At 37.3% G+C, this 72,089-nt stretch overlaps 1 protein-coding gene across 3 annotated transcripts; it reads right to left on the minus strand.

Moving 5' to 3' along the window:
* Window positions 1–9,828: 9,828 nt before the first annotated feature.
* On the minus strand, window positions 9,829–44,862 carry CD55 (CD55 molecule (Cromer blood group)). 3 transcript variants are annotated; one of them, XM_037824829.1, is made up of 11 exons: window positions 44,639–44,862; window positions 43,690–43,875; window positions 42,104–42,295; window positions 41,619–41,718; window positions 40,504–40,589; window positions 37,194–37,382; window positions 24,900–25,799; window positions 21,943–21,963; window positions 14,052–14,124; window positions 11,989–12,085; window positions 9,829–11,145 (listed from the first exon to the last, which is right to left on the minus strand). In XM_037824829.1, exons 1-11 carry the CDS (start codon window positions 44,766–44,768, stop codon window positions 11,131–11,133), a joined length of 1,989 nt encoding a protein of 662 aa, XP_037680757.1. In that variant the 5' UTR covers window positions 44,769–44,862; the 3' UTR covers window positions 9,829–11,130. The 3 variants fall into 3 exon arrangements, with proteins under 3 accessions (XP_037680757.1, XP_037680756.1, XP_037680758.1); XM_037824828.1 differs by lacking the exon at window positions 11,989–12,085 and having other exon boundaries at window positions 9,832–11,145; window positions 44,639–44,861; XM_037824830.1 differs by lacking the exons at window positions 11,989–12,085; window positions 14,052–14,124 and having other exon boundaries at window positions 9,832–11,145; window positions 44,639–44,860.
* Window positions 44,863–72,089: the final 27,227 nt, after the last annotated feature.

Raw genomic sequence — 72,089 nt, forward strand, 5'->3', positions numbered from 1 at the left:
AGCATTTCAATGGTCTCTCTGTGCCTGTGCTATACCCTTGTCTGGGTCACAGCACTGGGAACTGAAAATGGCTGAGGCTTTCAACACTGAGCTGAAAAAGAAACAGAAAGCCCCCTTCAGAGCTAGTCTGAGGCAACCCTCTGGCTCTCCAAAGTCAGTCATCACCCAAAGCCTCTGTCTGCTTGTTGGGGATTCGTACCTCATAGTGAGCAGTTCACACTCGCTAATTAAAACCCCAGTTGGAGCTCAGCTGAGCTATATTCGCTTGCTGGGAGAGAGCTTCTCTCTGGCACCACGAGGCTTTGCAGCTTGGGCTATGGGGGAGGGGGTCTCCGACTTGGATCTGTAGTTTTTACTTACAGATTTTATGCTGTGATCTTGGGCATTCCTCCCAGTTCAGGTTGGTGTATGATGAGTGGATGGTCACATTTGTCCCCCCACAGTTATTCTGGATTATTTACTAGTTGTTTCTGGTTTTTTTTTAGTTGTCCCAGGGGGACTGCTTAGCTTCCAATCCTCTCTACGCTGCCTTCTTAGATCCTCTCCCATCTCCTTTTAAAAGGGAAAAGATTGGAAGACATTCTTTCATTACTGGTCTATCACCATTTTATTATTCAGCCAGGAAAATTTGCTAAGTTCCTTGTTCCTTGATTAGCCCCGAATTTTGCTCCCTGGAAAGTTCCCTGTTCATTATTCCTCTTCCCTCCTGAAATCCTTCCTTTTCCATCAATCTTTCTTATTCTTATCTGAAGAAGGCACTGGAGAACATAATTTTACTTGCAACCAAGCTACTGTTGTAGCCTACTTCCTCTTCATGATTAGTTGGGGGCCCAGAGGTTTTCATTCATCTTTAAGAGTATTCTTTTTTTTGATCCAAGCATGGGACACTTTGCCAATTCAGTTCTCTAAACTATTATCTACGTACTGGATTATAGTCAGGTCCACGTACCAAAAACCACATCCACAATTCTTTTTGTGACATTATCTCTCCTTCTATTCTTAATTGCTGCTATTTTGGGTGAACCAGTCTTCTGTGGGTCTGTCCCCTTAGACTCCTTTCAGAGTTGAAAGGATCTACTTAACACCACTTTTATCCTCTCAGAAGCCTTAACAAAGAGTGATGACAACCTTGGCTCTAGGGCTATGTCTTAGAAGGACTTTTTATTCCAAACATTTCTCAATTTTATCTTCTGTTTGGCAAAGAGAACCAGTTTCATTTTCCAGCCTTGAACGTTTTGGACATTCTGGGCTTTCTGTATTCCTTTTCAAGTCCATGTGCAAACTGGCCAGCTATATTCTGAATTTATCTCCCATAACCTCTTATCAGTTGCCATTCAGACAAACCTCCTTGCTCAGTGCCACTAGTTCATAAGTACACTTTCTGCCTTCCAAGTTATCTCAGGTGTTAGTTGCATCTAATGTTTCACCATGGCATGATCTGGACTGCCATTTTTCCTGCCTCCTATAACAGACACATGCTTTACGATTTTTCATAGCAGAAATCCACTTCTAAGTATAAATTCGTGTCTTTGCATCAACTTCTGCAGTAATAATGCTAACAACATCAAAATCTAAGTGGCTTACAAAAAACATTTTCCTCACTTTTACGTGCAGATCAGCAGGAATTTGGTGGTCTAGGATTGGCTCCAGGCTTTAGGTCTGGTTCAGGTTTTTTCTCCTTATCTTTATTCTTAGTCTAGCAGATACCTGGGACAAACTTTTCTCATGATATTATAAAAGGATCAGAAGAGACCAAGCGTCACTGAGTAGAACATCCAATACTTCTGCTTGTGTTATGCTTGCTAACATCCCATTGGCCAAAGTAAGTCACAGAGCTTAGCTCAACATCAGTTGGTGGGGAAAGTATATCCTGCCTACTGTAGTGAGAGGTAGTGAAAAGTTGTATGGCAAAGGGTGTGCAGCTACAATTCTCTGAAATGGGACGAGTGAAGAATTGGGTGTATTAATAAATCTACAAAAGAAAGAGACAAAAACAAAAACCCACTTTAAAAATCTTGCAAATTACCACTTCAAAACAAGTGAAGAAGTGTAACATTATGAGAGGCAGTCAACAAAATCAACATTGGGAAGGAATTCAGTCTATGTGAAATTACTGTTTATAGAAAAATGTGATAAAGACATCCAAATAAGTATATTTAGGAAATAAATGATTAATAATCATTAAAAACTATATAAGGAATTTTAAAACAAAAATAGTCATGTATGAAGCACAAACTGTTAGATATAAAAAAATTCTAAATCTTGGAAATGAACAATATATTCATTTCAAATTATAATCTCAATTATTAGTTTTACCTCTCTGGTGTCCACTGTTTGCAACATAATTTGATTGGAAAACAGTATTTCATGACATAGGAAGAAATTATTAAAATAAAAAGATTTAAGACTTGCAGATCATTGGATTAGTCATACTTTAGTGCAGGACACGGAAATATCTGCAGGCTTTTTTAAAAGAAAGAGCTGGGAAGGCTAGAAGCCTTCTTTGGACTGCTGATTTCCAGGTCACTCCAGGGAAGTCGTCGTCTGGAGGTCAGAAGAAGCTGCTGCTACTTCCGCCAATATCTTCACAACAGATTTTTATTCCCATGAAGTTGATGACTAGACAAAGGAAAGTGGAAAAGGGACACCACAAAACTTTTACCTCGGAAAATGGCCTATGCCTTAATTCTGACCTCCAAATATTATATGACTTTTTACTTGGTAGATCAAATTTTTTCTAGGCTCTTAGCTTCAATGGAGCCTGAGGAATATAGTTTTAGTTTTCTGACTTCTTTTTAAAAAGGTATTGTGGTGGCTTAAAGTAACGTACTCTGGAAAAACATGTTCTTTATCTTTTCCTGTGGGTATGAACCCATTGTAAGTAAGGCCTTTTGATGAGATTAGTTTGGTTAAGGTGTATCCCACTTCAATCAGGATGGGTCTTAATTCTATTACTGGAGTCCTCCATAAACAGAGAGAAATTCAAACACATAAAGCCAAAGGAAGAAGCAAAAAGTCAACATAACCCAGAGAAGCCAGGAGAGGCTGCCATGTATGTTGCCATGTGCATTGCCATGTGACAGAAAAGCCAAAGACCAAGGATCTCTGGCAGCCAGCCCCAGAAGGCCTTGGTCTTCTGGCTGAAAGCATCACCTTGTTTACTTCTTGTGCCAGTTTGGATGTATTATGTCCCCCAAAATGCCATGTTCTTTGATGCAATCTTGTGGGGGCTAATGTATTACTGTTGATTAGATTGGAATTCTTTGATGGAGTGTTTCCATGGAGATGTGACTCAATCAACTGTGAGTGAAATGTCTGATTGGATAATATCCATGGAAGTGTTACCCCACCGATTCAGGGTGGGTGTCAAATCACTGGAGCCATATAAAACAGCTGACAAACAGAAGCAGCTCAGTGCTACAGCTGAGAGACACATTTTGAAGAGGGCTGTTGGAAGCTTACACTGACATTTTGGAGAACGCCATTTTGAAACGTGACCTGGGAGCAAGCAGACATCAGCCATGTGCCTTCTGAGCTAACAGAGGTTTTCTGGATGCCAATAGCCTTTCTGCAGTGAAGGTACCCAACTGTTGATGTCTTACTTTGGACACTTTATGGCCTTAAGACTGTCACTTTGTAACCAAATAAATCCCCTTTATAAAAGCCAATCCATTTCTAGTGCTTTGCAAAAGGGCATCACTAGCAAACCAGAACACTTCTCCTGGTTTCAAAACCATAAGCCAATAAATTCATGTTGTTTAAGCCAACCCATTGCATGGTATTTGTTTTAGCACCAGGAAATTAAAACAGCTATGAAAAGAAAGTAAAGAGAAACATGTTAGGACCATTTTCTGATAAAAGCCCCAGTGGGATTATAGATTGATTTGTGGAGAATTGATATTTTAACAATACTGAGTCTTCCAGTACATGAACATGATATAGTGTACCATTTATTTAGGTACTAAATTTCTCTAAGAAAAGTCATATATTTCACGGTAGAGTTCTTCCACATTTTGTAAAATTTATCTCTAGATATTTCATGTTTTTAGATGCTATTGCAAATAGAATTTTTTTTTAAGTTTCATTTTTAAATATCCATTGCTGGTATATAAATTTATAATTACTTTTTGAATGTTACTATTTGTACTGAGTTGAATAGTGTTCTTCCAAAATTCATATATACCTGGAACCTCAGAATGTGACCTTGTTTGGAAATAGGGTTTTTGCAGATGTAATCAAGTTAAGTTGAGGCCCTACTGGATTAAGGTGTGTTCTAAGTCCAGTGACTGGTGTCCCTATAAGAAGTCCATGTGAATACACAGAGATACAGACACACACAGGAAAGATGGCCATGTGAGGATGGAGGCAGAAATTGCAGAGATGTAGCTAAAGCCAAGGAAATCCAGGGATTGCCAGCAACAACCAGAAACCAGGAAGAAGCAAGGAAGGAATCTTCCCAAGAGCCTTCAGAGGGAGCATGGCCCTACTTACACCTTGATTTTAGACTCTTGGCTTCTAGAACTGTGGTGGAATAAATTTCTGTTATTTTAAGCCACCAGGTTTGTGATGCTTTGTTACAGTAGCCTAAAGGAACTAATATAACATTGTGTTCTGTGATCTTGCTAAATTCACTTATTAGTTCTAGTAGATTCCTTAAGGTTTTCTATAATCATGATCATGTCATCTGCAAATAAGGACAATTTTACTTCTACCTTTCAAATTCATTTTTGCTTTCTTTCTTTTTTTTTTTTTCTTGCCTTATTGCACTAGCTAAAACCTCCAGGTTGAATAGAAGTGGTAGCATGGGTATTTATGCCTTGTTCCTTATCTTAGGTAGAAAGTATTGAGCCTTTCACTGTGGATATGATGGGTTTGTCTAAGATGCCCATAATCAGATAAGGAATTTCCTTCCTATTCTTAATTGCTGAGCTGCTTTTATCATGAATCAGTATTGAATGGTTTTTCTGCATCTATTGAAATAAGTTTTTCTACTTTATTCTGTTAATATGGCAAAATACACTTACTGAATTTTGGGTGTTAAGCCAACTTCTCATTCTTGGAGTAAACCACATGTGATCACAATGTATCATCCTCTTTTATATATATTGTTGAATTTCCATTGCTAAAATTTTGTCAAGGATATTTCTGTCTTTGTTCATGAAGGATATTGGTCTGTAGCTCTCTTTTCTTGTGATGTCTTTGTCAGATTTTGGTATGTGGGTAATACTGACCTCATAAAATGAGTCTGGAAGTATTCCCTCTTTCTCTATGTCCTGAAAGAGTTTGTGTAGTGTAGATTATTATTCTTTAATGTTGAAATTTACTAGTGGGAGGGTTTTTAATTACAAATTCAATTTCTTGAATTAATACAAGGTTATTCAAGTTTTGTATTTTTTTTTGGGTGAGGTTTGGTAATTTGTGTCTTTCAAAGAATTTGTTCATTTCATCCAATTTGTCAAGTTTATTGGCATAAAGTTGCTCATCATAGTCTCTTATCTTTCTTTTAATGGCTGTAGGCTCTGTAGTGAGTGATGTCTTCTATTGCATTACAGATGCTGACAATTTCTTTCTCTTCTTTATTGGTCTAAATGGAGATTTATCACTTTTTATTTTTCTTAAATCCTGGCTTTTGGTTTTATTGATTTTATCTATTGCTTTTGTGTTCTCTATTTCAATGATTTTTCCCTTATCTTTATTATTTCCAACCTAATACTTGATATTCATGACCTTACCACTTTTTAAAATTACAGGTCAGTTATTTTGTAGAATGTCTCTCAAACTAGGTTTTTCTGATGCTTCCTTATAATTTGATTCAGGGTATGCATTTTTGGAAAGAATAATATCTCAATGTATCATATCAGGAGGAATTTTTTTTTTGTCCCATTATTTATGTTAATTTTGACCACTTGGTTAAAATAGTGTTTTCTAGGTTTCCCTACTATGAAGTTACTATTTGTAATTAATAAGTATCTTGGGGAGGGAAAATTGGAGAGTATGAAATTATCATGCTCCAGGCTCTTCTTGTATTTTCTGCCCTAGCATGTAATCAGCCATTTTCTCCAAGGAATGCTTGTTTATTTTATTAGAGAAAGGAATTTAGAAATCTGGATCTGGGATTTCATTGCTTCTAGGCTTTCTGAGCAAAACTTATACACACCTATGTACAAGCACACACACACACACACACAAACACAACACAACTGTATCTATTTCTATACCTATGTATCTGTATTTATGTTAAAAAATCAAGAATGAGTTCATACTGTAACTCAAATTACAATTCAACACCACAGGGTTCATGTTAGTGTTCCCTATTTCCTTATTTTAACTCCCTTCTACAATAGTGAGAAGCCTGGCTCTCATTATTCACAATATATTTACTTACCTCTAGAATCCACATAAAATAGGATTGGAATTTCTAACCCATGGTACTATGAAAACAAAATGAATTCTACTAAATAGAATCCAATATTTGTTTATATTCTTTTTGTCTTTAGCCATTAGGTTATATACTCAAAATACTGTGTTCCAATGTTACTTAAGCTAGTTCTAATTCAATGCTTCCCCTTTAATATGGTTATCTTATTCATCTGAAATACAGTTAGACCCATTCATTGTGTTTGTATTCCATTATTGTTTTGTTTTCTATCCCTTCCTCATTTTTTGCTGATTATGTTTACTTGGGTTTTCAATGTGAGACAATAATTCTAAAATGCAGTACCACACAACATACCCCATTTCCATTTTCCCCATCATTTCTACCCCATTCTCACCCACACTGTGTGTGTAACCAATCTCATTGCTTCTAGTTTCTTTGTGCATATCCTTCCTGTGTTCCTTTTTGCACAAATGAGATGATGTATGTATTTTTAAAAGTTCCTCTTCCTTCTTATTTGGAAGGTAGCATGCTGTAGTCTTTTGCACTTTGCTTTTCTTCACTTAACAGGATATTCTGGATATCACTCTATTACGGTTCATAGAGACATTCTATTCTTCATTCTTTTTTACAGCTTCATAAAACTCCATTACTTGGATGTAACATAACTCTTTCAATCAACCTCCTATGTAATGGGCTTTTAGATTATTTCCAATCTTTTGCAATTATAAACAATTCTCTAATGAATAATCTTGTGCAGGTATAGTTTCATATTGCTGGAGGTATATCTTCGAGGTTCATTCCTAGAAGTAAGATTGGTGGGTCAAAGGGTATATGCATATGGAGTTTTGTTAGAAACAAAAATCTCCTTCTGAAAGGGTTGTACTACTTTGTATTCTTACTAACAATGTATGAGAGCACCTGTTCCCCCACTGCCATACCAACAGAATATGTTGTCATACTACACAAAAACCACAGCCTCAGCATAACCAGAAGAGACACCTCAAACTTCAAATTGTCTGTAAGAAAACAGACAACACAGAGCAGTCCCACAATCTCTTACACTCCCCCCATAGGCCTTTGTGGTGAGCAAAGGCAGTCTGAGGGAAAACTGTAAGGAAAAGAGAAAATGGAGCTAGCAAAAATCCTCAAATTGCTCCAAAACCATTGCCAGAAAGTAAGTCTACTCTAAATATGAAAATATTGAAAAAGTGTCTTGATTTATCAGAGCACTGACAACAAGCACTGACTACAGGGCAAGGGATTAAATATATATGTGATCTGAGTTGAAAGTCTTCGAAAGGCTTGGCTTCTGGAGAGGAAGACAGACAAAAAGGAAGGGAGAGGACATACAACTCTGCACCCGCCACTACCATCACCCATTATAGGTCAGCCTCCTGAGGTCAGAGCAGCCTGGAGGACAGGAGAGAGTAGTTCCGGGTGAGCAAACAGAAAATATCCAGCAAAGGAGGAGAATGATGAATAGGAAGAAAGTAGAGGGTCAGTGGGCACATGGGAGTAACAATTAGAAAGCTGAAAAGACAGAAGTTTATATTTAGTGAGAAAGGTGCCTGAATTAGTGATTTAGGAAGGGAGAGGCACTTTGAGGTAACAGGCTCCATGGAAATGAGTGGCTTAGGTAGATTCGTGGGAATCTTCTTTCCTGGTACTGTTTCTACCTCCCTCCCCACAGTGTGGTCCTTGATGAGTATCTGGGATTTCAAAGAAAAGCAAGGAAGAGAGTTGTCTTGAAGCAGTTCTACTTCCATCCGGTTATGACATCCCCACTGTGGCAAGGAGGACCGATTCTGGCAACCTACTTGGAATTGAAACAGCAGCAACTGTAGGAAAAAGAAATTAACATCTCAGTAAATGATCCTGCCAGAGTAAAAGAACAGCTACCCTTTTTGAAGAGTGTGTGGGAGAACTGATATGGAAATAGTCACAACGGGAACAAGGAAAACACCACCATCACCTCCCAACAAAAACAAAAACATCCATCATGGAGCAGGCTGCAGGTTTTAATTTGGGCAGAGGAGGAAGGAGCACTCAAAGCAGGTGGGTGGAGAATGAGGCATTTGCGCATTGGACATTAACCAAAGAAAACAGGGTTAGTGTGTGATAAGACAAAGACTACTAATTTTCAAGCGTTCACAGAAATTTGATAGTGATAGTCAGTGGGATAATATTGTCAAACTCAAATTTCCTGTGGTGAGCAAGTATAATTTCCTACAACAAATAAGCATCAGTCTCAAAGAGTAAAGGCAACACAACCTTTGTAATCCAACTAAACTCTCATAGGAGAGCTTATTGTGAATAAAAACAAAGAAAAACCACTACTTAATCTCATGACAACAGAATTCAAAGGAATTATAAATCCTAAAAGGTCCCATTATACCCAACATGTCTGCTGTTTATATTATTTTCCTCAAGGTAACTGTCAGATATTTTGTTCAGCTTTTACCCTTATTAGCTTTACCTTATTAAGATATAAAGGCTAGCTCAGTGTACTGTATCATCAAAGTTCAATATTTCCCAATATCTAAAACTCTTGCTATTTTAAACCTGCCGACATTGATTTCACCTTTAATTTAATCAAGGTGGAATAAAAAATTCGGGATTTATAGTTTTTACTTCTACACTGAACACATGACCTTCAAGCCCTCTCCCCAAGTCATAACTACTTTGAGCGTCATGCACTATTTGCAGCTCCCAGTCCTGCCATGGTAATCTCATGTATTTGTCCTTTCTCAGCTGGCATTCTGTCTTGAATGCCTCCCTCCCCACCACTCACCCACTTCACAATCACAGTTTAAAAACCCACTGTATTGTGTGCAGGTACAAGTTGACATTCTTTTTCTAAGCCACTGTATAGCTTTGGCCTTCCTGTGGTAGACTACAAGCACTTAAGGGCAGATATTATTGATTAATTAGTCATCCTGGTAAGCCTAGCACCTACCACAATGTACCTTGCCCTTAGTAGGCTCTCGGTATTTTTCTGACTAACTTAATCAGGGTTATCCTTGCTAAAGGCTGTCACAGAGTAGGCAGAGCAGGCCCTCATATTTAACAAATTAATGAATTGATGGGTGGATATGAGTCTCTTCCCAGAACTTTTAGAAGAATTAATAATTTAAGAAAATATCAGGAAACTATGTTAGTCTTGTTAGTTGCAATAATGATTGTGCTAATGTCCTAATTTTTAGAAATGCATAGTGAAGTATTTACAGTGAAATCCCATGATGCATATGGAATTTACTTTAAAATACTTCAACAACAAAAAATAGATGACACAATATAGCAAACTAATTATTGTTAAATTTAGTTGGTGTATATTTTACTCTGGTCTAATACTTAATATGACAAGAATATATTAGGAACCTAGAAATTAATGTGATTGTCTTTAGGTAAATCAACAATAAACAAACAATATCAACACTCATTAGTATGAGAGGATATGACATGGTTAAGAAAGTGTAATATAGTATAATTTGAAAGTAACTGAAAATGCCTCACAATAAGTTAGCCAAAGGGCAGCATTCTAAACTACTTACAGGAAACAGGGTGGAGATCTCTTATTTAGGAATGAATTATTGCCATTTAAGAAAGTAAATTTTAAATACTACATGAGACAAAAAACATATGATCAGTTATTTATTTCTATTTAGGGAAAATAAATTTTTCTTTATATATATTCTTGAATATATGAACTTTTCTTGTTATATATGTAAAACCAATGTGTTCATTCACATAAATAAATACAAATAAATTAATTTTAATATTTCAAAAGAACAAGATTTACAATTTGGCTATGAACATCTCACTTCAGAAATACAGAATCTTTTCTTATGTTAATATTATAGTATCTCTGGATATTTTTAAACACATTTAGTCAAAGAAGACTCCTTTCACAGGACTCTTTTACAAAAAAAAAAAAAAGGAGAAAAAAGAAAAAAAATTGTCCTAAAGACAAAATTCTCTAAACCATCTTAGAACCAATGGGCTAAATCCTGGTTCATTATCCGTATTTGTGAAACAAAGGAAGAATTATTTTTTCATTCTATATTCTTCCCTTGCCACCTACTAACCCAAGAAACTGAACACTCTGGATCATTAGTATGTTTTCCCTTTAAAATATTTTGCTAACCCATTCAGACTCATTTTAATGGGATAAGGAAAAATTTTGAAATGGCGTTACAGTCAAGGATCATTTTACAATGCAGTTCAGCTCTCTGTGACAATTTTCCTTAGAAGAGACTGGTTTCAGGTTTTCATTTGTTTTCAATATTTAATTAATGCTTTTGTTTGTTTTCAATATCTAATTAATATTTTTAATTTTTATTACCTGTATACGTAAAAATATCATTACACAATGAGTGAAAAGAATCACATTTCATTTTTTCCTGCTCACATTCTACAGCATGAATGAATGAATCTCTATACATCCCTATGCATTCAGGAAAGCAATCACTCTCAGTCCTGTGAGTTGTTCTATTTTCAAGAGGCTTAGGTGTGTTGAGGTTGTGATTCCAGGATGGACTCCTTCCTCCCTGCTTTGTTGACTTTACTATGCATATTAAAGACATCCATAACCAGGAAAGCGAAGAGCACTACTGGAAGTATTGTGTCCATTTCTCCAAAAGTTCTAAGAAACTAGAAAGATTCTGTTTATTTGTGTACACTTTCTTCTTAATTCTTCTTCATTTAAGACAGCTAGCCAATGGTTACTAGCATCATAAGCAAAACAGTCAGTGTTATACATGTGTGTCCTGAAAGTTAAAAAAAAAAAAGTTAAAATCAAAATGAATTTATTTACTGGTGATAAGCATTATTATTTTATTTTATTTTTGGTTACTATGTGATAAGTCATCAAAAAGGAATGAGTAAGTTAGTTTAGAGTGTAAAACACATGCAAAATTAGTAAATTATGGCATATGGACAACTTTGGCAGATGGAGAGTTTAGTAGCTATAGCAACACCAGTTAAAATATGACAGTTTTTAGATTCTTCAGATTAACAGTGGCCAAGCTAGATTCAATTAAGAAGCTTTCTGATTAAAAGCCAGTGAAAACGTCTGACTAAAACGTCTGGAATAGAGGAACATTTCATCAAGAGAGAACACTTAGAAAGTTTCACAGATATTTTTTGTGTAACAATTTTGTAGAACAACATAAAATAGGTATTGTTGAAGAACTAGAAGCTTAACTTAAAGATGCCCTACAACACACGTTAAAATTTCCTAAACACTGGAACATCTAAACATCATCAAGCAAAAAGAGAAACAAATACAACATAGGCCAATCATCATCTCCTGATGCAAAAAGTCATAATGAAGTCATTCCTAAGGATCAGTCCTAGTGCACCATCCTTTCTACTCCTCCCAATATTTCTGGCATTTTTAGCATCTAATCATCACAATAAACAGAGTGCAAAAAACAGGATGAAATGAAGAGTCTATCACTGAAGAGTCCAAAAACTGAAGCTGTGTCATGCTAATGAGAGATTAAATGCGTTAGAAACAAAGAAAGAAAAACAATAGTCATGAATAAACCCTAAGCCAACACTAAGACATTCTGCAAGCTACAGAAATGTAATTTTATGAAACCATATACCTCTTCTAATTTATCAGAAAGTCTTAATTCTGAGTCATCACCAGTCACAGTTAAATGATGAAACATATCTTTGTTGTTCTCATGTGTATTATAAGAACTGAATAGTAGAAAAGGAAAAAACTAATTGTATTATATCATTTTAATTTCAAGTGAAAAGTAAAATTAAACATTTGCTTACAATGCTCAGCCCTTTTATAAAGTAAAATTATATAAATCCAGCATTTCTAAAAGAAGCAAGCAAATTGATAGACACACAAAGGCTCACCAGGTGAAGCTACATTATCACCTTCCACTCGGTAACTATTTCCCTGACCTGATAAAGATCAAATTTAAAAATCAAAGCAATATGAAATCAGGAGAATTCTCAGGCATATATCAAGATAGCTTTCGCCCTCTACAGCTTATACTTCCAAAATAAGGCAAATGGAATGTGTTTTATGTGCATATGAAAAAGGCAAATTACTTCTTGTGGGTTTGCATGAATTTTCCTCTGATTCCCAGTTGAGGAATTAGGTTTATTGCAAAATCCCAATACAATTCAAAATAAATACTCCCTCCTTCTGCCTCCCAGTATTTCCTGTCCTATTAATAATTAATCAATTTTTTTGACCAAAGAACCTAATCAAAGCCGCACTCGGTAAAGTCACGACATCCTGCTTGTCTCCTCCTCACCCACTAAGCCCCAAAGCCCTTTAGAAGGGACAATGGGAATGAATCCAAGAAAATACATAACATCCATGGATTATTTTTTGTCCCAACTTAACTTACTTTTTATCACTTAGAACTCTGTTAATTTTTCCTGAGTTCTAAATCACATTCTTAAAAAGTTTCTGAAAAATCCATGAATAGAGTTATATCTCATAACATTTCTTTTGATACCCATCCTACACATTTTGTTGGCATTAAACAAATATCTGAAAAAGCTATTTTTTAAAAACTAGGATCTAATGGTAAAATCTTTTTACTAAAATACTGAACTATAAAATGTTTTAAAGAACATTCACATACTTTAGCTTATAACAGGCTTAAATAATAATGCTAATTTAAGGAGAAAGAAAAGAATTACAGAGGGTGTAAAGAGGTACCATCACCCAAAGAATTAAAACAAGCAATTTGGTAACAGCATTACAATATAGTTGTTCTTTGTTAATTAGTGAAAAAAATATGGGTAGGCATTAGAGTAGTTTAGAAATGAATCTACATGAACGCCACAATTAGCCTTCTGAACAGTGAACTCTACAAAACAGAAGTTTCAATTTAAATAATGCTCTGTTTGTCTACAGAATACATCAGAGCCAACCATGACATTTATACTTAACATAGATGGTTTCAAGGCAGCTCAGCTGTTTCCAATAATATCGAAATTTTTCTGTGTATTGTTGCTTGAAAGGCTGAGTATTTACTATGCGCCAAGCAATGTTCTAATCCCTTTACAGGCGACAATTCATTCGCTCCTGACTGCATTCTCGTGTGGCAGGTATTACTATTCCCCTATTTCACGAATGAGAAAACTAAGACTGAGGGATTAGGTTGCAAATCGCAATCACAGAGCTAATACATGGAAGACCCCGTATTTGAATCCAGGAAGTCAGGCTCCAGAGCCCGCCTTCTTAACCACTGGGCTGCCTTTTGCTACATATGGCACCTGTTAATAAATAAAACTCAGGAAAAGAACTAATCTAATCACAGGCAATTTATCACTATATTAGAGGCAGACTTTTCATAGATTTCTTTGCAATATATGCTATTTCTGAATAATACACAGACACTAATGTAAATTGTGCTGAGTTGAAAAAAAGGTGAGTTGATTATTCGGTTACAAAAAGTGAGACTTTGGCTTTTAAATCACGTTCCTTTGAAATGTGTTTAGTGACTTAAAATACAATGAGAAATAAATAAATAATAAGACCCTATTCATCCAGGGTACTAATTAAAGACAAAAGGAATGAAGAGACAGTGTGTCAAAAAATGCAATAAAGCTAAGAGTTATCTGCCAATACAGTATCATGTTTTACTGGAAAGAAGTTAAGAATAAATTTTTAAAAATCATAATTTCTGCTCACCCTGATCTTCCATAGTCCCAGAAAATTTTGACTAGAATTGGGCTACCAATTATTAAAGTGCCAGCAACAATTCCTTGAGGGGGGAAAAATTTGGTAACACAGTTAATAAAAAACACCGGCAATTACATATACAGTGAAGTTTCAAAATGACAAAAATAGTGGTTATGAAGGTAGTTAAAGAAAATATAGGAAACATGATTTACATTTTGTGTCTTGCTCATGTCATAAGTTTCACAACACACACAAGATGTTATTTGTCATTCTTTCAAAGAAAAATGAAATAAAATATTGAAATAAAGTATCACAATGCTCAAAGAAAATATATTTGACATGTTTGAGATCATACTAAAATGTTCTCACCATGCTCAATTTTAAATTTTGAATATGGGTCATTTAAATATGATGACTGAATTATGGAATTTTAAAGCTAGAAGGTATCCTGGTATTCATCTAGACCAACATTCTAATCTTATAAATGAGTAAACTGAGTCTGTGAAACATGAACGTTACACATGTGGTCAACAGGAAAGCTATTACTTCATAGAAAGGAGAGCAGATTCGCAGGCATTTCTCCATCACAGGAAAGATACTTGTACTATCATCATCTGAACACAGAGGGTAAAACATATTTACTTTGCCTACAGAATGTGCTTTTCAGTGTTAAGTCTACTGTAGTTGCAGTTTCACTTGTGAAAACTAGTATTTACTTTTAAGAGCAAAGGCAGTATTTTGAATTGAACAGTAAATGATTTGTCAAAAAAATTAGTCAATAGCAGATAATTTCTATAGCTTGCTTTTCACACATGATCTTCCTTCTCAAAACCACCCATTTACCCTTTCCCCTCACCATTGTCAGTCTCCCTCTTCCTCCCTGTATGCCCTCCTACGCCTTTAATTGGTACTACAAAATAAATTATACGTACACTAGCAAAGCAACCAAAGCTAATGTGACCAGTAAGTGCCTTCAGTTTCAAGTCAGCAAACTATAGTTGTCACACAACTGCACTGTCATATGAACATATGATTAAAAAAAAAAATTCTGCATCTGGTGGGGATTCCAGAATGAGTTTTAAAATAAAATAAAAACAATATTTGGTTTCAGAAACGTCTGCAGACTCAGTTCCCGGGGCAAGCCTCTTACAGCTCCTGTTGTGTACTGGCTCATTCCAGATGTGTCGATAAACTCAGTCTTATTACCAGATGTGTCGATAAACTCAGTCTTATTCCCCAGAGTAGACTCTTTAAATGTCTCTTTGTACCCTAACAAGAGCTATTTCCATTCCAGGTAAATTTTTACATCATTTTACTCAACCAATTTATTTAACAGATCCCCTAGCACTGAATCATTAGCTTAGAGAGACTTTGTATCCATAAAATAAACCATGGCTCCTCATAAATTTTGGGTTTTTCTTTCCTTCACTACTTCCTATTAATCCCACCATTTTCAAACATTATAAAAACATCTCACTTCCACTTTAAATTCAAAACTGATCTAGACTATCTAGATCACAGAAGTAAACAGCTATTCCTAGAAAATGATCAGCACATGCATGTAATTCTAGAAAAAGTTTATGGTGGCTGATGGTTTAACAGGAAACAGAAAAAACACAAAAATATGAGAAAAAGAATTCTACCTAAATGTTTAAGTAAATTCATAAGAAATTATTAGCTCCCAAATTAGAAACAAAACTTTCAGTATAAAGGCAATTGCTTATGATCTCAGAAATCTACAGAAAACTAACCAAGGGTGAATCAATGTCAATTTAAGATTTATACAATTTGGGATAAATTATGAAATTATGAAAGAAGTTATGGATATTATTCCAGTGTTTCTAATCATTAACTGAAGAGCTCTTGCATAGGAAAATTACATAATTTTTAAAAATGGTTTTCCCCCAAAAAAGGGAATATTTTAGTAATGTTCCCCATTGGGTAGAATTACATTCACATAGTGTTTAACCAAACATTGCAAAGCATTTTGCCACTTATTGTCCCATTTGCTCACCTCCAACAACTAGTAGGGTTCTTGGCAAATAGTAAGAAGTGTTTAGTAAATATTAATTCAATTGCACTGAATGATACCCTTTTTGCGGATGAGAAAACTAAGACCAAAAAAAGATAAGTCAAACAGTTTACCACCAGAGAAAAACTTATTTCTAACCCCCGATTTGTGCCATGATTTTAATTGTCTGTAGTATTCCCAATAAAAATTCTCAAGGTTGTTCAAACAAAATTTATATTATATGGATATTATATTTATATATAAAGTGTCATCTCCATTCCCTGAAGAAGCCAAGTCACCTATAAGACCTGGTGCTAATAAATGAAATGATGCTTGTTTCCTTTTCTGAAGAAATGTGAGCTCACCTAGTCACTTCAAAAGGTCTCACTTGGATAGGTATAAAGTGGAAATATAGTCTATGTGCTATGAAAAACTCAGAAAGTAATGAATAGGTTTTGTTCATGCTTATAATCATTTAATGTAAAAATAAAGGGGTGGAGGAGGTTCTGTGAACAAGTGAGGTCACATTGGAAAGAGAGTTGAAGGGAAAAGAATGTGCTTGAGTAAACCTTAAAATTTCAGAATTTATAAATGAAGATTTAACACTGCTTACTCAGAACAATAATTACAGGACCGTTTAAGTGTCTTACCATTACCATTGGATTTTCGGTGCCCCTGTTACTTTAAATTTTTCAAATAGGGGAAATCTACATGCTTCTCTTTCCAAACTCAACAGATCGCTGAAAAATCACATGATTATATTATCTGACCTCTTAAATCTGAATAATGTACAGATAATTGAAGTCACATGGGGGTGATGTTACCTACAAATGGTGAAAAAAATCTTACTTTTTTATGTATAATGCACAGCTATACATACAGTATATACACAGATTTACAGTTTATTTGTGGTCTTAAAATTTTGTGGGAGCATGATTAGGAAAAAAATGTCCAAGAAGACCCCTTGTCAGGAGAGGGCAATAATGAAAAAAGAATTGGAAAAAAAAACAAAACTTGATACTGAGCCAGCAGAAAAATATATTTAAAATTCACATACAGGAGACGGAAGAAGATGGCAGCATAGAAAGGAGTGAAAGCTAGTTTGTCCCCCTGCAACAAGTAATAAACAACCAGGAAGTACTAAATAATCTGGAATAACTGTGGAGGGACAAACATGACTGTCCACTCATTATACACCAACCTGAATTGGGAGGAATGCCCGAGATCGCAGCATAAAATCTGTAAGTAAAAACTGCGGATCCAAGCTGGAAGCCCCCTCCACCCACAGCCCTAACTGCAAAGCCTCGCAGTGCTAGAGAGCAGCACTCTCCCAGCAAGCGAATATAGCTCAGCTGAGCTCCAAATGGGGTTTTAATTAACAAACATGGACGGCTCAATACAAGATATGAATCCCCAAAAAGCAGACAGAGGCTTTTGGTGACGACTGACCTTAGAGAGCCAGAGGGTGGCTGTGGATTGGCCCTGAAGGGGGTTTTTTGTCCCTTTTTTGGCTCAGTGGAGAAAGCCTCAGCCATTTTCAGTTCCCAGTGCTCTGACCCAGACAAGGGTAGAGAAAGCACAGGCAGAGAGACTATTCAAGTGCTAATGACTTCTCCCTGGAGGGGTGGGGGTACCTTCCCTAAGAGGAAAGAGGTGGGGCCCAGCTCTACTACCTGCCTTCCATTCAGAACCAGACCCCAGAGTCTGGGGGAAAACAGCCACGGGCCACACCTCCTTACACTAGTCTGGAGCTACAGGCTGACAGGTGCCACCTGCTGGGCAGAAAAGCACAGGGACTTGAGGCCTCACAGGGTGTACCAATCTTCTAAGACACCCTCAGGGAAACCAGATACTATTCCTTCCTTCTAAGACCTGAGCCCATTCTGGTCTAGGAAAACTTGATTGGGGTAACCAAGGAAACCAGATGCCTAGACAACAGAAAACTACAACCTACACTAGGAAAAACAAAATTATGCCCAGCAAAGGGAACAAACTTACACTTCAACAGAGATAAAGGAATTTAAACAACTAATACTAAATCAATTCAAAAATTTTAGGGAGGATATTGGCAAAAGAGATGAAGCGTATAATGAAAACACTGGGCATGCATAAGGTAGAAATCGAAAGTTCAAAAAAAAAACAACTGGGAGAATCTATGGAAATGAAAGGCACAACATAAGAGATGAAAGACACAATGGAAACATACAATAGCAGATCTCAAGAGGCAGAAGAAAACACTCATGAACTGGAGAACAAGGCACCTGAAAGCCTACATACAAAAGAACAGATAGAGAAAAGAATGGAAAAATATGAACAACATCTCTGGGAACTTAAGGACAAAACAAAATGCAGAAATGTATGTGTCATTGGTGTCCCAGAAGGAGAAGAGAAGGGAAAAGGGGCAGAAGCAATAATAGAGGAAATAATCAATGAAAATTTCCCATCTTTTATGAAAGACATAAAATTACAGATCCAAGAAGCGCAGTGTACTCCAAAAGGAGGAGATCTGAATAGGCCTATGCCAAGACACCTAATAATCAGATTATCGATCGTCAGAGACAAAGAGAGAATCCTGAAAGCAGCAAGAGAAAAGCGATCCGTCACATATAAAGGAAGTTTGATAAGACTATGTGCGGAATTCTCAACAGAAACCATGGAGGCAAGTAGGAAGTGGGGTGATATATTTAAGATAAGAGAAAAACACCAACCAAGAATCCTATATCCCGCAAAGCTGTCCTTCAAATATGAGGGAGAGCTTAAAATATTCTCTGACAAACAAGACAATGATAGAGTTTGCGAACAAGACAACTGCTCTACAGGAAATACTAAAGGAAGCACTGTAGACAGAGAGGAAAAGACAGGAGTGAGAGGTTTGGAACAGTTTTGGGAGATAGTAGCACAGCAATGTAAGTACACTGAACAAAGATGACTGTAAGCATGGTTGAAAGTGGAAGGTTAGGACCATGTGGGACACCAGAACGAAAGATGAAAGACAAAGACTGGGACTGGTATAACTCAGTGAAACCTAGGGTGCTCAACGATTGTAATAAAAGGTACAAATATGTTTTTACATGAGGTAGAACAAATGAATGTCAACATTGCAAGATGTTAAAAATAGGGTGGGATTGAGGGGGATATACAATCAATGCGAGCTAGAGACTATAATTAACAGAAATATTGTTTTATGCTTTCTTTAAGATAACAAAGGCAATATACCAAAGCTAAATGCATATTGGGGGTGGGGCATAGGGGAAGGATATGGGACTCCTGGCATTGGTGATGTTGTCTGACTCTTTATTCTACTTTAGTTTAATGCTATTTTTCCTTTTGTTGCTTTCTAGCTGTCATTTCTTTCTCTCTCTCTCTTTTTTCTTTTTCTTTTGTCCCTCTACCTTCTTTGACTCTTCCTCCTTCTTTGTGGAAGAAATGGAGATGTCCTTATATAGATAGTGATGATGGTGCTGAATACATAAATATGTTACTATACAGGGAACCATCAATTGTTTACTTAGGACAGAATGTATGGCGTGTGAACAAAACTGTCTTAAAAAAATGGGTTGATGAAGAAAACTTGAGGGCACTTTATAGAATGAAATAAGACAGACACATAAGGACAAATATTGCAGGGTCTCACTGATATGAACTAATTATAATATGTAAACTCATAGACGTGAAATATAAGTTACCAGGATATAGAACTAGGCTAAAGAATGGGGAGCTGTTGCTTATTACAAGCAGAATGTTCAACTAGGGTGAACTTAAACATTTCAAAATGGACAGAGGTGATGGTAGCACATTGTGAGAATAACTAACAGTGCTGAATGGTCTGTGAAGGTGATGGAAAAGGTAAGCTCAGAGTCATGTATGTCACCAGAAGGAAAGTTGGAAGTTAAAAGATGGGAATGTATAGAACAGTGTATCTTGTGATGGACAATGTCAATGACTAACTGTACAAATATTAGAAATCTCTCTCATGAACTAGAACAAATGTATGACACTATAACTAGAAGTTAATAATAGAGGGACATATAGGAAAAAATATATACCTATTGCAAACTATATACTACAGTTAGTAGTATTTTAACATTCTTTCATCAACAGTAACAAATGTACTATACCAAAACTATGACTCAATAATGGAGGGGGGTGGTTAGGGTATGGGAGGATTTGAGTTTCCCTTTTTTGTCTTTATTTCTTTTCTGGAGTAATGAAAATGTTCTAAAAATTGAAAACAAATTAATTGTGGTGATGGATGCATAGCTGTACGATGGTATCATGGGCAACTGATTGTACACTTTGGATCTTTGGATAATTGTATGGTATGTGAACAATCTCAATAAAAAAATTGATGATAAAAAATTCACATACAAGTTTCATTTACAAGGCAAATTAGGAAGTTCTGTGAAGATTAGTCAGTTTCTTACTTAGCAGATTTAAATAAGAAAAGATCCAAATACTTTCAAAGTTCTAATATCATCTGTATCATTCACTTACATTGCAATATTATCAATAGATTTCCTTGCAGTAGAGTTCACCTATCTTTTAAAGTGACAAAAGTGACCCAATTCACAGAATAAATTTAATAAATAAAGATAATTTTTATATTTTACAAGTATAGTATCAAAAAAATTGTTGCCATATGTCTGAATGAAGAGGAAAGGAGCTCCTCTTTATTTTTTATCACAAGCTGGAATTACAACTAACTTGAAAGGAAGGTTTAGGGTAAGTCACAGAGTGTATACTTTAAGAATTTCAGAGAAAATAATAAGCGCTCCAAACTGTTACTAGAATGCCACTGAGCAGATGAGGAGAAGTGCATTCAACTCATCACTTTTGTGACCATTAAATCATGAAATCATGAGATTTTCATTTACAATGCATTTATTTCTGTTTAAAATATAGATGAACAAGGTGAATTCCAACTAATGGAATCTTTCAAGATAAATATTTTAGTTTAGAAGAGGTTCATTAAAAATATTTTTAAACCATAAATAATAATAATAACAATAATAAAAGACCTACTTTCAGTTTTATTGTCCGTTGAATAATTCCTGCATGCATAGGATTAGGGACTTTAGTTTTTAAGTACATAATTTTGAAATAAACACTTTTTATTTAGAAAATCTTATTCATTTTCCATTGGACTGTACATTTAACTGATAAATTATTTGCCAGTATACCAATTTAGCCGTAAATGCTCCTTAAAAAACATTTCTCTTACCATCTTCTTTAAGAGTTTACTAATCTTCTTGTTAATGGATAACCATCAATATTATATGTAAGGATAAAAAGAAAGAAGACATAAAAAAGGACTGGACCAAATGCTAGCAGAAATTGCACCATGTATATGTTTTTGTCCTCATGTCTAGAGCAACAGAATTTATTTTTAAAGATAGCTTTGCTTCAAAGCACTGAAAGGAAGGGAAAATCAAAGGATGTAACTGAAGGCAGCACTCTGTCTTATTTGGGAAAGGACAGAGTTCCAGAAATGGTAAAGGAATATTTATGATTAATTATAAAATACTTGAGGATAGAAATTGTATTGATTAACTGTTTCCTTTGTGTGGTTGTCCAGTACCTAGATTGATGCACTGAGACAATGGGCGTGCAATAATAGTTGATTGATTGGCCAAATGATTTGAAGTTGTCCTAAAATTACCTTGGAACAACAGCATGGTTGGGAATTCTTACGAACATATCGAATACCTAAAGGCTTCCACAAAACGTGTTGACAAAATGCATTTAACCAGTTTCTCTTTGGTATCCATAAACATCGCATTTTAATAGTACTTCTAAGACAGTTAAAAGACAGTATTCTCTTCCAGGAATATGGATTATACATCCCACAGTGATGGCACTTTCTTTTAACTGCCTGAGAGTGAGACTTACCATATATAAGGGTGGTAGCATCTAAAGAAGAAGAAGAAAAAAGAATTACAAAAATAAAACATTTAACAGGACATTGATTCACTAGCAATTTAATAAGAATATTAATAAACTATACTTGCAAGTTCAAAATTACCTCAAATTTCCACAATTAAAAAAATAACTATAAGCAAATTTATGAAAACAATACCTTATTAATTTAATCAAGTAGCATACATACAATGCCTGTATCTGTTCAACAGAATCAATGCTATAGATGTAAAACATGGTAAAGAATTATTGGATACCAAAACAAACTCCATCTAAATTTGGTTATATGACTTGATGGCAAGAAACAAGTTTGAAAAGCTTACACAGTAAATAATGACTGATCCAATAGTACTATCGAGAAGCTAATAGAAACCTAAGTCCCTTTCAGCAGATCCTATCAAAACTTAAATTACCTTATCACCTTATTAGTTATACCTTTCAATGACTGTGTGTGTTTACTTTCAAATAAACACATTTATAATAATAAGTTGCACACTACATTGAGGTGAACAAATTTTCTCTAAATACCATTTCGAACAGACAATATCACACAGAAGAAAAGCACAGGCTTTGGAGACAACAAATATATGTTTAAACACCAATTTCCTTCTCATTTATTCTGTGCTGTATATTAATTTTACAAGTTAATCTCTCAACCTCTAATCCTCATCTATATAGTCAGGCTACAAACACTTATCTTGCAAAGTTGTCGTAAAGGCCAGAGTTGACAAATATACTGTGCATGAGTCATGCCACTGTAGGGCATGCTCAAAAAGCAGGAGCTATTGTTTTTTTCCAATAACAGCTAAAAATAGTATATTGTGCCCTGAAAGAATAAATTAATTCTAATAGAGAAATCTGCCCCCAAATATTGCTTGTATTTTTATCAAAACAATTGACCCATTAGGTTTAGTTTAAATTTGTAAAAATATCTTGAAATTTTTACAGAAAGATCTCAGCAAAGTTAGCTTTACAGAAAATTTATTTATAAATGAAATTTAATCCTCTTTGCCTTATCCTATTAAAAAGCAGGTGTATTCAATCTAAAAATTTTAGGCTCAGAGATGTCATAAAAGTTTAAGAAGTCAATTAAGAAATGGATGCGTAACTATACAAAAGTTAAGATTAATGAACTAAATAATCTTGTGTTTAGTTCCTATAATTGTATTGACATAAATATACCACAAAACCAATGATGAACGGAAAAGTCAAGTTAGATAATGTAATATATAATATACTGTTTATATAATTATCAAAAAATATACAAAACAGTTTTAAGTTCTATTTATGGATACATAAATGTTGTATAATAATAAAAACATGGAGAAGAATTCACACCAATTTCAGGGCAGTGATTGACTGCCTTGAAGGAGAGATATGGAAGTGGAAAAATGTACAACAGAAACTATAACAATAATATCTATAATGTTTAAATTCTTAAAAATATCAGGGTAATGGCAATACATACTTCAAGATAACAATACGAATCATATAAAATTATTATGAAAATATGGCCATCATGTGTAAAAATACATTTTTAAAAAATAACTATTCGATGTCTACTGAGAATGACCAAAAGCAGACAAGAATTGGAGTTCCCTTTTGGAAGAGGGGGAACTAAATGGGGTGAGATTTGTGTGCATTGTGTGTATTTGGCTTTTTCCCAAGGAGTAAAGGCATAGATAAAGGAAATATCAGTGATAAAATCTGTAGTGTTTTATACTCTTAAAAATTATCCAGATAATTGCAAACAGAATTCAACATGACAGGAATGAAATGTGGACCAATGATGAATGGAAAAAGTCAAGTTAAAAAACAATAATGAGGCTCTGGAGAGCAATCTAAAGCAGGCAGAAACTGATCAAAGCCAAGAAAGGGAGGAACTGTGGGGAGTAGGTTTGCATTTTTTCAGCTGAGGGTACTCCCTAGGCCATGTGGTGTGGGAAACAGAAAGCCACGCACTTACTGGCATAAGTCATAAGATGGATTTCAGGCCTTGACAGAACTTCTGGAAACTTCTGGGGCAAATCTGAGGTGCTGGTAATGTTCTATTTCTTGGCATTTGTGGTGTTTACACAAATATTTGTTTTAGATAACTTCTTGAGCTGTATGTTTAGGTTTTATGTAGTTGTCTGTATGTGTATTGATTTCAATTAAAAAATTAAAACAATTAAAAAATTGACTATCTCCTGACTCAGTCCTGTTGATGTTGTCCAGGGAAGAAAAAAAGAAAAAAATTTAAATGGTCCCTATTAGAGAACAAGAAAAACTATAAAAATGGTTATCCATTAGGCAAGTTGTGAGATAAGACATTAAGAGGGGCTTCATTCATATATTCGACAGGTTTTTCTGAACCATCTACAATACCTTTACAACACTTTCATAAAAACTGTCATTTAAAGAACCTTGTAATAATATGAACTAATTAAAGGGTCTCTGTATTTCTTAGTACTTAGAAGACACTGTCAACATGTCTTACCAAATTAGCACCTCTAGGGAATCTGGAGAGACCCTTTAGCATATTTGAGGGATCAGTCTCAGTCAATAAACCAGACACCCATGAATAAGCCTTTATTATGGTACATATTTGGTCTTGAGAATTCAATGACTCCCTAAAGCTACCATAGAAAACAGAATTTTTCACCAAACTTAATTTAGTATTGTTTTTATGGGGTCATAACCTTTCTCTGTATTATTTTCCTGTAAAATGTTTTTATTTTAAAGATTTGCCCTAGCACAATTCGAGTCTATGGTGGAAGAAAGTCACAAGAATTAGCATGAAAAAAACCTGGTTACAATAAATAAGAGAATATTTAGTTGAGGTTTGCTATCTTGGTCAAGTTCAAACTTCCACTATAGCACATTTGATCCGTACTCCTTTTATGGGGGCTACCAACTTTACATACATTAATTTTATTTCTTCAACTGACCTGAAGGAAGCGTTCCTCTTCCTTTAGATATGCTTGTTGCAGGCAAACGTGTGGTTGCCCTGGGAACAGCTAGACCCCGAGTTGCTGTTATATGTGATGAAGTAATTCTTTGAGTAGTTTGGGGACCCTTAGTCACGGGGACATGTACAGTGGTGGGTTTTTGTGTTGCTGGAAGACCATGAGTAGATGAAGCATTTGCTATGCTAAATCTTTGGGCTGTTGGTGTGGCCTGTGTAGCAGAAGCATTTGCTCTGACAGGATTCAGGGCTGCTGACAGGGTCTTTGTAGATAAGGCCTTTGATACTGGGGGCTTTTGAGCTGTTGCTGGGGCCTTGGTGGCATTTGCTGTGCTGGATTTCTGAGTTGTTGGTGGGGCCTCTGTAGCTGGAGCATTTGTTGTGGTGAGTTTCTGAGGAGTTGGGCCCTCTGTGCCTAAAGCATTTACAGTGGTGGGTTTCTGAGGAGTAGGCGGGGCCTCTGTAACCGGAGCTTTTACAGTGGTGGGTTTCTGAGGAGTAGGCGGGGCCTCCGTAACCGGAGCCTTTACAGTGGTGGGTTTCTGAGGAGTAGGCGGGGCCTCCGTAACCGGAGCCTTTACAGTGGTGGGTTTCTGAGGAGTAGGCGGGGCCTCCGTAACCGGAGCCTTTACAGTGGTGGGTTTCTGAGGAGTAGGCAGGGCCTCCGTAACCGGAGCCTTTACAGTGGTGGGTTTCTGAGGAGTAGGCGGGACCTTTGTACCTGGAACATTTACTGTGGTGGGTTTCTGAGGAGTTGGGGCTTCTGTAGCTGGAGCATTAACTGTGGTGGGTTTCTGAGGAGTAGGTGTGGCCTCTGTAACCGGAGCTTTTACTGTGGTGGGTTTCTGAACTGCTGGTGGGACCTTGATAGTTGGAGGACTTTCTGTGGGGAAAAAACATTAAAAATTAAATATTACTGTCCAAGTTAAGATTTCTAAATCTATTGTTTGCTCCACTGCTTTTCTCTTTCTATTCCTACAAACACCTAAATGTGACTTTTAGGAAACCAAGTCTTACTATGTTTTTCAGAAGTAACTGAAATGATACTTTTTGTTTTTGCTATAAATTATACCTACACTATTAGGAAACTATTTTATTTTATATTTCACAAGGAACTGAAACATTATCTTTGCATTCCCATAAATTATATTACAGTGACCAAATGGCAGAGGCGGGGCAAGATGGCGGAGTGGTGAGGAGCAGAATTTCATCTCTCCCCTAGAGCAGCTGGCAATTACCCAAGAACTATATGAAACAGTGTTTTCGGGGTCTCCAGTAACCAGTCACACATTGGACACAAGTTTGGAATTGGAGGAAAAGCTGAGATCGCAGCGAATATTGTAAGTTCCCTGGACCAGGGGTCTGGCGCCCCTCCCCACCCAGACCTCACAGACTGTCTTGCTGCCGGCTCCCTGAAAGGGGGAAAAAAAAAACACAAAAAACAGCAATCTGCTGAGGGCAAGAAGGGAGGCTCAAACCAGCCTCAACTGCAGAATTAATTAACAAATTAATTAACTAACTTTGGGAGCTGGGGTGCCAAAGAAGGGCTGGGCTCTGAGAAGTGGGGGCACGTAAAAGCAGGCACCCATTCCCAGACTCCAAAAAAGCCATTTTTTTTTTCCCTTACATTTTGTCCCTTCTGGCTTCTCACTGATCCCTTATCTTTTTGCATTTCAATAGCCCCCGGCAGGGGTGGAACTGAAGCCGTTGGAGAGTAATTATCAGACAATAGCCCAAAGCATATCTTTAAATGCTCTATTCTGACACTGACAAAACTTCCAGGCTGGGGAAAAACGTTTAAAAGAGACTCTTTTTCTTTTTTTCCCCTTTTTTCTTTTTCTTGATTTCTTTTCTATTATTATTATTATTTTTTTTAATCTAAAAGTAATATATGTGGTTATTTTCTATCGGAAAGCCCAGGTTGAGGGACTAGGCTGGGCTTGAGGAGAGACAGAGTACCCACAGTGTCTCTGAATTCCGTATTCACTACTGAAGGCCTCCACCCCCGTCTTTAATTGGCAACTCAGGCTGACCAAGGAATCTACCTGGAGAGGCCCCAAAGAGGAGAGAGGAGAAGGGAATAGTGCCCCTGAGAGACAACTGGAATTCTGAGGATTGGGAGAGTGGAGGGAGGCCCAGCTCAACTGGCAGTCCTCCTGGGAATTCAGACCCCAGGGGCTGGAATTCAGATTCCAGCTTCAGTCAGCCACGCCCCTGACAGGATCAGAGTCACCAGGAGAACTAAAGTCTCCACACCTCCTTACACTGGGTGGGGAGCTGTGGGCTGGCCAGCGCCACCTGCTGGACAGGAGAGGAAAAGCACCAATTCTAAAGGCCTCATAGGAGGCTCTCATTCTCAGGAAAACTCCATACCCTCCCAATGAGACCTGGGCCTCACTAGACTGGGAAAATCTGACTAGGGTCGACCATATCTGAGGAGACCCACTCACAAAAAGGTTACATAGAGGCAGAGCAAGAAACAGAAAAAACAAGAGGGGAAAAATTCTGATCAACTAAATAGAACCTAAGTTAGAGGTCTAGAATAAGTTGAACTGAATAACAGAGGCCAGAAAACAAAGCCAACCAACAAGAAAACCACTAGGTAAAAGACAGAAAACAAGCTCCAAAATAAACTAATCAAGAGAATCAGATGCCTAGACAACTTAAGATAACAAGCCATACCAGGAAACACGAAAATATGGACCAACCAAAGGAACAAACTAATAGCTCAGCTGAGACACAGGAGTGGAGGCAACTAATGCTAAATAAATTTGATGAAATGAAGGAAGATATAGCAAAAGAGCTGAAGGATATAAAGAAGACACTGGCTGACCATAAAGAAGAATTCATAAACTTAAAAAAACAAATGGCAGAACTCATGGGAATGAAGGCCACAATGGAGGAGATGAAAAACACAATGGAGGGACACAACAGTAGATTTGAAAAGGCAGAAGAAAGGATCAGTGAACTGGAAGACAGGTCATTTGAATTCATATACACAAAAGAACAGATGGTGAAAAAAATGGAAAAATATGAGCAGGGTCTTAGGGAGCTGAGTGACAACATGAAATGCACAAATATACGTGTTATGGGTATCCCAGAAGGAGAAGAGAGGGGAAAAGGGGCAGAAAGAGTAATAGAAGACATATTCACTGAAAATTTCCCAACTCTTATAAAAGACAGAAAATTAGAGATTCAAGAAGTACAACGTACCCCAAATAGAACAGATCCCAATAGACCTACTCCAAGACACTTACTGGTCAGATTGTCCAATGTCAAAGACAAAGAGAGGATTCTGAAAGCAGCAAGAGAAAAGCAATCCATCACATACAAGGGAAAGTCAATAAGACTATGTACAGATTTCTCTGCAGAAACCATGGAGGCAAGAAGACAGTGGCATGATATATTTAAGATACTGAAAGAGAAAAACTGCCAACCAAGAATTCTATATCCAGCAAAACTTTCCTTCAAAAATGAGGGAGAGATTAAACCATTTTCAGACAAACAGACACTGAGAGAGTTTGTGAATAAGAGACCAGCACTACAAGAAATACTAAAGGGAGTGCTACAGGCTGATAGGAAAAGACAGGAGAGAGAGAGTTGGAGAACAGTGCAGAAATGAAGATTATCAGGAAAGGTAAAAGGAGAGGAAAAAATAAGATATGACATATAAATTCCAAAAAACAAAATGGTAGTAGAAAGTACTGCCCTTACAGTAATAACACTAAATGTAAATGGATTAAACTCCCCAATAAAAAGACACAGACTGGCAGAATGGATTAAAAAACAGGACCCATCTATATGCTGTCTACAAGAAACTCACTTTAGACACAAGGACAAACATAGACTGAAAGTGAAAGGTTGGAAAAAGATATTTCATGCAAGCAACAACCAGAAAAAAGCGGGAGTAGCTATATTAATATCAGACAAGTTAGACTTCAAAAGCAAAACAATTAAAAGAGACAAAGAAGGACACTATATATTAATAAAAGGGTCAATTCATCAAGAAAACATAACAGTCATAAATATTTATGCCCCAAACCAGAATGCCCCAAAATTCATGAGGCAAACACTGCGATCACTGAAAGGAGAAATAGATACCTCTACAATAATAGTTGGAGACTTCAATACACCACTCTCGTCAATGGATAGAACATCTAGACAGAGGATCACTAAAGAAACAGAGATGTTGAATTGTATGATAAATGAACTAGACTTGACAGACATTGATAGAACACTACAACCAACAACAGCATGATACACTTTTTCCTCAAGTGCTCATGGAACATTCTCTAGGATAGACCACATGTTGGGTCACAAAGCAAGTCTCAACAAATTTAAAAATATTGATATTATACAAAACACCTTCTCAGACCACAATGGAATGAAGTTGGAAATAAATAAAAGGCAGAAGGTCAGAAAATTCACAAACATATGGAGGCTAAACAACACCCTCTTAGAAAACCAGTGGGTAAAGGAAGAAATTACAAGAGAAATTAGTAAATACCTCGAGGCAAATGACAATGAAAACACAACTTATCAAAACTTATGGGATGCAGCAAAGGCGGTGCTGAGAGGGAAATTTATTGCCCTAAATGCCTATATTAAAAGAGAAGAGAGAGCAAAATTGAAGAGTTAACTGCTCACCTGGAGGAATTAGAGAAAGAACAGCAAACTAACCCCAAAGCAAGCAGAAGGGAAGAAATAACAAAGATTAGAGCAGAAATAAATGCAATTGAGAACAGGAAAACAATAGAGAGAATCAACAAAACCAGAAGTTGGTTCTTTGAGAAAATCAATAAAATCGATGGACCACTGGCTAGGCTAACAAAAAAAAAAAGAGAGAGCAGATGCAAATAAATGCAATCAGAAATGGGAAAGGAAATATAACTACCGACCCTGCAGAAATTAAGGAGATAATGAGAAGATACTATGAGCAACTATATGCTAATAAACTAGACAACTTAGATGAAATGGACAACTTCCTAGAAAAGCATAAACAACCAACATTAACTCAAGAAGAAATAGATGACCTCAACAAACCAATCACAAGTAAAGAGATTGAGTCAGTCATCAAAAAGCTCCCAAAAAGGAAAAGCCCAGGACCAGATGGTTTCACATGTGAATTCTACCAAGCATTCAAGAACGAATTAGTACCAATCCTGCTCAATCTCTTCAAAAAAATTGAAGAAGAGGGAAAGCTACCTAACTCTTTCTATGAAGCCATCATCACCCTAATACCAAAACCAGGCAAAGATACTACAAAAAAAGAAAATTATATTACAGTGACCAAAGCAGATTTACACCAAAGTAGTACTGAAGTGCTTAAGCTGTTTTCTGTGAGCCAAAAGGGAACCAAAGTTGGAAGTAGCAGTGATCTCATACTGTGACACATCCTGAGCCTCTCCCTTTTATTTTCCCTCTCAAATTGTCTCCCTTTGCTCACACCAAGACCAAAGAACAACAGGATGCAACCACTGAAGCAATTCAGCTAATCATAATATAGTAACCTTTTCTAATGTTTTCAGGACGTGTTAGTGTATGTGGGAGTTTGTTTTGTTTCACTTCTTTTTTTAAAGCCATAAAATCAATCTGAGTAAAATAACTCCCTTTTCTCCTTTTATGGGGGCTACCAACTTTACATACATTAATTTTATTTCTTCTTTGCATTTTAGATCAGATAACAAATAATGTGAAATTTTAGTTAAGATGCTCTGAGAATCATTAATCTAACAACACTGCAAAGTTGTAGGTTGTCAGCGCCTGTGTGAGTGTGGGTTACCTACACAAACTCCTTTTGAAGGCAGTTTTGACTAGGGGTAAACCTGTTTCCACTTCTTCAGCCTGGAGCTATTCTCAGGCTGTATGGCTAAGCCCTGAAGAAAAGCTTGGGCACAGGTCAGTCTGCAAAGACTGGGAAAGGTGTTTTCTTTCTTCTTCTTCTTCTTCTTTTTTTGTTAGTTCCTGGCATTCATGGAAACCTCACTAGCTGTATAGACGCTTGAAGAACAGATGCCTCAGAGTCCAAATTCCAGCGATAACACTTTAAAATACCAAAATGCCCAGGTTTCCACAAAAGATTACAAAACAAACAAATAAATAGGAAATGATGGCCAAGGCAAAGGAGAACTCAGGCAAAGAAGCACAGAAGACTGAAGCATTAGAAACCATCAATGAAGAGGATCAGACCTGGAATATTTAAGACAAATACTTTTTTTAAATGGTCCTAAATATGGTCAAAGGGCTAAAAGAAAACGTGGACCAAGAACTAAAGGAAATCAGGAAAATGACAGGTGAACACAAAGAAATTACCAATATAGAGATGGAAATTATGAAAAGGAAGCAAACAGAGCAGAGGACCACAGTAACAGAAATTACTGTTCAACAGTAGATTGCAACTGGCAGAAGAAAGAATCCAGTGAAAATGAAGATAACTGAAATCAACCAGTCTAAGGAGCAAAAAGAGTAAAATGAAGAAAAGTGAACAGAATCTGAGGAACCTGTGGGACACAATCAAGCATACCAATATACACATTGTGGGAGTCCCAGAGGGAGAAGAAAGAAAGGGGCAGAAAGAATATTCAAAGAAATAATAGCTGAAAACTTCCCAAATTTAACAAAAGATATGAAACACATATCCAAGATGCCCAAAGAAACTCCAAACAGGATAAACCTCAATAGACCCACACTGTGCCATGGTATAATCAAACTGTCAAAAGCCAAAGATAAAGAGAGAAATCTGAAAGCTGCAGAAGAGAAGCAACAGATCTCATACAAGGGAGCCTCTATAAGAGTAAGTGCCAATTTCTCACAGGAAACCATGAAGGCCAGAAGGCAGTGGGGAAACATATTTAAAGCACTGAAAGCAAGATATTGCCAACCAAGAGTTTCATGTCCAGCAAAACTGTCTTTCAAAAATGAGGGAAAATTAAGACATTCCCAGATAAGCAAAAGCTGAGGGACTTTGTCACCACTACTCCAGCCGTACAAGAAATGATAAATGGGTTTCTGTGGGTTGAAAGGAAAGGACACCAGACAGTTGACTGAAATCACATGAAGAAATAAAACTCTCTTTAAAGAAAATGACACTAGCAAATTTAAATACCAGTACAATTGTGTTTTTGATTTGTAACTTTACTTTTTGCTTCCTACAGGATCTAAAAGGAAAATGCAAGAAATGTAATGTTAAATCAATGGTTTAGGACTTATAATATATAAATATGTAATTTGTGACAAGAACTGCATAAAGGTGGGGAGACAGATGGGTATAAGTACATAGTTTATGTATGCTATTAAAGTTAAATTGATATCAAAGCAAATGAGACTGTTAAAGATTTAGGATGTTAAATTTAAGCCCTGTGGTAACCACAGAGAAAATATCAGAGACTATGCAAACTCATAGAGAAAGAAAGTAGAGTACAGGTTACCAGGGATGGGGGTCAGGGGTGATAGAGAGTTAATGCAAAATGAGTGTGGGGTTTCTGTTTGGGGTGAAGGGAAAATTACAGTAGTGAATGGTGATGAAGGTACTGCAACACTGTGAATGTAATTAATCTCACTAAATGTTATGATTTGGGAGAGACTGGGATGGGAAGATTTATGTTGTATTTATGTTTCCACAATTAAAAAAAAGGCAAGAGAAACTAAAGTGACAAGGACAATTAAATGCAATGCATGATACTGGATGGGATCTAAGAATGGAGGAAAAAAGGCTCAAAAGGATATTACTGGCACATAAGAAAAAATTTGAAATCTGGAGTATAAGCTTTATATCAATGTTAAGTTTCTTGAGCTTGACAATTGCACTTAAGGTGATTACATAAGTAAATACCCTTTTTTGTAGGAAATGTACATGGAAGTATTAGGTGTTCAAGGAGTGTGATATATGCAACTTGCTCTCAAATGTTCAGAAGATAGAAAGATGATAGATAGATAAGATATATAGATACATAGATAGATAGATAGATAGGTGTAGGTAGGTCAGTAGGTAGGTAGGTAGATAGACAGCCAGACGGACAGAAAGATCAATCGATAGAAAGAATGACACAGCAAAGGTGGCAAAATGTTAAAATTGGTAAATCTGGGTATCTGGGGGGCAGGGTATGCTGGAATTCTTCTTTATGGGGTTTGTATTATTTTTGCAACTGTTAATTATTTCAAAATAAAATTGTTTTTAATTTTGAAAATTTTGATGGCTATTATTCTGGTGAATGACATTTTTTATATGGACTTTTCATCTAAGGCCCTCATATATAAAAATTCTTCGTTTTACCAAGTTAGCTCTCATTTTTTATCCAAAGGATCAAAAATACTACCACAGAGTTTGAATTTCCTGGAAGTTGGTGTTTTTTCTAGTTATCTTTTTGTTACTGATATCTAGCTTAATTCCACTGTGGCCAGAAAGCATACTCTGAATAATTTTTATCTTCTGAAATGCACTGATGTTTATAGTCCAATGTATGGCCAATTTTTGTAAATGTACCATATGCACTTGAAAAAATGTTGCCATCTGTTTTTGTGGGGTTCATTGCTCTTATATGTCAATTTGTTCAAGTAGAATTGTTGTTCAGATCTTCTATATCCTTACTGATTTGGAGCTGCTTGTTCTGTCAGTTACAGAGATAGGTATCCTGAATTCTCCACAATATTTCAGATTATGGTATCTTCCACAATTGACCCCTTTATCAACAGCTTTCTTTTGGTTAGTGTTTGCATGGTATATTTTTTCATCTTTTACTTTCAACTATTCTGTGTTCTTATAATCAAAGCGTGTTTCTTGTAAACAGCAAATGTTTAAGTTTTATTTTTTTAAATCTAGTCTGCAAATCTTAGTCAAATTATACTTAATGTAATTACTGATGTAGTTGGGTTGATATCTACCACTTACTATTTGTTTTCTATATGATCCATCTATTTTATGTTTCTTTTTGTTTTTCCTCTTCTGTTGCCCTCCTTTGGATCAAATATTCATGATTATTCCTTTACTAGTTTGCTAATTGTACATTTGTTTTCTATTATTTTAGTGGTAATCCTAGTGATTACAATTTGTATTAGATTCTAAATTAATGATGCAAATGATCACTTTTACCACTCTTTCAGTACTACCAGAACCTTGGAACTTAAATTCAATTTCCCCTTTCTGCCTTTTGCTTTATTACTATCATGTATTTGTATTCTACATATAATGCAAATCACACAAGACATTGCATTTATTGTTGTATAAATTCAATATCCATTTACCCTTGCAGAGTTCTTCATTTTCTCCTGCATTTTAGTGATTCAACTGGAATTATTTCCATTCTGCCTGAAGAATTTCCATTGGTTTTTCATTCATTGCATGTCTGGTCTGCTGGTTACCAATTCCCTCAGTTTTTGTTTGTCTGAAAACATCTTTATTTTGCATTCAGTTTTGAAGGATATATTCACTAGGCATAGAATTCTAGGGGAGCAGTTATTTTCTTACAGCATTTTAAAGGTTTCTTTCTACTGTCCTCTGGCTTTTGTCATTTTTGTTGAGAAGTTGGCAATCAGTTTTATTGTTGCTCTTTTGACAAGTGCTTTTATCATTGCTCGGAGTTTCCAAAGTTTTGCTATAAGGAACCTTAAAGTGGTATTGTTTTTATTCTGCTTAGAGTCTACAGTCTTCTTGAATCTGCTGGCAGGTATATTTCGTCAGTCATTGTCTCTGAATATTTCTAACAGATGTTAGAACAGTTCAACATGTCTCAAATGTCTGTTACATTTTAATCTATTTTTTACATTCTTTGTTCTCTTTGTGCTTCAGTTTGGGCATTTTTAAGTAACCTGCTTTCCAGTTCTTAATACTATTTCCTGCTGTGTCCAAATCACTGTTAAACCTATCTGCTGTGTTCTTAATTTCATACTTTATATTTTCCAGTTGTAGAATGTCCATTTTACTCCATTTTTGAGATTCTAATTCTAATTCTAATTCTCGTTGAAGCTCTCTACCTAGCATTTCCTCTATTGTCTTAAACATATTAACTACTTATTTTAAAGCCCTTTTCTTCTAACTCAATTTTTTTGGATCTTCTTTTTAAAGTTTTTTCTCCTCTTCATTTGGCCATATTTTCTTGCTCTTTACATGTCTAATATTTTTTAATTGTATGCCAGACATATATAAAATATCCAGATGATATGATCTTCCAAATAGAGGACTCGCCTTTCTGATAGGCAGCTTGGTTTGAGGTGTTCAAGTCCTCAACTTATCAGGGATTGAGTTGGGTTACAGTTTCAGTAAGATTCTGTTCTTGCCTCCTGGGCTTTTGGTTGAGAGCCTGGCAGATTTTCTCAGTGCTAAAGGTTTGCAGTAGATACATGTCTGTCCTTGAGAGGTCCCCCAGTGCAACTATCTAGCCTCCTTCCCCACACAGCTTCCATGAGTAAATGTCTTCACGGGAGGCCAGCTTGAGACAGGCCTGTTCCTCTGATGGGTTTTTGTTTCCCAAATACCCTAAGGCTCTGACTGATTTCATTCTGTACTTAGCTCTAGGTGTAGCTCTTTGCATTTGAGAACCCCAATTTTCCAGGCTATCACCCTAGCTCTCCACAACCATTAAAAGCTTTTCTGGTTTCTCTCTATCCTGGCAGTACCCTTTGTCTAGGTCACGATGGGTCCTCAGCCCATACCCAGAATAGCAAATGCTGCCTGGAAAAACTCCAGCTGGATCACCTCAGAATAGTAGCCTTTACCCCCCAGGAATTTCAGTTCATCCAGTCCTTGTTGTTTCCACAGCTCTATCTTATGCCTTTAAAAACACAGTTTTTATAATCTACCAGGGTTTTATTTGTAAAGAGAGCATGGGCCAGCCATGGCCTACTTGGGCACTACCATAATGCCTTAAGCTCTAAATAACTGGTGATTTAATAAAACAGGAAAAAATAAATATGAATGGATCAAATGGCTAAAAACAAACAAACAAACAAAAAACATTAAACCACTCCTAATTAAATGGATTCAAACAACAAAATGAAATTTTCACCATTTATGTTGGTAAACCTCCATATGATAATATCCATTATGAAGGATACACAGAAAAACAGCATAATGTTTCAATGCTGATGGAAGAGTAAAGGGATATGGTCTCCTTGGAAACAATGTTAGTAACATCTATCAAAAATTTAAATCTATATACCTTTGATATAGCAGTTGCACTGCTAGGAATTTATTGTACAAAATGTACTTGAACACATGTGTAATGACATGTACAATACTATTATAACATCATTTGTAATAACTAAAGAAAAACTAGAATGAAAAACCTAAATCCCCATCAACATGAGACTAGTTAAATAAATGATATATCTGTATAAATGATACTATTTTTGTTTATTTTCAAGAAGGAAACACAGGAATTTGTAAACAAAAATTACTTCTGGGTGCAGGACTAGGGAGAAAGAGGAGATATTTTACTTCTCATTTTATACTCCTCTGCATTGTGAATACCACTTTACAACTTTTATGTATTATGTTTTTAAAAATATTTTCAATGAGCAATTCACACTAATAGAATTACAAGCATAATTTTAAAAGTGGAATTTGCTTGCATCATATTGACATTCACCACTATTTAAGCAACTATTCATACTGTGTAATGTTGTAATCCAGCTTCACTGATCTTCTAAATATTTCTTAAAAATAAATTTAAAAAGCAGTTCTAACAATTCTGAAAGTATAGCCTGGATATAAAAAGGCACTGAAGAAAGAAGTCTAGAAGGATGAAGAGAGAATGGTCAATACTAGAAATTCCGGAGGCAGAAAGTGTGTGTGTGCAATTCAGTTAAGTCAACAGCTAGGCAAGCGTTTCTCAACTTGTCACAACTGGTATGGCCACTATCCAGACCCCTAAGTTTAACCTAAGATTTCCTAGTCCCAACCCCCCAAATTTAATAAAATAAATCACTTTATATACTCTGTATAAACAAGGATATCTATATTAACCCTACTGAGAGTAACATAGCACGAAGCAGCTAATTTAAACTAGTTCATAAAAAACATTAGACATATGTGTGTCATATTTTCTTAAACACATATCTTTATATACTAGCACATGTACTTCACAGGAGCATTTCTTCCTTTTTAGGAGTATAGTCTCCTCTGAGAATAAAATGGAAAATAATGCCCCCAGAAAACTGCAACAATTTACATTCATTCTCAGAAAGTTCACAGAATCTCTGCAGCCTTTATTTAGACTTAAGGATAAGAATCCCTGATTCTCAAGAAACATAAAACAAAAATATAAATATGCAAACTGATTACCTTCGCATACCGGTGGCTGGCCACTCCATTCTCCTTGGTTATCGTTTACAACACACTGTATAGAGTTCTTTCCCATCAGGATGAAGCCTTCAGTACATGTGTATGTTACAGATTGTCCATCTACATAATTGGGCTGCTGCTCTTGAATTTTCCCATTGTCAATCTGTGGTGGGTCTAGGCAAAAAATTTCTTAAAAAAAAATCCCGACGTCTTTTAAATAAATTAAACTGACAAGATATTTTAAAAAATAAGACTAAAACATTTTAAGGATTTTATTTTTTAAAAATTAAAATCTATCATTTTTCTAAATTCAGCATTGCCATCAAGGGATGCTTATAATTGCCTATTAAATAAAGGGAAGTATATTTAGAGCTTCAGATGCAAAAAGTTGTGGAACATGAATGCTAACCTTGAGACAAACTTATAGAAATAATAAAATTTAGAACATATATGCAAAAGAAAAATTACAATAAGTACATGTTTCATATCACATTGGCACAATAGAAAGTAAATGCTGTAGGAGTTAAGAGACAAAAGCAGGAGCCGTCAGAAAACACTTTAGGGAGATGATGGAACCTGAGTTTAAACCTAAGGAGTTCCCTTCTAAGACAGAGCACAGAAGAGGGCCTCACACTTATCCCGGCAGGAATGATGCCAAAGGAAAGCAATTGGGAATTCAAGTGGTATCCTTGGGAAATAAGAATAGATCATTTTGCATAGAGCAGAAATCTTAAATGTCAGGATTATATTTTCTCTACTAAGGTCAACTTTCTAAGCATATGTTGACTCACAGAGCCATTTATTCAAAGGAAAACAAAAACAAGCAGAATTGCCCTGGTTATCTTGTAAATAGAGGACTCTTCTTGGCAGCTACCTTGATGAAAAAAAAATTTCAGTGGTTCCACAGTTGTTAGAACCATGAAGTGTTTTGTTTTGTTTTACGCAGGAAAGCAACATGAGTACATAGGTACAACAAATTACAAATTATATTATACTGAGTTCACTTAAGCACCCAGAGAATAGGAGCAAATTTATAAATTATTCTTGGGTCATTGAGCAAAGCAAGGAGCAAGAACAAGCTAACCTTGTTTACACTAAGCCAGGGTGTACAGAAACTACTCATATCACCAGTAGTTCTCTTCTGATGTTTTCTGTGCATCTAATTCATACGAGGCATTGTTCTACAAGCAGATGTGCACAACCGAATAAGATATAGTTCTTAATGTCTTAAAATCTAGTGGGGCAAAAACTTCAAAGAGATAATTTCAATACAGAATGATGAGGGTTTCCATAAAAGTAAGTAGTGATGTGGAAAGAAAGAGGAAGGACAGTTCCCATCCTGGGGCTCAGACGAAGCATCTTGAAGTCTTATACCAGAGTCTTAATGGAGACAACACAGCCAAGCAAAGTAGGGAGCTGAAGGAGCTTCCAGTCAGAGGCAGCAGCATAAATAAGGATGTGGGGGCATGAAGGAGGGCATGAGGTACGTGGAGAACTACGAGCAGTTTGTAAGGGTAGAGCATAAAGTACGAGGGCAACACATGACCATGGAGAAGAAGGTAGACCATGACTGGCCTTGCTCCCTCTACTAAGAGTTTGGACTTGGAAAATGATGGGGAGACACTAATACACTTTAAGAAGGAAAGATACAAGTTATATCTGTGTTTCAGGTAGGTCACTCTGGGTAGAATACAATGAAACATTAATCAAGTGCAAAGAATGGAGGTAGGAGGCCATTGCACCGAGAATCACCCTTGAACTCAGGCAACTGGGGCTCCTACTATTGGCCCCAAACTTTAAAAGGCCCTCCTCTGGCTTTACTTTTCCCCACCAGGTAGGGTATCTACTTGATGTCCTGATTTCTGTGAAATTCATGACAGCAGTTGCTTGTGAAAATATTGTGACACATTGCCTGTGGCAGAAAAGGATGTGGTCTGGCTCCTGCCTCCTGCCCATCTTTCCAATTACATTAGTACATTTACAACATCCCTTACTGGAAGGCAGTAAAGGAAAGGCGGTGGTGGGTAATCATGATGAACATTTAAAAATAACATTAATGAAACAGTAACCCATAGCATCCTCTGACACTTGTTCTATAGCTACTTGTTGAATTGTAATTTGAAAGCTGTCACATTTTTGTATATATGTTTTATTTCACAATAAGGAAATAAGTGAAACTGTGAAACTGTAACCTATAATATTCTTTGAAATTTGCTCTCTAACTACTTGTTAAATTGCACTTGGATAGTTATCACTTTCCAAGTATATATGTATATATGTTATATTCTACAAATAAAAAATGATCAAAAAATAATATTAATGAGAAAAAGGAGAAGCAGCAGGTATAGAATGGTAGTTGGGTAGGCTACAAGTGAGCTCCTTGATGGCAACGGCCTCATTTTATTTGTCTTCATATCAGTTGACCCACAGCCTTACTTCCAGAGAATGTCAGTCAACAAATGCTGGTTAATTTACACTAAATATATTCTAGTTTCCTTCTCCTAAAAAGGACAAAAACTAGAATTTAGCAATGACTTTGATAATAGTGTTTTCAGAAGTTGCTTGCAAAAGTGTAAGTGAGGTATAGAAAGAGAGAAGGAGGGTAGAAATAAAGCACACATTTTAAAATTGCAGAGATTTTACTCCTTTCCATTTTCTGGAGACATGTGTCTCAGACATACACTTGGTTTGACATATCTGTTTATGATATTATTTGTGTTCTCTCCCCTTGAGAAGTTAGGATTGTCAAGTGAAGAAACCCTATTTCTTCTTTTTACATAAACTAATTTCTCTAATAATAAAAAACATTTTATGATCATTATAATCCTAAAAGGAGGTGTGCAGGCAACATTGAATCTCAGCAGAACAGATGGGTTTGAAGTCAAGAGATCTGGATTAAATGCCTTCTCTTGCACTTGTTTTTGAATTTGGGATTAAGTCATATGTACTCTGATCATAGTATTTTCATTTAGGAAGTTACGAAAAAAAATCTGTATCTATCTTACTTGACTGTTGGAAGGAATGGTTAGATAACATATGACCTAGTACAATAAAAATGTAAGTTTGTTTTTAATCCTCATTCTATTGTTAAGGATATTGAGGCTCAGAAAGGCTTGGTGACTAAATTGCACAGCTAATACAGGAAGGAGCTTTACTGAAAAAGGGCTTTAAAATTAGCTAAGACCCTCACATGTTGAGAGGTAGGGGACAACAGCTATACACTGTAGACAATTCTAAATGAACAGAAAGTAATTTTCCATTTATTATTCAGCCCCACAACCTGAAAGCTTAGATTTTTACAAAGTCTTACGTTTGCATTCTGGCAACGGGTCACTCCACCCAACATTTTGCTCCACAAGAGAACAGTAACTAGAAGTTGTACCAACTAACTTGTACCTAAAGCAATGGGGGGCGGGGGGGGGGAGAGAAAAAAAAAATTAAGATCCATTCACACATGTTGGAATTCTCTCAAATTCTTCAGACTATCATCTTCAAATATTTACTACACCAATAAAAAGAGACAGTACAATAGTTGATAAAAGCTCACATGGCAGTTTAAAGGAAAAGAAAAAATTTAAATCCAAAAGATCAAAAAGTATAAGACATAACATATTTTTTAATTTGCCTGGGACACGTTAGATAATGTAAAATTGTTCTAAAACATTTTTAAACAATATAGATGCTTGAATTTTTTTTATTTCTGAGATTAAAAACATTAATAGAGCCTTCACAGAATAATAAAGAATATAACCCAAACATCTATGTTTAGAACAAGAGACAAATAATACTTATATTTTCATTTTATAAAAAACAGGGACACACACAAACACACAAACAGTAAATTAACCCCATTCAATTTGCAGATATTAAGTGAGAAAAAGAATGTAAAAATTTCAGCAGTGTCTGAGACACTGATGGTCACTAAGTCAGCTCCTTTTCCCTATTTAGAGAACTCATCAGAAACCTTAGGTGAGGGTGATATTTTCTCACTAGGAATAAAAATTTTTAACTCATGACATTTTATTACAGTTTACATGTAGAAAAACTCACATGCTAACTCATTATTGAGATAAACTAAAGGATTGGCTGCATGCTCATACTTTAAGGACTGTAATTTCTTCTAGTATAATAAACATCTCAAGTTTTTCCATTTTCTAATTACTTGAAATTTGAAATTTCATATTGAATTACATATCACTGAAATCTAAGATTACAGAATTCGGTGATATAAGAAATCTTCCTTTCTTGTCCTAATTTACTAAATTTAATTGTCATGAGCTAATTTATGATAAGGATTTTTGAAGAGAGGGGTGGCTTTAGTTGTTACCAGCTTGTAAACACTAGCCATGAAGCTAAAACATCCATCTTAAATCCTAATGTTTTTCCCTTTGTCAAATATAGAACATTTAGTATGGCAAAACTTACCCTTTGTCACATGAGAAGAAGATAGGTGAGCCAAATAATATGTCAGTTGTTATACTGACATGACCATTTTTTATTTTTCCAGGATTAGGACATGATTTTTCTAGAAGAGAAAACAAATATATTAGTTTTTTTCATGATGTTATCAGGCACATACATGCATATTCATAATCTGAACCACTGATATTTCTAATCCTTGGACTTCTTTGATTCTACTTTCATTTTTGAATACATTTTTAAAAAGCAACATTTTATTCTTATTTTAGGTAACCTCAAACTAATTAAATGTGAAATCCATGAATGAATCAACATGACTATAATGCAACATTTAGTTTTCCCAATTTAAATTAAAACACTCTAATGGCTCTTATAAGAAACATTCTAAATAATGATATATGCACATAGAATTCCAGCATGAAAGAGGGAAGAAGAAATATTATTTCCCCAAACACCACATGATTGGGAATACTCTTTAAAATTATACTTACTTTTACAAAATTCAGCAGGTTTGGACCATGTTAAATTTGGAAGGCAAGTTATTCTTCCTGATAGAGAATCGTCCCTTTTGAAACCAGGCCGGCAGTCATATTCTACAGTGTAACCCACCGGGAAATAATTCTGTTTGCTATAAGGCTCTTTGAGGGATGCAAAAAATAGCCTGGTTGGAACATCACAGCTACCTAAAAGTTTTAACGAAACAAGAACAAGATTATTAAATAATTATCTGGTCCTTAAATCAACCCTCTTTCTGTACTTCCTTGTACATAGTTGGTTTTTTACTATATTACTCCACTATAGTTATTTACAACAATATATCAAGAAGCCTGTGAAGTTGATTATATATTTAGAGAGAGAGAGAGAGAAAGAGAGAGGTAATGATGTAACTATCCCCACTGTTCAGATGTTCAGATAATACAATTTATCTAGTTGCCTAGCATAGTTCTGGTAGTCAGGAAATGTTAGTTCTCTTACCCTGCCCTAAGGAACTATATAGCACCATACGGTGAAGGGATAGATAAGAACCAATATTTTCAGACCCCAAGGCTAATAATGTCCCAGACAACAACAATAGTAATAATAATAGTTAATAGTTATTGAAAACTTCCAAATGTTTTACACGCATAAACTCATTTAATCTCCAAAGCAACTCTTTGACAACAAGGACCAGATACCCCAGCAGAGTACCTAAAAACATTTACAAACTGTAAAAAGCTGGACAAGTGTGAATTTAGTGAAAGGGGCATTGGATTTATAGTCAAACGACCAAAGTTTGCACCCCACGTAGGAGCTACTGATCTTGGGGATGTTGTTTAACTTCTGGGAGGCTGTTTCCACAATGGTAAAATGGGGTCAAGAGTTCCCGCTTACCTCATGGGATTGTTTGGGGGAATTAAACGAATACATGTGGAAGAATCATAAACTCATACTCTCCACATGTGCAAAAGCTTATACACTTCATCTCACTGCCTTCAGACATGGACAGACAGAAATAAAAAGTCAAAGAGTATTTCACACCTGATCTTAAGAAGTATTTATGGCAGTTTTTATATTTACTGTATCTTCTATTGATTTCAAGTTGTTCAAAGGAAGGAATCAATTCTTATCATTATCTTTACTTCTGTGTCTCAAAGCTAATACAGGGCTATGAATATAATAGTAGGTTTTGGGTAAATATAGAGAGCCTTTTAAAACACCACCACGGAGTTGTATTTAGTAAATCCTACTTTGCAAAATGAAACTTAAGAAAACAGATCACCTGTGTTATGCATCTCAAGGTAATTGCCAAATATATTCGTATATAATTTACTCCCTAAACAATACCTATTGTTTATTTTCTCTATTAGTCTGTTCAGGAGGTACAGGAGAAAAGGTCTTAATGAAGAAGCAGGACCTACTCAGGGAAGTAATGCCTTCAATTAGCTGGAGTGTGAAGTGCCAACATGATGTACCCTGGGATTTAATAATGCTAGAAAACTATCAATTACCAGTCACTCTGAAGAGGTATAAAAATAAACTTAACAAGACACATTCCATCCCCATAATATTTCTAAAAATAAATAAATAAATAACTTACGGTTACAAAATTCTGTAATCTCGGACCATTTATGGTTCTCAAGGCAGACCACTTTATCCGGCTTGCCAGGAACTTTCACAAAGCCTTTGTTGCATTTGTATGTTACTGTGTTGCCTGTAGGAAAACTTGTAAGACCTCCCAAAGCTGGCTGGGCATTAGGTATATCTGGAGGAAGGCTGCAGTCACCTAGGGATGAAGAAGCAGAATTGAATAAAAACTGCTTTTCAATTCATAGAAACCTTTCCGAGGATGAATAAGCAAAGCTGCAAAGGCTTTTGATGCACATATAACACGTCCATCCAGGGCTGAACAGACATACCAAGAACCTACTAGCATTCATGTCTTGTCAACTAATTCAAGACTAAAATAAGTCGAGAGTAAATAACGCCCCCTTCATTATTTTTTTGTTTTTGAGTGGTTTAGAATTTATCTACTGTCCACACAGTAAGACAGACGCCCCCTTAGAGTTAAACCTCCAGAAGACGTGCAAGGTTGTAGCGCCGTGTGCCGCACACGACTGGGCTCTATGGTAGCGGCGGGAGTGGTCAACTGTTTGGCCTCCCACCCTTAAAAAGGAGACCATGTTGGGGGTTGAGAATTCACTCTGTTGGAGCCCTCCCTTTCGGCTTTCCCATAGTTGGCGGCCGGGCAAACTCAGTCCATGCTTCCCCAACTCTTCACGCTCACCCCAAAGCCATGCCAGCTGGGGTCCAACACAACAAGATCCCCCAATGCTGGTTAGCAGCGGCGATCCCCTCCTTGTCCCCAGGGATCTTGTCAGTAGGGGCCCTGGTCTTAAACGTGGAGGATTACGGGTACAATTACCGATGCCCACAATCCACACCTGCCCGAGGTCCAAGCTGTTCGGTTGTCACGGAGACGGACCCAGCCCCTCCCACACAGCCTAAGGGTTTAATCAGTCCGGCTGGGCCCCCGGGCTCCTACTCACCCCGCGCCGCGGGCGGGCACAGCAGCAGCAGCGGCAGCCCCCCGAGGAGCCCCAGCACTGCAGGGGCGCTCCGCCAGGCGGGACCCATGGCGCGCGGGGACAGGGACCCGGCGCCGGGGCTCCGCCGCATCACCCGCTAGATGAAACCGGCTGGAGAGAAGAGTTGTAAGTAGTAGCAGCGCCTACGAGTTTTGCAAGTCGAGTTAAATTAGCGCCTCGAGCGGTGCCACAGCTCTGAGTCACCAGAAGGGTGGGGCGAGGAGACTGGGGTGCGGAGACTTTGCGCGGACCAGGTGCTGGGCGGGGCGAGGGCGGGGGCGGGGGGGGCTAGACTTGACTAGAGGAGGCCCAGGCGGGAAGAGGGGCCCTCCAGCGCGGGCCGCCGGTGCTCTTTTTTTTTTTTTTCCCCCGCTGCTAGGGTGGGGCCTGCGATGAGCTGCCGTCTGGAAACGTAAATATCTGCTTTACGGTGAACAAACAAACAAACGAAAACCGGGGGAATAGGGGAAAGGGGAGTGGTTCTAGTGGCACAGGCTTCCCTCCCCTGGAATCTGAACTAGTTCAAGCTAACCTTAAACGCGCGCGTTTAAGTGCTGCAACGCAGACTGGTAGGTGCGGTGAAGTTCAGAGGTAGCCTGTCAAAAAAAAAAAAAAAGAAAAAGAAAGAAAAGAAAAAAGAGCGGAGAAATAGTGGTCTAAGTGCCAAGAGGAGAATGGGAAAAAACGACGCAGTCTGTTGTCTCCTAGGACACTCCACAGTCTGAAATCAGTACGTGTGAAATGACTCAAGTAAACAGGGAGTGCACTTTTCATACCATGCTTGGGTGGGAATCATTTTCTTCTCCCGAGTTTTCCTTATTTCACGGGACGCGTAATGAATTCCACTCTGGGGCTATTCTAGGGTGACTGCAGGAGAAATTCCCCACCACCAGTGTCTGTGGGATGTGGGGGGAAGAGGGAGTGGGGGAGATGACAAAAGCAGGTGCCAGAAAGCTAAATGGTGGAGAAGGTTTGTTACAAATCCTGAGGAACATGCCCGGGGTTTTAAAACCTGGCTGTGGGTTAGAGTCACAGAGGGAGATTTTAGAAATGTAGATGCCCAAGCTGTACCCCAGAATCTCTGGGAGCGGGACCAGGCATCAGAATTATTTAAGGCTGGCCAGGTAGTTCCACAGTGCAACTGGGTTTGATTGGGGGATCTCCATGTGTTGGGTCAGAGTAAGCACCACTCAGGCCAGCACTATCCCTGTCAAAAATACTAAAGGGCATTGCTTATCTTCATGGAGAGTGACCCCAAGAACATGTTTCCCTTAATAATTTATCTGGGTCTGGATAGCAGAGTCCTGCCTAGATTTCCTTTTCCCTTGGGTACCTTATCCTGGTCAAGTGAAACCCCTGATGTGAAATTATGCCTGGCTGGGTGTCCCAGCTAGGGGATTTTGCTACATCTGATCATGATTTCTTTCCTGAATGCTTTCTGATAGCTTGTTGTTGGTTAGTAAGAATTTTATGAGGAGGAAAAGAATAAAAACAGTTTCAACAACACTGTTTTCTCTAACTGAACCACAACCTTGGATTACCCAATACTGGATCCAATCCTGTAGGGATTCCAGGAAAGGGAATCCTAAAGGCTTTCATTGAAACCTAACAGTATTTAAAAATTCTGGAGTTAAAAGTCCAAAGGGAGTTTTAAAATCATCTAGTGTGACCTTCATATCTGATATTAAAATATCTTACTTTTACCTTCATATTTGATGAAGGACCCCAGCAGTGTTCTTAGAGTGGTACCAGGTCTTCATTTATTCCCCCTAAGAACCTCCCATGATCTTAACCACCATTCGCTTCTCCCAGGCCTTTGTAAACAAGTGGTCTTCATTCCTGCTTCGGCATAGAAGTGATATGATAAGCAAAAGGTGAAAGTGGAGGCCAGTTACAGAGCTGTCAGAAGTCTTAAATTTGAGGCCTGTTAGAGCTCTGTAAATGATTTTAAGTCAATGCAAAAGCTTTATATCCAGAGAAAACAATGAGCTTTGCAAAGTTTCAAAATAATTATCTCTGTCACCCGGCTTAGCTACACCAAATGGTCTAAGCATTCACCAGCCAAATTACTTAGTTCTTAGTAATAATTTTTAAGGGAACTTTTTATGAGAAATAACTGGGTGGATATTAAGTAATATTTATGACCACCCAAATAATTTCAACATTCTGAAGGGAAAGGAAAAATAAAGAAATCCTCTATGCATTTGCTCAATTTAGAAAAGTGATCTATGATGAAATCTAAGCATTACTAAGAAGAACTAAATAAGCAAATTTCTAATTTGCTCAAGATTACTTTAAATAATAGCCACAATTTGTTGTGTTCCAATAACTTCATATGAATTACATAATTTAACCAGTACAACCTCATGAAGTGGTGATAATCCACATTTCACAGATATGTAAACAGGTTCAGAGACTATGTAGTTTACCAGAATTTGTGTAACTGATGTGACCAGGCCAGAATCTAAACCTAGTTTGTCTAATTCCAAACCCGTACTTCTCCTACTCTACCACCCTACATTTAAAAAAAATTAGAATCAGTCAGCAAATATTTCTTCTGTGTGGAGGACACTGAACTAGGTATTTAGGGAGGTGGTTTGAGAACCCAGCTGCTTCTAGTGTGAGGATGTCTAGAGTCTTGATACTTGAAATACCAAACATTAGCCATATGTTCTCTGCCAAGTCACCCCACCCCTTAGGGTCTCATTTCTTCACTAATTTTAAAAGGGTTAGGAACTAAAATAGTTTCTATAAAGCTTTCCTGTTTCATAACAAGTTTATGTAATTGGGGGATGGGGACAGGAAGAAAACGAGAAATAGGTCTCTGATTTGGGCAGAGGAAAGGAACCTACTCTCTCACCCTTGTCCAACGAACCATACAATGACTAAATCAAAGGCTGTTTAATTACTTAGGGAGCATTTAATACTCAGAAGCATACTAGGAAGTGGCAATACTTGCATTCAAGAGTCCATGTCTAGTAGGGAGAACTTATGAGACAAATGCTATTAGAATACCACAACCCAAGTAGTGTAGGAGTTCAGAAAAAGAGAAAGGAATATGGCATTTGGGTGGGGAAGGCTCTTGGCCGAGTGATTCAGCTAAATATGACAAATGAGTATCCATGGTATAAGGAAAACATATATCATAAAAGAGAAGAAAGGTATGAGCAAAGGTTTGGGGTTAGAAAAAGGCCAGTCTAGTCCAAGAATAGCTAGTTGTTTAGTTTAGAGAAGGTGTGGGGGACTGAATTGGAGCGACAGAAAAAGAGGCTGAGTCAGAGAAATAGTCTGTGAAGAGATTTGAGAGAGCCTTAAACAAAACGTCTCTGCATTTTAGACTATTTGGAAGCATTGGAGGACTGCTGAAGATTTTAAGCAGGAAAGCAGAGATGAATACCAAAGTTGTATGTAAAGTACTGGGAAGGGAGCAACTTTGTAAGCAAAGACCCGATTTAGCTAGCTATACAATAGTCCAGATGTTTACAACTGGAGAACAAAATGTCTTCAATATTTTTTTAAATTAATACATCTGTATTAAGGAAATAGTTCTGTTACCCTAAAAAAAAAAAAAAAAAAAAAAAAACTAACACAATTATAGCCATTTGACTTTCTATTCCTGCTCTGACCAGAGAAGTTTCAAAGGAAGAACCCATAGCATTGATTAGATAAGGAATAAGGGGAGAAAAAAAGTGCTAAAGATGACTCAGAAGTTTTAGAGGCTGTGAGACTAGTGGCCCTATCTAAAAGAATTATATATTCCGAAGTCAGAAGCTAGTTAGGGAAGAGGGCTTCGAGCTTGTTGAGTTTAAAACGCCTCAGCAGGGAGTTTGAGATGCACAGCATGAGGTTGAAACACTGGGAAGGTGGAAACCAGAGCAAGGATGGGGAGATGGCTGGAGTAGGGTAACCAAGGGAGAGAGTGTAAACAGAAACTCAAGTAGGCCCAAGGAGGAAACCTGGGGGGAACTTTACACTAGAAAGAACAGGGGAAGGAGAGGGGGGTGGGGATAGGAGAGGACAGTGCAATTTCCTGAACAAGAAGGGATGACAAAACTGAGTCAAATATTATCACCCTCATTGTAGGTGAAGCCTCTGAGGCTTAAGGAAGTTAAGTAACTTGCCCCAAATCATATGACTTGCAAGGAATAAACTGTGGTTTGGGCTCTTAATCCCTCTTACACTGGTCAGGCATCACCTCCTCCAGGAAATCTCCCTGCTGTCAGCATTGTACCCAGAACCTTGCTTGATGCTACCCAAGTACTCTAGGTGTCAGCTCTTCAAGTCTAAGGAACCAGTCTATTTTGTATTTGCATTTGTAACTCTGCCTAGAATTATTCCCATGTTATCCTAAAAAGTCAAGGAAAAACAACAACTTTATATTGGAACATTTTGTGTCATGCAGCTGCAAATGTGGGCAGTTCTGCTTTGCAGTATAAAGGAAATGTATTTTTTAAAAATAAAGCAAACAAATAGTGGAACCATGTTTCTTATAAGAGAATTTTATTCTCCAGGAATTCACTAATTAAGATATTAGTTTATTGTAGTGGACATAATCTTTTTTTTCACTAGGTACACACTGAGCAGTATCTAGTAAAAGCGGCCTAATGCCATGTGAAATTTGCACTTGAGCAGATGGCATTCTGTTCTGCATCTGGTTTCCCTATGTTGGAGAGAAAAAGTCCAGCAGTCAAATGGAAGTACAATGTTTGACCACTATGAGCAAGTGTTTCTTTGCCAAGTCTGGATTTTTTGAGAAAGCAATTTTTGTTGAGGAAGTGGAGGCAGAGGCAGTAGATTTCAGAAAACATATGTGTGTGAGAGAGTGTGTTATGTATGTATGTAAGAGTATGTAGTGTGTGTGTATGAGTGGGTGGTGGGTGTGTGTGTGAGTGTGAGTGAGCCTGCATTTGTGTGCGTTTGATATGAGACACAACATAGCACAGGGACTGAAAGGGCAGGTTTGGGAGTCAGATGGACTCAGGCTCAAATGCTGACCCCATTGCTGTCTTGTCTTCTGTGAGCTCCAGAACGCAACTGCTCTGTGCCACTGATTCCTCATTAATAAAACAGGTATGATAATATTACCTAGTTCTTAAGGCTTTTGTGAAGAATAAATGAGATAATGTGTTTTACTTTCCTAGGCTGCTCAAGAAAATACCATGCAATGGGAATTTAGTAGCTTAGAGTTTAAGGCTAAAAGAAAGTCCAAATTAAGTCGTCACCGAGGCAATGCTTTCTCCCCAAAGTCTGTGGCATGCTGGGGCTGGCTGCCAGCAATCCTTGGTACTTAGTTTGTCACATGGCAAGGCACATGGTGGCATCTCCTGGTCTTTCACTTTTCTTCCAGGTTCAGTTGATTTCAGCTTCTGGCTACTGCCTCTGTGGCTTTCTCTAGCTCATGTCTGAATTCACTCTGCTTATAAAGGACACCAGTAATAGGATTAAGACCATCCTGATTGGGCTGAACCACCCACACCTTAACTGAACTAACCTTATCAAAAAGTCCTACTCACAATGGGTTCACACCCACAGGGATGGATTAAATTTAAGAGCATGTTTGTCTAGGGTACCTACAGCTCCAACCATATAATGTAATGTAAAGTATTTGATATGTTGTTTAGCCCACAACAAACACTCAATAAATATTAGCAATGACTAATGGCAATGACTGACACAAATGAACATTTCATATACCAAGACTTGCCCACTTTTTATATAATGTGTAAAAGGAACATGTCATGACATGGGATCTGAAAAATCTATAACAGAAATATACATTTTTCAAAGAAGATGCTATGAATGTTGAGATCATCCAGTTATTCTCATTTTTTCTCCACCCAATAGATTTTTTTGTCCTTTGATAAAGATTAGGTCATTTACAAAGATTCGGATATTTAAATATTGGCCTCTTTCCCTACTTCTACTGTAGTCCCATCTGTAATTTGTTTGCTTTGATTTATGATCTTGTAAATTAAGAAGCAGGTTTACAATCTGAGCCTATTAGAATCGCATTATAGTGAGGAGAGAAGGCAGAGGAAATCTACACTTAGGAGCACCTGCTATGTGCTACTACTCTCAGCTTGAGACATGACCTTTCTTAATCATCACAGTGATGTCACGTGTAAATATTATTACATCCATTTTCACAAAATGAAACAGAAGGTCCAAAAGGGAAAATTGTTGGACCAAAGCATATGGGTGGCAAAGCCAAGCTTCCAGGTCTGGGTAGCTATAAAATTATTCTCCTTCTACTACACATGTAACCTTACATTTGCCAGGGCATAACTAAAGCTAAAATGTTTCCTTCATGAAATCACTGCCCTCCACCCTACATGGGATCTGACACTCGGGAGTGAATCTCCCTGGCAACGTGGAATATGACTCCCGGAGAGGAATGTAGACCCAGCATTGTGGGATAGAGTACATCTTCTTGACCAAAAGGGGGATGTGAAAGGAAATGAAATAAGCTTCAGTGGCAGAGAGATTCCAAAAGGAGCTGAGAGGTCACTCTGGTGGACACTCTTAAGCATGATATAGACAACCCTTTTTACGTTCTAATGAATTGGAATAGCTAGCAGTAAATACCTGAAACTATCAAACTACAACCCAGAACTCATGAATCTTGAAGATGATTGTATAAAAATGTAGCTTATGAGGGGTGACAGTGTGTCAGTGTGCTTGGGAAAGCCATATGGACCACACTCCCCTTTGTCCAATGTACGGATGGATGAGTAGAAAAATGGGGGCCAAAAAAAAAAAAAACAAAAAACCAAGTGTTCTTTTTTACTTTAATTGTTCTTTTTCACTTTACTTTTTATTCTTATTATTTTTGTGTGTGTGGTAATGAAGATGTTCAAAAATTAATTTTGGTGATGAATGCACAACTATATAATGGTACGGTGAACAATTGAATGTATGCTTTGTATGACTGCATGGTATGTGAATATATCTCAATAAAATTGAATTTAAACAAAACAAAACAAAAACAAAAACAAAAACAAAAATGTTTCCTTCATAATTCTCAGAAGTATTCATTAGTTGATAAATATTTTCCTACCACTTTTCTTTCAATTGTCAACTGAAAACCATTTACCTAAATTATGAGCATTTTCCCAGGGTAAATTGTACTCTCATAAAGTCAAATGATCTGCTATAAAGAAAGTAATTTATTTCAAACAGTAATTGCAGTTACTATTGAAAGCCCCGCTCTTTCTTGAAGGCCCCCATCTAATACCATCTTCTCTAAGACTTTGTGATGTCTGTTCTGTGGTAGGTTGAATTATGCACCCAGAAAAAAACAAAAATAAAACGTGTTTGTAATCTTAATCCACACTCCTATGGGTGTGAATCCATTGTAAATAGGACCTTTTGAAGATGCTATTTCTAGTTAAGGTGTGACCAATTGAATCAGGATGAGTCTTAATCCTATTACTGGAGATTTACAGAGAGAAAGCCATGGGGAGGAGCTAGAAGAAGGAAGCAAGTGGGAACCCAGAAAAGAAAGGAAAGATAATCACCAAGTGACTGGAAAGCCAAGGAATGCAAGAATTACTGGCCAGCCTGAATGCTACCAACTTTGGGAGAGAGCAAGCCTTCTAGCCTCTGAAACTGTGAGACAATAAATTCCTATTTAAGCCAACCCAGTGTGTGATATTTGTCATAGCATCTAGGAGAATAAGACATCTTCTGTCTCCTTCCTACGTGTCAATCCTTGTGTTTCCAAAGCGCTTTGCATCTTTTGACAGGCACTTGGTCCATTCTGCCATGTATGAGTTAATCAAAGCACAAGTGTAAATCTCAGGGAGATTTGAACTTCTTGAGGGAAAGTATAATTCCTAATTTATCTTTGTATCTTTCACTCCCTAGTGCAATGCCATGCACTCAGCAGCACTGAATAAACACCTGTTAAATTGTATTTACCAGCCTATCTTCTTTATAAACATGGGATTCAGTGACTTATTCGATAGATACTACAGAGAGGTTAAGTAAGATGAGGACTGAGAACATTGTTTCAGCCTTCGATCATTGCTCTTTTCTTAATTCATAGTTTGAGAAAGCCTTCCCTGATCCCGATATCAGGTTAAAACTTAAATAGGTAGAAAAGAGAAAAAAAGACGTTCCAGAATAAAGGAAATATAGAGGCTATCAAATTTGTCTGGGAAGTATATGGAAGTGAGTTTATTTTCCTATTCATCACCTTTCTCTTTGTTCTAAACCTGCTTTACCTCAAAGAATAGTACCATTACCCCCCAGACCTCCGTGCCTCCCCATCTATCACTTCCATTACTTGAAGACATTTTACCAAAAAAGACACAGGACAATGGCCAAAATAAGCACAGGAAAAAAAATGCTCAACATCATTATTCACCAGGGTAATGAAAATGAAAAGCATATGATACTATTACGCACCCACTAGACTTACTAAAATTTTTAAAAATGGACAAAATTCAGATATTGGCAAGGATCTGGAAAAAAAATGGAACTCTCATACATTGCTGGTGAGAGGATAGAATGGTACAATCACTTTAGAAAGCACTTTTCTCATAGACAGATACTTACGATATGACCGAACAATTACACTTCTAAGTATTGACCCAATCGAAATAAAAACATGTCCATGACAAGACTTGTACATGAATATTTATAGCAACTTTATTCATAATAGCCACAAACTGGAAACAATCCAAATGTCTGTAGACAATTGAATGGATAAACAAATTGCAGTACTTCCATACAATGGAATAGTACTCAGCACTAAAAAGGAACAAACTAGTGATGCACTCATCAGCATGGACAAATCTCAAAAACATGCTGAGCAAAGGGAATGAGACACAAAAAAGTAATACTATATAATACATTTATATAAGTTCTAGAACATACAAAACTAATTTATGGTGATAGAAATCAAATTAGTGACTGACTAGAGTGGAGAATGCAAGAGGATGGGGAAATTGACTGCAAAAGGGCAAAAGAGAACTTTTTGGGGCAACAAAAATGTTCAAGATATTTTTTAGGGTATGGTTTGAAGTGTGGTTTCACAGTGTATACACATGTCAGAACTCATCAAACCAAACACTTCAAATGTTTCCGCTTTATGTAATTATGTCTCAATAAAGTTGATTAAACATAATAAAATGGAATTTAAAGTTTTCAGTTGTGGGCTTTGGCAATAGAATCAAAGTAAGTCATTATGTCAAAGATAGCACAGGCAAATATACCTTTACTCTTCCCCCCACCCCCAGTTTGCTAGATTAGTTTTAAGTAGTCTTATCCTTTTATATAAAATAATCCTGAGTTTATAAGGAGCAACATTAGTGTTCTTTGCAGACTTCCAAAACACTGAGTTGTTATGCATATGAGAAAATCAGTAAAACAACAAAAACTATTATAAGCATGTTGCTTCAAACATTTAATTTAGATAGTAACCTAAGTTGTTTTCGATATTCCGAGAGAACAGTGTCAAATGAGAGAGCTCACCAATTACCAAAATATCCATGAGAACTTTTAACATATAATTTCCCACCAAATGTGAACAAAAGAGATTCCATCGCCCGTGCAGTTTTGTCCCCTGCCTGCTCTCACTGCTTCATCTGAAGAACTAGTGAGACTAGATAGACTGACTCTCCTCCAAACCACCTCTCCCTGGCTCAGTCAGTCTACCCTAAATCTTGCTCCAGGATAGCGTGGAGAATGGAAATGATGACAGCAACAATTTACATGTGTGTAGGACATTGTCACTGGGGTGTTTTTCACTGATACCTCATTTAATCCTCAGATCTACTCTGTGAGGTAGGTGTTATGAACATCCCCTTTTTATAGCTATGTGAATTGCAAGGGTTACTTAAGTCCAAAATTGTACATCTGGTAATGATCTGGGTGAAACAGACCCCAATCAGCTACCTACAAATTTTGTGCCTAATTCGCTAGCCCACCCTCATCTCACAATAAACTACAAAATAAAAAGCAGACCACTGCAGGCCCCATGCTTTAAAGGGTGCTGGGTATTTAGTCTGCTCATTCCAAGCACCAGAATTTTCACTAAAAGTATCATTCGAGATTAACTGGCTCAGCTCTCTCTTTAATAATGTGTGCTAATCCCATTAACTCACACTTCAGAATGTACCATATCCATTCACCAGTTAATTTAAATATAAATATATGTAAATTCAAATACATAAATATAGATACAACTACAGCATGATTCTGAGGTTAGTTATCTAACTCTAGTTGAAACTCCTTAGATGTTTTCTACACTATTATTGCTTCCTATGTATCTTTATCAGTTGTTCTTCAGGGGCAGTAGTGGTGGTTAAAAACTGTCATTTTGTGGCATCATTAAGGTCTTGCAGTTTAACTGTTTCATCCCCACTTAAAATAGAAGTTATGATTAAACTGTTTACCTTTTTAATTCTCCTTTTTTTTTTTCTTAGAAATTTTTATTTAGCCTAAGCAGGTATTCCACAATGCAGAAAACATATTTTAAGCAAAAAAGATGTTATACTTATGAGTGAAAATTTAGAATGCGCTTATATATCCAACTATAGTGAATGTTTAAATATCTTTTAGTCCATACACACATATTACTGAATGTTATATGATTATTAAATGATATGTATACAAAGAGATTTGTAATGGAGAATGAAATGTTTTATTAAAATGTTAATTCAAGTAATATATAAATTCCATGTTCTATATATAATATGACAATTTTAACTGAGTATTAAAATGGAAACAAAGTTATAGCTAGAAAAGATTGAAAAAAATAAGCCAAAATGTTAACTAAGGACATATCTGGGAGGTACCCCTAATGATTTTTTTTTCTTTTTTCTACTTCTATTTATTTCCCATATGAAGTCTGTATTACTATTATATCTAGAACACTTTACTTTCACTTAAAAGAAATCCTATCAGCTGATTCATAATCATAATAGCAAAGTATTTGATTATTCTGGGCTGCAACTTGTTTGAACCTAGAAACTTGAACTTATTTTAAATAAGCAGATTCTCAAACTTCTTGCAATTTAATTCTATCTTAATTATATATCTGTTTGCTTTGTAGTTTGACAACCTTTCTCCTTGGTAGAAAAGATACAACAAAATTATAATTATTTGGGTTTGATTAGTCAATATTCTCTGTTACGTTTACTACATTTTCTCCACGTGGTGGTTTCTTCTCCTAATTATTCTTTCACTGGATGTCTGTTTCTCTTCTGTAATAGTGTCTTCAAAGCAGAGTTACAAACTCAAACTCCACCAGGCACAGTAGATGTTATGCCACTAGAATGCAGGTTCCATGTGGGTGGGGAATTTTGTCTGTTTGCTTACGGTTCTATTCCCAGGATCTAGAAGAATTCCTGGCTCAGAGCTGGAGTTAAAATGTACCTGTTACATGAATGAAAATTAAATACATGAGAGTAGCCTAGATGAAATGCCAGGAGGGCACACTCCCCATCTGGGCAGGGCAGGGCAGGTTGCTCTCAGATCCAGTGAATGCAGGCCTAGTGTTAGCAAGTATTCCTATTTCTCAAGAAAAGCTGAAAATCCACATTTTCATGTGAATTCCTCCTATTATTAAATATTAGTAGCTGATTGGTTTTTAAACACTGTGTGATCAAATAACACATACTTGCAGGCTGAATTAAACCCATATGACAAGTTTGTAAGACTCTATTTTACAATCTGAGATTATCAGACAACTTCCTCTACATAATGGTTTCTCCCTTTTTTTTTCCTCATCCACATAATTATTTACATACTGCTGTTAAAAAAAAAAAGATGCTCTTTCTTTCTGAGTAACTAATATTCTTTTACAGCTCCTTTTTTATTTTAAAAGTATTTACCTTGTCTCAATTTTAAACCACTGACTCTTAAACATGACTGTTCATTGGAATAAAAGAACAAAGTTTTTAAAAATACTGATGCCTGGGTACCACCTGCAGAAATTCTGATTTAATTGGTCTGGATGCAGCCAGGGCACAGTGATGTTTTCAAAGTTCCCAAATACACAACTAAATTTCAGAATCACTGCCTTAACCTATTTGATCAGGGAAATAGTATTACCTAGTAAAGAGTAGTTTCTCAATAATTATTTGCAAAGATAGACGGTGATGAAACATTCTTGTTGGGCTTGGCTGATATATTATCCCACTTGATGGCTTTCTGAAGTTCCTTAGCTCTGTTGGAAAATAGAATTGCCTTGGATCAACCAAGTCCAGCTTTAGAGCCTGTGAAATATTTAGAAGGATAAGATATGTATTCATCTTTAAAGCAGGTTAAGTTTTCCAGCTGGAATGTGGAAATAAGAATTGTTTGAGCTGAGATAAAAGTGTTTTTCCTCCACTACTTCACCATTTACTGGTCTCCTTCTTTTAATAATCCTAGGAGCATACTGTCATCAGTAAAGTTTCCTCATAGTGTCTTACCTAACAGTTAGACATTTTACCTACCAACCATTAATTACCAATTATGGAGCCTCAAGTTTAATGTTACTCAGGCTCTCTAAGCCTCAATTTCTCTTTCTTCAAAACAGATAATATATAATGATATCTACCTTTTGGTATTATGGAGAGCAAGAAATGGGATGATAAATTATTAACGTTGTTGCTTAGGTCTTTGTACGTAGTAGTGCCATCTTTATTATTCTCAGTCTTCTTTTCTATACATTTCTTCTAGAAGCCAGGGTGGGATGGGAAAATACAGGTATGCATAATACTCCACCTTCAAAATATGGTTAAAATATAAGATGAATTTCAACAAGACAACCCGCATGCTAAGGAAAGAACAGGAAAATGTATTAAGTTTTATCGATAGCTTCTTATCAAGTAAAGGGCCACGTCTGACCCAATGTGATTAGAATGTTTGAAGTCTTTTGGATTTTGACATCATCTAAGGTAGGAAAAATGGTCCCAAAGATGTTTATGCCTTATTCCCTGGAAGGCATGTTATTGTAAATATGAATATATGACTATGTTACGTGATGTGGTAAAGGGACTTTGCAGATGGAATTAAGGTTACAGACCTTAAAGTAGGGAGATTATCCTGAGTTATCCCTCTGGGCCCAAGTTAATCACAGATGTCCTCATCAGCCAAGAACTCCCTCCTGCTAGAGTCAGATGAAGCAGAAAGAGAAATCACAGAGATTTGAATGAGAGAGGGACTCAACCTGCTGTTGCTGGAGGATGCCACATGGAAGACATGAAAAGGAATGTAGGCAGCTTCAAAGACCAGTCCCTGGCTGACTGCCAGCAAGGAAATGGAGGACCTCAGTCCTACAACCGAAAGGAACCAAATTTGGCCAACAATCTGAATGAGCTTGGACCAGACCCAACAGTCAGGAACACAGTTCTGCCAACACTTGAATGTCAGCCTTATTAAACCCTAAGCAGATGCGCCAGCCAAGCCCATCTGGACTTCTGACCTATAGAAACTGTGAGTTAATAATTTTATGTTGTTTTTAAGGTGTTAAATTTGTGGTAATTTGTTGCAGCAGCAATAGAAAACCAACATACCATCCAAAGATGTTTCCATTTCAATGTGAATGAGCAAATTAGTAATTTAGTCATTACTAACATTAGTAAATTGGTCGTAAATTCTTTTAGGATGTATTAAGGTGTAGTCTCCAAAAGTCTATATGTAAGTATATTATCACTTGATACAACTAATATATCAAGCTGCTAACTATTACATAATACTACTTTATCAGAGAAGGGATTAGACACAGGGCAACTATATTCTAAGAGCATGAAAAAATCAGAAGCAAAAGGAGATTGATGGGGAAGGCAGACTCCCATTGCAAGTAGAGGAATCTAATAAAAGTGCTGTTCTCCCAATGTCCAAACCTTGATGCTTATCTGGGGGGAATTACTTCTGGTTACTTGTTCTCTATATCTAGCTACTCATTAAGTCCTGTTGGTTCTTCCTATTCAGAATCCATCCATTTCTTTCCACTCTCACTAACCCCAGTCTAGTTCTAGATGTTGGTAACTTTCATCCAGACTGTCCCAAAAAGCCCTTAACTGTTCTTTTCACCTCTTCTTTTCCTGTGAATTAATCGTGTGTACTATGTCCAGATTAAGCTCTCATACACTCAACAGTTACTTCCCCTGTCCATGGAGTAAACTCCAAGTTTCTTAGGTTGCTTTCAATGTCCTTTATAATTGGATTCCAGAACTTTCCTGCCTTGCACTCATTGTTCTCATTTGTGGATCAGCAAAATTTGCAATGGCCTGGCCAAATAACCTTCCTCCTTGACATCTGCATCTTGACTCACTCAGAAGGCATGCCCTCCCCACCCAGCTTAGTCCATGTAAATGCCTCCTTGGCCTTCAGCCAGAAGAGCTCACAGTAATAAATTTACTTTCCCTAAAGCATTTTTGCATTAGTTTATGACATCGCTATTAGCATTAGGAGGGATATATCTCCTAATCTTACAATGTTGTTTAGTTCTGTTTGTTCACCTCCTTGACTAGCTTATAAAGCAGTTTAACACTGTGGATAACAGCATAGGGTCTCAAACCTTCTGCTTGTGTTTAAATCCTGGCTCCATCTCTTAGGAGCTCCGTGACCTGGACAAGTTACTTAATTTTATGAGGTCTGTTTTCTCACCTATAAAATGGAGATAATAACAGGGTCTATCTCATAGAAGTACCTGAGATAATATAAGTAAAGTACTTGGAACAATTCCTGGTATATATTTAATGCCAATTAAATATTAACTGTCAAAGCCATTAGTATACGCTATTTTAGAGGAAGAATTGTTTCCTGTTTCTTTATATCTTCCACAGCATATAGTAGAGAATGTTTTACTAGGGAATAATCAAAGATTTATGTATTTGTTCATTGTTTTGTCAATGAGATTGCATTTGTATCACAGACTGGAAAATCCTAGGGACTTTATTAACCCTCGGCACTGTGTCAACACCATATTATATGTGTGTATGTGTGCGTGTGCATAAGTTAAAAAACAAGATAGAACTTTAAGAACATGGAATAGCAGTTTCCTGACCCAGTATTTCCAAAAAGGGAACAGTTTTTTTTTTTCCCCAACATTTTTTATCAGTATACTCTGGTATATATCTCCATATCTCTATTCTTTATGTCTTGCTATCTCTTTGTCAACTTAGATTTTTTCTGTTGGCCTTCTATTATATAATATTAGAATTTAACCTTCTTATACCTCCATCTCCCACACATACTTCCCATCGCTTTCCCTCATCCTCTCAATATAGTTATATTGCAGTTTGCAGTTAAATTAATATTCTGTTTATATTATTATTAGCACTATGCAAATATCATTAGTAAATCAACATGATATATTATTATTAAATTTCTTTTTTGTGATAATTTTTTTTGTGTTTCTTTCCATTAATAATTGCCCCACTGTCTTGTTTTCTCAGTTTTTCTATATACCTTTCACTAACTTTCCACTGATCCGTGGTTCCTTAAAATGTGGTCAAAGATATTCAGGTAAACTATGAGTTCCTTTTCTTCTCCCCCTCCCCGTCCTCATCCCCTCCCGCCCTCCCCCTAATTCCTCCCCCTTCCTCTCCTAGTACAAACCTCTTGTAGTCCTCTATTATCTTCTTCCAGTGAAGACTTCTGTCCTCTTGGGACTTTCTTTTACCATCATTCCAAGAATTCCCTTTGCCTCTTTCGTTGAATTCCCTGTTTCTTGGACCCTTGTCTTCCTTGCATTTCTTCTCATTTTGATGGCATACATCCTCCAATAGCTTCTTGAAAAGTGTGCATGAATGATGATTTTCCTTTTTAGATTTTTTTTTAAGTTTGAAAAGTCTTTATTTTACCTATAAACTTGGTTAAAAGTTTGTCTGAGTTTTTAAATCTAAGTTGAAATCATTTTACTTGGAATTTTGAAGGCATTTCCCTACTGTCATCTATTTTCAGAATTACTAAATTCCAGAATTCAGATGTCATTCTGATTCTAAATTCTTTATGTTTGACCCACTTTTATTGTCTAGAAGGTTATAGTTTCTTCTCTTTCACCTTGGAATGTTGAAATTTTGTTAGAATGTGCCTTGTGTTCATCTTTTTTATTATTATTATTATTCATTGTACTGGACAATTAAATTTAGAAATTCATGTCCTACAGTTTGGGGAAGTAGTCTCCTATTATTCTTTTGATATGTTTTTTTTTCTGCATTGTTTTTCTGGGATTACTATTAGTCCTCTAATGTTTGTATCTTTTCTATTTTTTGTCCCCTTGTCTTTTAGTTATATTACCTTTTTAGTACTAAATTCTCCCAACTTTATCCCTTTCAGTCCTATTGAACTTTTATTATTACTATGATATTTTTCAATTACATGACTTCTTATTCTCTGAATGATTTTTTTTTAAATAGCATCCTTTTCTCATTTCATAGGTATAGTACCTTCTTTTCTGATGATATTAATAATACAGGGTTGTGTTTTGGTGGAGGGAGGTGGTATGTTTTCTTCTTCCATTTGTATTGTCTGTATGTCTGCCAACTTCCTTTATGTCCCAGTTTGTTTGTTGATTTTGGCCTCTGGTTTTCATGTTGGAGGCTTTCCTCAAGTGTCTTAAGATCCATGACTTTTCTTTAATATTTAGGAATGAGGTTCCTAAAAGTTGGTTTCAAGTTCTGTTTGTGTATGGTCAAGTTCTGTGTTTGGGAACTTGACATTGTAGGAAATAATGCCAAATGTTATCATCTGAAAGTATTTTCTCATAGATCTATTTGTTTTTCTGAAAAGAAATCCTTCAAAGTCTTTCCTGAGGTGCAAAAGAGAATTTTAATTGTGCTATCAACATTCTGAGATCTTAGTGGGTGTGCTGGTTTGAAACTGTTATGGACCCCAGAAGAGCCATGATCTTTTAATCCAATCTTGTTGGGTGGAACCTGGGAGCAAACAACCAGCAGATGCCAGCCACATAACTTCCCAGCTGACAGAGGTGTTCCGGACGCCATCTGCTTTCCTTCAGTGAAGGTATCCTCTTGTTGTTGCCTTAGTTTGGACACATTTATGGCCTTAGAACTGTAAATTTGTAACCTAATAAACCCCTTTATAAAAGCCAATCCATTTCTGGTATTTTGCATAATGGCAGCTTTAGCAAACCGGAACAGATTTTGGTACCAGAGAAGTGGGGTGCTGTTTAGTTTGCAAATACCAAACATGTTGGAACTGCTTTTTAAATGGATAAGGGGAAGATTCTGGAAGCATTGTGAGGAGCTTGATAGAAAAGGCCTAGATTGCTTTGAAGAGACTGTTGGTAGAAATATAGATTCTAAAGATACTTCTGATGAGGCCTTAAACAGTAATGCTGATTGTGTCATTGCCAACTGGAAGAAAGGTGATCCTTGTTTTAAAGTGGCAGAGAATTGGGCAAAATTGAGTCCTGGTGTTGGATGGAAGGCAGAATTTGAAAGCGATGAGCTGGGATACTTAGCTGAAGAGATCTCCAAACTAAAGATGAAAAATGCATTTTGCTTCTCCTTGCAGCATATAGTAAAATGCTAGAGGAAAGAGAGAAACTGAGAACTGAACTCTTGGGTACTAAGAAACCAGAAATTGATGGCCTTGAAAATTCTGGGCTTTCAGAAAGTAAGATCCCAGAGGATAGTACCACATGTGAAGATTTAATGAAACCTGGAAATAGCCAACCATTTCATTACAAGCCAGGATTAGAAATGGAGTTATCCAGGAAGGATTTGTGGAAAGTCCTATTGTCTAATGGTTTTGACCCCTATATGCTGCATGCCAAGCCAACAAATTTTTTGCAAGATCTGTATGAACAGAACCACCATCAGTCTGGACTAAAAGGGACAGAAAAGGGACAAATGGAAGGAAAAATTTCTTCAAAGGCAGAAACATGGAAGCCAAGGTCTTAAGCCAAGAACTCTCAGGCCAGGAGAGCAGACCCACTCATGCATGTGAAGAGGGTGAGTTTTCCCCAGAGGCATAGGATGGGCCTTCCACCTCCATGTTCAGAAGAGTGCCACTGCCCCAGGCCTCAGAGAGGGTGGAGCACATCCCTGGGCATCAGGGAGAGCCTGGCCACCAACCCACTGTTTGGAGACTGGAGAGCCTTTGCCCTGGAAAGGCAGAGTCCTGGTGGCACCCTGATGTTTGAGGAGGGTGGGGCTGAGAAGAAGGTGGTCTCCCCAATACTTGGATATGTTGGAGCACTCACCCCAGCATTTGGAGAAAGCAAGGCTGCTGAATAAGCCTTTGGAAAGGGTGAGACTGCTGCTCTCCCAAGCCCCAAGGATAAAACATCATTCTATAAATGACTCTCAGACTTTGAAATCTAATTAAGTTTGCCCTGCAGGTTTTGGTAATGGTTTTGATCCCATGAACACTGTTTTCCTTTCAGTTTCTCCCTATGGGATGGGCATGTTTATCCTATGACTGTCCGTTTTTTGTATGTGGGCTGCAGAAAACTTGTTCTTCTGAGTTTCACAAGTCCATGGCCAGAGGGGAATTTTGCCTTAGGACAAACCATACCTGTAACTGATTTTGATAAGATTTTGTAATTATCTATATTGTGATGGAATGAATGTATTTTTACATTTGGAAATAACATGTCTTTCTAGGGCCCAGGGGGTGAAATGTGCCAGTTTAAAACTGTAATGGACTCCAATTTTGTTGGGTGGAACCTTTTGATTAGATTGTTTCCATGGAGATGTAACACACCCAATTGTGGGTGGAAACTCTGATTATATTATTTCCATGGAGGTGTGAACCTACTTATTCAGGGTGAGTCTTGATCAGTTTACTGGAGTCCTTTAAGAGAACTCATGGAGAGAGGGAGCTTCAGAGAAGCTGAGAGAGACATTTTGGAGAGAAGCTAAGATCCATAATCCAGAGTTTGCTCCCGGGAGAAATTAAAAGCTGACACAGACCCAGATGCTTGGAGATGCTTGGAGATGGAGACAGAATGATGTTTGGAGATGCTAAGCTAAGAGATGAAGCTCAGGGTTTGCCCTGGAGAAGCTAAGAGAGGACTCCCAGATGCTTAGAGAGAAACATCCCAGGAGAACCAAGCAGAAGAGCTGAGAGAAGCTAAGAGAGACAGAAGCCCAGAAACATTTTGGAGAAAGCCATTTTGAAACCAGAACCCAGGAGCAAAGGACCAGCAGACACCAGCCACATGCCTTCCCAGCTGACAGAGGTGTTCTGGACACCATCATCCTTCCTTCAGTGAAAGTTTCCTCTTGCTGATGCCTTAGTTTGGACACATTTATGGCCTTAGAATTGTAAATTTGTAACCTAATAAATCCCCTTTGTAAAAGCCAACCCATTTCTGGTGTTTTGCATAATGGCAGCTTTAGCAAACTGGAACAGTGGGGTAAGAGGGCAAGGAGTCCCACGGTAAAATATATGCCTTTCCTTATGCCCTCTTCCTTCACTTTTCTGTATCCTAGAGTCGGGAACTCCTCTTGTTCAATTTTTCTACTTAGTACTTCCTGCCTCCTGCCCTGCTTTGGGAAGGATAGTCACCTGGATTCTCTGGATATAGAGCATTGGGGTCTATATACTTTATAAAGACTTTTGAGCTGTCCTCCAAATTTCAGTCCAACCCCTCATCCTATCTTCAGAGGTTCTTGATTCTGCCAACTTCTCAGCCTTTCTGAGCTTCAGCAACACAAACCGACTAGTTTCTCCCCCCGCAGACAGCTAGGTTTAGGTTTCTACTCTCTGCTGTATCTGTACCTGTTCAATCATCTGTTAGCATCTCCTTGCCATTGTCATTTTCTTGTATTTTTAATATGTTTAAAAAAATTCCTCTACTGTTATTTTAGTGGCAATTTGGGAAAGAGTGAAAATGAACATGAATATTCAGTCCACCATTTTTAATCCAAAATCATTAAATATAACACTTTTATGGCATGACCACTTCACTTGATGCTCTTTATTATCACCTTAGGAGCAGAGACTCTTTTATCAGCCAATATTTATTTAGCATTTGGTCAGGAACGTCAAAAGAATTGGGGATATGTTAATGAAAAACAGAGAACAGAAGCATAGGTTGAAAAATCTGCTTTGTTCCTAGGACAAAAATATCCAGAAAGTAAGGCGAACTATGAATCAGCTCCTTACTTTTAAATGTTTTGAAGAGTGGCTCCTCTTTTCAAAAATCCTACCTAAAATGTAATAAAGTTCATTAAGATTTGGCCTCTGAAAAGCCAATAAACTTGTGTGTTATAAGAGAAAATCTTCAGATTCTGCTCACGTTTCTTGATCATTCAAGATCCAGGGTCTGCAGTGTTCTTTTGTACTTCAATTGTTCTTTTTCACTTTAATTTTTATTCTTATTTTTGTGTGTGTGGTAATGAAAATGTCAAAAATTAATTTTGGTGATGAATGCACAACTATATAATGGTACTATTAAAAAAAAAAAAAAAAGATCCAGGGTCTGATGGAGCTAGCAGTGCTCCAGGCAGTAGACAGAACTAACTTTTATTCATTAATTTACCTACTGTCTATCGTGCTGCTACTCTGTGTCAGGAACTAGAATTGTGAGCCAAATCTTTGATAGCAGTGCTTCCTGAAGGTGAAGCAGTGGGACATTTTCCTTCTCTAAGGCAGCAAGTCCAGAAGGGCTGCCAAAGATCACAGGTGCTCAATCTCTGCACAGAGCACAAATGTTTTCATTTCTGGTTGTAGTACTGTTTGACAAAGAAAGTTTTTGCTGTTTCAAGTATGTGACTGGAGTATAAATTTCCAAAGACGGTTCCCAAAAATAAGAATTTTTCTTTGATGATATCAGCATGCACATAACAGACATATCAGTTACTTTGAGAAATGTCAGTAGTTTTAATCTAGTAGCTGAAATTATGTAACTACCTATTCCTCATGGAATGACTGCAAAATTTTAAAAAGAAATGTAAGCAGTCCTAGTGTGGGTGGTACAATTTGAAGTCAATTTAAGCTTTATCTTTATTTCTTGAATTCAAACCAAAAACCTACTGACCATTTCCACAGCACATGATTTCCTCAAAGTCCTACCAAGTATAGGCAGCCTCTTTAGCTTGGCAATGTTTGTGTTGAGGAAAATCCAAACATTGCTAGTGTTCCAGTGTTTCCAGTTGAAGCCACCTCCTGCTGTGAAGGATCCACAGTGTCCAGTGAATTTTCAAGAAGGGCAGATACAAGGGGTAGGTCTGCAAGCTGGATCCAGGACATGGTGTGCATTGTTTGCCCAGGATCCCTCCTCTCCATTGTACATTGAATCCCAACCCATACTCTAGGGCATTCTTCCAGTAATTATATTCTCTCTCACCAGCACAATCAGTTTTTTCTCTTTACTGGATCTTTCTAGCAAACATACAAACATACTGTTATTTCTCTGATCTTCAAAACACAAAATCCTCTCTTGACCCACTTCTTCCTCCCCTTAAAACTCTTCAAAGGATATATATACACTTATTGGGTCTAATTTTTCTCTTCCTGTTCACTCTTGAATCTATTTCAATCAGCTTTTGCCCCCATCATTCCACCAAAACTAATGCTCCTCTTGTTGATATATGGTGTTTCTTGGGACCCATTGTTTTGGTTTGCTAAAGCTGCCAAAATGCAATATACCAGAAATGGGTTGGCTTTTACAATGGGGATTTATTAACTTACAATTTACAGTTCTTAGGTCATGAAAATGTCCAGATTAAGGCATCAACAAGATGATTCCTGGACTCTGAAGAAAGGCTGCCAATGTCTGGGACACCTCTGTCATGTGGGAAGGCACATGGCCAGTGTCTGCTTGTCCTTCACTCCTGGGCTCTATTGCTTTCAACTTCTGCCTTCAGTAGCTCTCTCAGTTACTCCAGGGGCTTTTTCTCTCTAAATGCTCTCCAAACTTCTCTGGGTATTTCTCTCTGAGCTCTCTGGGCTTTTTTTTTTTGGTCCTTTATCCTCGTAAAGGACTCCAGTAAGAGGATTAAGATTCACCTTGAATGGGCTGGTCACATCTCAACTGAAATAGCCTAACAAAAAGTCCCATCCACAATAGATCTGCTCCTACTGGAATGGATTAAAAGAACATGGCCTTTTCTGGGGTACATAACAGCTCCAAAACAGCACCCCCATCAACTGACCTGGTAGCCATATTATGTCACAATTGACCACTTCCTTCTTCCTGAAGCACTTCCTTCTCTTGAAAAACACCACATTCTCCTGGTTTTTCTCCTTTTTCACTGGCTCTGTCTTCTCAGTTGGCCTCCTCATCTCCTCAAATTCTAAATAGAGTGTTCTAGTGCTTCATCCTTTGACCTGTTCTCGTCTCTATCTACACTTCCCTTGATAACATCCAGTCTTATGGCATTCCGAAATTGTGCAATCTGGACTACTGCCTGAATTCCAAATATACAAACCCAATCATTAATTGGTAGCTCCACTTGGAGATCTCCCAGGCATTTTAAACCTGATAGGTAAAAAATTGAACTCCTATTCTACCTTCCTCCCTCTCCCACACCCCCATCACAGTTTTTCCAGTCTTGCTTAAGAATAACTCCATCCTTCCAGGTCAGGCCAAAAATTCTGGAGCTCATCTCTTTCTCTCACACCCCACATAGAATCCATCAGCAGTCCTGTTGTCCCTACATTCAAAACACATCCCAAATCTGACCATTTCCCCATATCCACCATGACCAGCCTTGTCCAAGCAGCCATTTTTTCTAGCCTGGGTTGCTGCAGTAGCCTTCTCACCATTCTCCTCATTCCTGCCCTTACACTATAGAAGTATATTTACAACGTAACAAGCAGTCACTCCATCTAAAAACAAACTGAGGGCTTCCAGTCTTACCCAGGATAAATGCTAAAACCCTTAGAGCAGCCAACAAGATCCAGTAGGATTCTGTCCTTCTCTCTTCTCTGACCTCATCTCCTCAGACTCTCCCTCGAGGTCTCACTGCTTTGGCTGCACTGGTCTCTCTGAACTCACTGGGCAAAGTGCCACCTCCAGGACTTTGACTTTGCTGTTGACTTTTTATGTGAGTATAAAAAGAGATATCTGTTCATAAAGCCTTTAATCAAATGTTTCCTTCTTGGTAAGGCCTTTCTTTGCCATCATATTTAATATTGCAATCCACTCCAACATTCCCATTTCTTCAATGCTCTCCTCTCCATCTAACATACCATTTCATTTTACTCATTCATTTTGTTTATTGTATGTGTCCCCATACTTTGATGCCTCATCCAGGAAAAGAACTTTTGTCTCTCTTATTCACTGCCAGCCTCCAGGTTCCTACAAAAGTTCCAGATACATACCAAGCATTCAACAAATATTTGCTGAGTAAATGAATACTGTACATGAATAGGGTTTTTTTAAATCTGAAAAATTCTGAGAAAACCCCTTGTTTATAGTTCCTTTTGACATGTTGGAAGATTTGACTCCTCTGGGGCTGTGCCCTCCCAGGCTGGCAGTCACTTGGAGATGTGCCCTTTACATGATGCCTGCTCTCTCACACTCTATTGTCCTTCATCCACTGATAATTGTACATTGTCTGTCTGCGGTAGCATCCATTTCTGTCCTAAAAATGTTGATAGCAAAACAATACTTTCTAAAGTTTTTCTTCCACAAAGGTAATTTTCAAAATAGCAGGAAGGAAATTAAAGGGAAAGAATAATTTTCTTCGTGTCTGCTTCATGGATGCTCTGAGCCTCTCAGGCTGAGCCTCTGTGCTCTGGGCCTTCTCTCTGTAATCATCTACTTTGGTGGCCTCTGTGAACATTAGGTACTGATTTCTAAACTGTAATTTCAGTCTGAACTTTCTCCTGAGCTCCTGCCCCATATAACCAGCTACTTATCAGAAACTATAAAAGGGAGCATTCACAGGTATCTCACATCCATCCTGTAAAAGTGACATTTTCACGAACAGATATCTGCACACCAATGTTCAGAGCAGCATTATTCACAACTGCTAAGAGATGAAAACAACCCAAATGTCCTTCAACAGATGAGTGGATAAATAAAATGTGGTATATACACACAATGGAATACTACACAGCAGTAAAAAGGAACGATGTCGTGAAACATGACAACTTGGATGAACCTTGAAGACAATGCTGAGCAAAATAAGCCAGGCACAAAAAGAGAAATATTATTTGCTACCACTAATGTGAACATTGCTGGGGCAGAATGCAGGGGTGTTGGGCTTCCCCACCTCAATTGTTGCTGATGTGCTCACTGGGGACTGGTGTTTTGATGGGCTGAGCCCTCAATCACGGGACTTGCCCTTGGGAAGACTGTTACTGCAAAGGAGAAGCTAGGCCTGCCCGTAATTGTGCCTAAGAGCCTCCTTCCGAATGCCTCTTTGTTGTTGGAATGTGGGCCTCTCTCTCTAGCTAGGCTAACTTGGCAGGTGAAATCACTGCCCTCCCCCCTACATGGGATCTGACACCCAGGGGTGTGAATCCCCCTGGCAATGTGGAATATGACTCCCGGAGAGGAATCTAGAACTGGCATCATGGGACGGAGAACATCTTCTTGACCAAAAGGGGGACGTGAAATGAAATGAAATAAGTTTCAGTGGCTGAGAGATTCCAAAAGGATCTGAATGGCCACTCTGGTGGGCACTCTTACGCACAATATAGATAACCCTTTTTAGGTACTAATGACTTGGAATAGCTAGCAGTAAACACCTGAAACTATCAAATTGCAATCCATGACCTTTGAATCTTAAAGACAATTGTATAACAATGTAGCTTATGAGGGGTGACAATGTGATTGTGAAAGCCATGTGGATCACACTCCTCTTTGTCCAGTCTGTGGATGGATGAGTAGAATAATGGGGGCAAAAAAGGCACCCAGTATTCTTTTTTACTTTAATTGTTCTTTTTCACTTTAATTTTTATTCTTATTACTTTTGTGTGTGTGGTAATGAAAAGGTTCAAAAATTGATTTTGGTGATGGATGCACAACTGTATGATGGTACTGTGAACAATTGATTGTACACTTTGTATGACTGCATGGTATGTGAATATATCTCAATAAAATTGAATTATATATATTTAAAAAATGACATTTTCAACTCCCTCCCTAACTTCAGCTCTAACCTCTCTTTATGCAAAATTCCATCTCCTCCAATGTTTCCAATCATAATTAATGGCAGCACAGGTTGCCAAGTAATTTTGGACCAGGATCTTGGAGTCATTCTAGAATTCTTCCCCTTTGCTCTCATCCCCAATCTGTGTTTTGTTCACCAACTCCTGGGAACTGTACCTTCCAAACAGCTCCTATTTTTTCTTTTTTGCCCTTTTTCCATAACCAGATTTTTTTTTCTTGGACTTTTGTAATAATCTCTTAGGTGGACTTCTTGCCTTGAGTTCCCTCTACCCTCACCCTACTCCATTCCTAGTCCATATTGCCAGTGTTACTTTCTATAAGGATTGATTTTAAATCCTTCATAGCCTTGATTTTCTATAGGTGAGATATCCAAACCTTTAGTATGGCATCCAAGGTCCTCCAGCATTTGATCCCTGTACACCTTTCCATTTGCATCACTTGCTTCTTCCCTCCACACACCCGGTGCTAAAGCCTTGCTGAATTAGCTGCTCTTTCCTCTCTGTGCTGTGCTCTTTTTCACTTCAACTGCTTTGCCCTTTACCTAAGATGCCTTTCCCATACATATCTGCCTAAATTCTTTTACTGCACGATGCAGGTTAACTATAGTTTGCTTCATGAAGTCTTCCCTGACTACCCCACACAGAGATTCATAGTGCCTTGTACAAAATTCTATCACAGCACTAACAAAAATCTGTAACTATTTGTTTATGCCTCTAGACAACGGCCTCTCAAGGACAAAGATTAGGAATTAATCACCTTTATAACTCTAGCAACAAATGCAGTGTGTGACATATATGATGCACTCAATAAACATATCAAATGAAGAGAAAAATGAGTGAAGCTGCCAAGGGCAAAGATTTGATTCAACTCTTTCCGAGAAATCTCTGTTATGGAGGTATACATGTGACAGCCAACATCTCATGGGCTTATGATAATAAGGTAAAAAAATATTAGATCACTAGCTATAAAAGGTGATTAAATGTCACTCAGTATTTCCTAGGAGTTGTGAATCACAAAGATCTGGGCATTGTATTTTATGTTCTGTCATAATATTAACTATACTGAAGAGCTGTGCAAACAAGTAAGTCATTCTGCAAGCACAGAGCATAACAAAGGAAAACCTAAAACTAGGACAAACTCAAGGGGCAGGAAACATGATAGGAAGACAATATGCCAGCAAGAGAACAAACCACACCCCCTTTTACAAGATGATAACAAATTCATTTTTCTATTTAAAATTTTCAAAAAGAAAAAGTTAAAAATACCAATCTAGCCTCACCAATTCTGTGGTTTCCATTAGTGAGTAAAAACTCTTTCTCTATGTTTGTTCTACACTGTCAATTTCAGATCCTTTTTTCCCACCCTTTTGTAAAAACAAATTTCCCTGCTCCTATGGAAACAGTTCCATTTAGCAATACTATTGTTTGCCTTCTGCATGTTGTCAGCAACTGACCTCTCTTTCTCACTGCCCTTGATTCATTGAAGACTTTGGCACTCTCACAGTCTTCCTTTCCACCCAATATCCACCCATTTTCCAGGATGACATCACATCCTTGTTTGACACCCTAGGCAGTTATTTCCTTGGCATATTCATTCTCACTGATCTCCATTACTTCAGCCATCCATTCTCATAGACACACCCTTGAATTTGTCATGTGGGGTAATCCAGCTCTGAAAATATTTATTCAGGTAGCAGACTCCCTGAGCACAGCCTCTAATGAATTACTCTCACTCTACCATGCTTTGTCCTCATTGAGAATTCTTATACATAGATTCCTCTAATTTCTATCTCAGAGCTCCTGTATTCCTTCCTCTCCTGATTGAAATTCTGTGACCCCTCACTTCTCTCTCTTTTTTTCCAATGCCCTTAACTTCCTTGCCTTATTGTTCTTCCATTGTACTTTCCTGGCAAAATGCTAAAGCTGGATGATCCCCACTATTGCCCATTTCTAAATATTCAGATGATCTGCTGGAGAAAATAAAACAACCAAATGGACACTGAACCACCCGAACTTGACTTTTAACACTGCCGTGTTAATCAGCCCTCCATCCCACCTATTTCACACATTTTCTACTTCTCTCAAATCTCCTCCACCCCAACACACCTTTCCATTGAAGATTGCCCCTCCTAATTTATATAAGCGTCAACTCACAAACACAAACTTCAAGGTCCACTTCATTACTGTTTTAGGAGAAGAAAGATTTTGTATCTTGTGCCCCTGGCAGCTGCATCACTGCCTTGCCTGCTTCTCCTTACCATTCCCAGCTCCACCAGCTGTCCTGGCTGCTGGCCGCTCCTAGAACACCTGGGCTCTGCCTCTCCAAAGTCATGTGCAGGTTTCAACAGAGGGGTAACTGGGGGGAAACCACACT

This window comes from Choloepus didactylus, chromosome 2 (genome assembly GCF_015220235.1).
Source record: "Choloepus didactylus isolate mChoDid1 chromosome 2, mChoDid1.pri, whole genome shotgun sequence".
Taxonomy (NCBI): Eukaryota; Metazoa; Chordata; class Mammalia; order Pilosa; family Megalonychidae; genus Choloepus; species Choloepus didactylus.

What these genes read in the sequence shown, in the direction of transcription:
- CD55 (XM_037824828.1), bottom strand. Translation starts at nt 44,768, where the DNA reads ATGCGGCGGAGCCCCGGCGCCGGGTCCCTGTCCCCGCGCGCCATGGGT. An exon ending in CCCGTTGCCAGAATGCAAAC is followed by an intron (nt 37,383 to 40,503) that starts GTAAGACTTTGT and finishes TTTTTTTTTAAG; the next exon opens with AAATTTTTTGCCTAGACCCA. An exon ending in AAGAGGAACGCTTCCTTCAG is followed by an intron (nt 21,964 to 24,899) that starts GTCAGTTGAAGA and finishes CTTCTTCTTTAG; the next exon opens with ATGCTACCACCCTTATATAT.